The sequence below is a fragment of the Rhinoraja longicauda genome, chromosome 38 (genome assembly GCF_053455715.1).
Source record: "Rhinoraja longicauda isolate Sanriku21f chromosome 38, sRhiLon1.1, whole genome shotgun sequence".
Taxonomy (NCBI): Eukaryota; Metazoa; Chordata; class Chondrichthyes; order Rajiformes; family Arhynchobatidae; genus Rhinoraja; species Rhinoraja longicauda.
In genome coordinates, this window is record NC_135990.1 from 9,110,000 (window position 1) to 9,181,151 (window position 71,152).

Consider the following 71,152-nt stretch of genomic DNA (forward strand, 5'->3'; position numbering starts at 1 on the left):
CTATAACCAGAATCTCCCTGTGTTTTCTCTATTCCCAGTGTTACATCGGAGATATGTGTGCAGTAAGAAAAGGACCCCGGATTTGGAGGACCTGTAACTGCCAAAGTTCTAAATGCAATTACTTTCTCTTTAAATGTGTATAGAGATCGGACAAAATCATTTCTATTTTCATCGGCTAAATGAAGAAAGTTTAACGATCTGGTGGATATATTATAAATAAACAGAGTTGTCAACAGTCCTACTACAAAGAACCGTTCCTGTGTAACTTGCCCTGTTCTGTGTGTATATTCAAGTGTCCTTTGGAAAAATTCAACCTATTATTAAATATGCTATCCTATTTCTAAAGCATTCTGTCTGGAGTCTAGATTTCAATGTTTTGGTGCAAAACAAGGCAGTCTTCGTGCAATATTACAGGGTGTGGTGTTACTGATTTCAAAATAAAATTATCTTTTGTTCAAGTGTCAGAAATATATCTGCCATGCTTTTAAAACTTTATGCTTCACCACCCATTTGCACAGTGTGAGATTGGTTCAAAAATAAAAGGTTTGAAAGGCATGACAAACGCAATGACACAATGTGTTGGCCATCCTTAACTCACTTAATACATCGGCGAAACCAAACGCAGGCTCGGCGATCGTTTCGCTCAACACCTTCGCTCAGTCCGCCTTAACCAACCTGATCTCCCGGTGGCTGAGCACTTCAACTCCCCCTCCCATTCCCAGTCTGACCTTTCTGTCATGGGCCTCCCCCAATGCCATAGTGAGGCCCACCGGAAATTGGAGGAACAGCACCTCATATTTCGGTTGGGCAGCTTGCAGCCCAGCGGTATGGACATTGACTTCTCCAACTTTAGATAGTTCCTCTGTCCCTCTCTTCCCCTCCCCCTTCCCAGTTCTCCCACTGTCTTCCAGTCTCCACCTATATCCTTCCTTTGTCCCGCCCCCCTGACATCAGTCTGAAGAAGGGTCTCGACCCGAAACGTCACCCATTCCTTCTCTCCTGAGATGCTGCCTGACCCGCTGAGTTACTCCAGCATTTTGTGAATAAATACCTTCGATTTGTACCAGCATCTGCAGTTATTTTCTTATAATACAACACTGTGGCTTGTTCATTCACCTCAGAGTTCAGTCAATAGACAAACCTTGGTTTGAGTCAGGAGTTATGTTTAGGTCAGGCTGATAAGGAGGGCAGCTTTCCTCTACTATAAGCACAGATGGTAGGGCAATCCGGGTTTGATCCTGACTTCCAGTGATGTCTGAGTGGAGTTTGCATGTTTTCCCTGTGACTGCATGGGTTGTTTCCAGATACTCTGGTCACCTCCTACAAGATTTGTGGGATGGTAGTTTAGTTTAGTTTAGAGATACAGCGCGGAAACAGGCCCTTTCGGCCCACCGGGTCCGCGCCGACCAGCGATCCCCGCACACTAACACTATCCTACACCCACTAGGGACAATTCTTTCATTTACCAAGCCAAGATTAGGCTTGTATATACTGGAATTTAGAAGGATGAGAGAAGATCTTATCGAAACGTATAAGATTATTAAGAGGTTGGACACGTCAGAGGCAGGAAACATGTTCCCAATGTTGGGGGAGTCCAGAACCAGGGGCCACAGTTTAAGAATAAGGGGTAGGCCATTTAGAACTGAGATGAGGAAAAACTTTTTCAGTCAGAGAGTTGTAAATCTGTGGAATTCTCTGCCTCAGAAGGCATTGGAGGCCAATTCTCTGAATGCATTCAAGAGAGAGCTAGATAGAGCTCTTAAGGATAGCGGAGTCAGGGGGTATGGGGAGAAGGCAGGAACGGGGTACTGATTGAGAATGATCAGCCATGATCACATTGAATGGCGGTGCTGGCTTGAAGGGCCGAATGGCCTCCTCCTGCACCTATTGTCTATTGTCTATTAACCTACAAGCCTGTATGTCTTTGGAGTGTGGGAGGAAATCGAAGATCTCGGAGAAAACCCACGCAGGTCACGGGAAGAATGTACAAACTCCGTACAGACAGCACCCGTAGTCGGGATCGAACTCGGATCTCCGGCGCTGCATTCGCTGTAAGGTAGCAACTCTACCGCTGCTCCACCGTGCCGCACATTTAATTAATTGGATTAATTGGACGCTGTAAATGGCCCGTTGAGTAAGAGTGTGGACAAATGGTGTAAGAAAATAACTGCAGATGCTGGTACAAATCAAAGGTATTTATTCACAAAATGCTGGAGTAACTCAGCAGGTCAGGCAGCATCTCGGGAGGGAAGGAATGGGGGACGTTTCGGGTCGAGGCCCTTCTTCAGACTGATGGACAAATATGGACAAGAGTGTGGACAACTATATGGGGGGGGGGGGCGGAACTGATCTAAATATTCGGAGAGAATAAAACGGAATTAGTGTAAATGGGTAGGAACTGCAGATGCTGATTTACACCGAAGGTAGACACAAAAAGCATGAGTAACTCAGCGGGTCAGGCAACCTCTCTGGACAAAAGGAATAGGTGACGTTTTGGGTCGAGGCAGTTCTTCAGTCAGAGAGTCAGAGGAAAGGGAATCGAGAGATATAGATATAGACGTAAACAGAACAAATAAATGAAAGATACGCAAAAAGCAACGATAATCAAGGAAAGGGGGAGCCCACAATGGTCCATTGTTGGCTGTGGAGTAGGTGACAATGGGTTATACGGAGAATGAAACTCAACAGGACAACAGTGAAACTAGTACGATGACTAGGGTAGGGGTGGGACGGGGAGCGAGATAGGAATGCAAGCGTTACTTGAAGTTAGGGAGATCAATGTTCATACCGCTGGGCTGTAAGCTGCCCAAGCAAAATATGAGGTGCTGTTTCCTCCAATTTCCATTTGGCCTCACTCTGACAATGGAGGAAACCCAGGACAGAAGTGCTGGCGGAACTCAGCATTTCTGGAGAACATGGATACATGACATATTGGCATGTATTGCATATTGGCAGAACGCACCATGGGAACTACACTCGCCCCCCTGCAGGACCTATACATCAGGAGGTGTAGATCGAGATACATTAATGACTTAGACGAAGGGATTAAAAGTACCATTAGCAAATTTGCAGATGATACTAAGCTGGGGGGTAGTGTGAATTGTGAGGAAGATGCAATAAGGCTGCAGGGTGACTTGGACAGGTTGTGTGAGTGGGCGGATACATGGCAGATGCAGTTTAATGTAGATAAGTGTGAGGTTATTCACTTTGGAAGTAAGAATAGAAAGGCAGATTATTATCTGAATGGTGTCAAGTTAGGAGGAGGGGGAGTTCAACGAGATCTGGGTATCCTAGTGCATCAGTCAATGAAAGGAAGCATGCAGGTACAGCAGGCAGTGAAGAAAGCCAATGGAATGTTGGCCTTCATAACAAGAGGAGTTGAGTATAGGAGCAAAGAGGTCCTTCTACAGTTGTACCGGGCCCTGGTGAGACCGCACCTGGAGTACTGTGTGCAGTTTTGGTCTCCAAATTTGAGGAAGGATATTCTTGCTATGGAGGGCGTGCAGCGTAGGTTCACTAGGTTAATTCCCGGAATGGCGGGACTGTCGTATGTTGAAAGGCTGGAGCGATTGGGCTTGTATACACTGGAATTTAGAAGGATGAGGGGGGATCTTATTGAAACATATAAGATAATTAGGGGATTGGACGCATTAGAGGCAGGAAACATGTTCCCAATGTTGGGGGAGTCCAGAACAAGGGGCCACAGTTTAAGAATAAGGGGTAGGCTATTTAGAACGGAGATGAGGAAGAACTTTTTCAGTCAGAGAGTGGTGAAGGTGTGGAATTCTCTGCCTCAGAAGGCAGTGGAGGCCAGTTCGTTGGATGCTTTCAAGAGAGAGCTGGATAGAGCTCTTAAGGATAGCGGAGTGAAGGGGTATGGGGAGAAGACAGGAACGGGGTACTGATTGAGAATGATCAGCCATGATCGCATTGAATGGCGGTGCTGGCTCGAAGGGCTGAATGGCCTCCTCCTGCACCTATTGTCTATTGTCTATTGAGAGCAAGCAAGATCATGAAGGACCCCTGCCACCCCAGCAACGAACTGTTCCAGATGCTACGGTCGGGCAAACGCCTCCGCTGTCACACTGTGAAAACGGAGAGGATGAGACGGAGTTTCTTCCCACAGGCCATCAGGACTGTTAACTTTTATAACTCCAGGGACTAAATTTTGTCTTCTCTGTATTAACTTTAATTTATATGCTGTAACTGTAATTGGTTTTTTTTTTTGCACAATCCGCAGGCATTGCCACTTTCATTTCACTGCACATCGTGTATGTGTATGTGACAAATAAACTTGACTTGACTTGACTTGTAAACAAGCATCTGCAGTTCCTTGTTGCTACATTTTACTGCTCCGCTGTGAAATCTCCTCAAGGTATGCCTCTTTGAAGTTCTCCTCCCCAACCCGAAACGCCACCTATCCATGTTCAAGATGCTGCCTGACCCACTGAGTTACTCCGGCACTTTGTGTTTTGTTTTTTTTGTAAACCAACATCTGCAGTTCCTTATTTCACCTATATTTAGTTAGCGTCTGTGAGTGTTTAGAAAAGCGCTATATAAATGTAATGCATTATTATTATTATTATTATTATTATTGTCACGCGTACAGAGTTATAGTGAAAAGCTTTTTTTTGCGTGCTATCCAAACAGATCAGATATAATCAAACATAAATACAATCAAGTCAAACTCAAGTACAATGGTAGAGCAAAGGGATACAGAGAGCAGAATATAATTCTAAGCATTGTAGCTCATTACTTCCATGGACCAAGTTTAATCTCCACAATAAATCAGACAGTACCCTGGCTGACAGCTTCAGAAACCTGGTAATGGAGGGGAATGAGTTTAACAGCGGGGAAGAAGTTTAGATTTAGATTTAGAGATACAGCGCAGAAACAGGCCCTTCGGCCCACCGGGTCCGCGCCGCCCAGCGATCCCCGCACACCAACACTATCCTACACCCACTAGGGACAATTTTTACATTTGCCCAGCCAATTAACCTACAAACCTGTACGTCCTTGGAGTGTGGGAGGAAACCGAAGATCTCGGAGAAAACCCACGCAGGTCACGGGGAGAACGTACAAACACAAGTTCAAAGTTAGCCTTAATGTTCTCGTAATATCTACCCCTCAACCAGTGCCTAGGGCAGAACATGTGGCCATGATCAATTTGTTATTTGGGGGAGCTTAAACTGGTGGCAGTGCTTCTTACTTTACAACAGCGTCAGGAATTTCCTATTTTACCACTGGACTCCAAATGTGGTTGAAAGACGTGGTGAAATGTAGCAAAAGGTGTGGAACTTTACAATACGTTCCACCATTCTATGAGTCCCCAACACTGCTAAGAATCTGTTGAACAATCAGAGTTGACCCAGAGCTGGCGAAATAGGTCAGTCAATGGGTCAAAGATCATTCCTGCCCTCCAAGGAACAGACAGCGTGGATCAGGCAATCCAGGCTCCTGTTTAACACGTTTATTTTAGAGATACAACGTGGAAACAGACACGCTGGCCCGCCAAGTCCACGCCGACCATCGATCACCCGTGCGCACTAGTTCTACGTTATCACATTTTCGCATCCACTCCTTGCACATTTGCAGAGTCAAATAACCTACGATCCCACGCACGTCTTTGGGACGCGAGAGAAAAATGGAGCCCACGCGGTCAGAGGGAGAACGTGCAAACTCAACACCGACAGCACCCGTGGTCAGGGTCGATCCTGGGTCTCTGGGGCAGTGAGGCGGTGGCTCTACCAGCTGCTCCGCTCTGCCGCCAAACTTGCCGAACCTTTGCCTGATGAATGATCACAAAGATTTTACTGATGGATTACAAGGAACACACAAGTATTGTGAGATCAAGCCCTTCCTTATTGAGTCACTTCCTGGTTACAAGAGATTCCTTTCTTAAGAGGCTCTGCTGCAAAGCCTCAGCACCACCTTGCCCATTGGAGGATGAAGCTGGAATTTGATGACCATAAGCACAGTGCCTTCATTTTGCAAGCTCTCAACGCCCAAAGGCAGAAGAAAGAGTGCTGCGATGTTGTCATCAACGTGGGCTCCCATTCGTTTTCGGCCCACCAGAACATTCTCACCGCTGTCAGTCCCTACGTCAAGGACTTAATCTACAGCTGCAATATCCAGCCGTCAGATGAGTTGTCCGTCACCATTGACATTGACTACATGAGCCCGGTATCGGTGGAACAACTGCTGGAATATTTCTACACGGGCAAGATCATCATCGCGGACAAGAATGTGGAAGATCTGCTCAAGGGCGCCAAGTACTTCATGATAAAACGTCTCAAGTCCCATTGTGTGGAGTATTTGGAGGTTGTGCTCGACAAACAGAACTACATGTACACTCTCATGCTGGCCGAGACCTACGACTTACCTGATCTGGCAGCGACCGTGTACATCTACCTGAAAGAGCAATTCTTCGACTTGAGCGAGACGAAGGAATTTGTGGAGTGCCCGTGCCACATCTTGCTCAGGCTGGTCAAGGATGAGGACCTCCACACGGCCGACGAGGACCAGGTGCTGTCCACCATACTCAGGTGGACGAACCACGACTTAGAGCACAGGAGGGGGAATTTCCAGAAGCTGTTTTCTAACATCTACCTGAATGGCATCACTGACGAGCTGCTCGCAGAGGTCAGCAACGAAGAGCTGTTGGTCAAGAACTGCACCACCTGCATGTTGGCCATAGTGGACGTGCTCAGCCACCGCAAGCAGGAGCACATCAACAGCCTCTTACAGTACCAGAGAAAAGGCGCCCTGAAGGATGTTGTGCTCGTCCTGGGCGGACAAAGCAGTGATGGCAGCTTCCGCAATGCAATCTATGCCTATGTCATTGATGTGAACAAGTGGATCAAGGTTTGCCCCATGCCTTATCGAGCTGCTGCCTTGGGGTCAGTCTGTAACAGGAAATACCTGTACGTGACGGGAGGCACCAACGAGCAGAACGCCAGCCTGAAGTCGGCATGGAGGTACGACCTGGACAAAAGCACCTGGAGCAAGCTGCCAGACCTTCCACTCGGGCTGGTCTTCCACTCCATGATAGCGTGCAATGGGATAGTGTACACGGTCGGGGGGAGTGTGGCACCCAGGAAGTACATCTCCACCATTTACCGCTACGATGAGAAGAAGGAGAAGTGGACCACCGTCGGCAGGATGAGCGTCCCCATGGACTGCGCGGAGGTGGTGACTAAAGGGGACAGATACATCTACATCGCCACGGGCAGGTGCATGATCAACGATAGGATCACCAGGGTCGGCATCGTGGACTGTTTCGACACGATAACGGGCGAGGTGAAGCAGAGTTTGACTTTCCCCATAGAGTTCAAGCACAGGCCCGTGGTCGCCTTCCAAGGGGAGGCCACCCTGGCCGTGCAGACCCACAAGCACACCATCGAAGTGAACCTGCAGAAGTTCAAAGCCAACAAGGTGGCCAAGCGTATCCCCCTGCTCCCCAACGCCACCAAGCTGGAGGTGTGCAACGCCATGACCATGATCCGCGGCATGGTGTTCGTCTGTGGCGGCACCTCGGCCACGGAGGACGGCAACCTCAAGGAGTACGCCGTGAACAAGAGCGCCTTCCTGCTGGACACCAAGCTGGGAGTGTGGGACGAGGTGGCGAAGCCGTCGGAGGCGTTGGAAAGCTCCGCCTGCTGCAAGGCCAAGCTGCAGTGCAAGTTTATCCAAAAACCCGAAAAGCCCCTGTTCAAAACAAACTAGGACAGTCCAAAAAAAATTTTTTTTTAATTAAATAAATATAATATTCGAAATCAATATTTTCTCTCCTATCATAAAAATAAAAGTGTCTAAATCAAGCCTGTGGTTGGACAATGAATTCTATATAAGAACGCATGGTGTGAGGCGGTGGTGGGCCATTCAGCATCGCAAGCCTATTCTGGACAATGGACAATGGACAATGGACAATAGGTGCAGGAGTAGGCCATTCAGCCCTTCGAGCCAGCACCGCCATTCAATGCGATCATGGCTGATCACTCTCAATCAGTACCCCGTTCCTGCCTTCTCCCCATACCCCCTCACTCCGCTATCCTTAAGAGCTCTATCCAGCTCTCTCTTGAAAGCATCCAACGAACTGGCCTCCACTGCCTTCTGAGGCAGAGAATTCCACACCTTCACCACTCTCTGACTGAAAAAGTTCTTCCTCATCTCCGTTCTAAATGGCCTACCCCTTATTCTTAAACTGTAGCCCCTTGTTCTGGAGTCCCCCAACATTGGGAACATGTTTCCTGCCTCTAATGTGTCCAATCCCCTAATTATCTTATATGTTTCAATAAGATCCCCCCTCATCCTTCTAAATTCCAGTGTTTTCAAGCCCAATCGCTCCAGCCTTTCAACATACGACAGTCCCGCCATTCCGGGAATTAACCTAGTGAACCTACGCTGCACGCCCTCCATAGCAAGAATATCCTTCCTCAAATTTGGAGACCAAAACTGCACACAGTACTCCAGGTGCGGTCTCACCAGGGCCCGGTACAACTGTAGAAGGACCTCTTTGCTCCTATACTCAACTCCTCTTGTTATGAAGGCCAACATTCCATTGGCTTTCTTCACTGCCTGCTGTACCTGCATGCTTCCTTTCATTGACTGATGCACTAGGACACCCAGATCTCGTTGAACTCCCCCTCCTCCTAACTTGACACCATTCAGATAATAATCTGCCTTTCTATTCTTACTTCCAAAGTGAATAACCTCACACTTATCTACATTAAACTGCATCTGCCATGTATCCGCCCACTCACACAACCTGTCCAAGTCACCCTGCAGCCTTATTGCATCTTCCTCACAATTCACACTACCCCCCAGCTTAGTATCATCTGCAAATTTGCTAATGGTACTTTTAATCCCTTCGTCTAAGTCATTAATGTATTCTGCTATCAAGATCATGGCTACTCCTCTGCCTCGGTGTGTATTCCCAATATTCTATATAAGTGGGCAGTGGTAGAGTTGCTGCCTTCCAGCGCGTGCAGTGCCAGAGACCCGGGTTCGATCCCAACTACGGGTGCTGTACGTACGTACGATCTCCCCGTGACCTGCGTGGGTTTTCTCCGAGATCTTCGGTTTCCTCCCACACTCCAAAGACGTACAAGTTTGTAGGTTAATTGACTTAGTATAAGTGTAAATTGTCCCTAGTGTGGTGTTAATGTGTGGGAGATCGCTGGTCGATGGGCCGAAGGGCCGGTTTACGCGGTGTATCTCTAAACTAAACTAAACTGCTGTAATACATCTTTATTTCTATACAGAAATCCTCTTAACAATGAAGGCCAGCCTGTCATTTGCCCTGCTAATGGCTTGCTGCATCTGGATGCTAGCTTTGCAGGGATACTCACATCCCTGAATATCAACGATATTCCACTATATCAACAATATTCCAATGATATTTTCCAATATCGCAATGTCTAAGAAACATTCAGACAGGTACATTGATGGGACAGGTTTAGAGGGATACTAGACCAAGTGGACCCGTTGGGCCCAAACCTCTTCTGCATTGGTGCAGCACCCTCTCCTCCCCCCTTTCCCTCCCCCCTCCCCTTTCCCTCCCCCTACTCCATCCCCCTCAAACCCCCTTATCCTCCCCCCTTCCACCCCCTCCCTCCCTCCCCCTCCACCCCCTCCCTCCCCCTCCACCCCCTCCCTCCCCCTCCACCCCCTCCCTCTCCCCCTCCCTCCCTAGGAGATAGATTTAAACTTTAAAATGTGAATAACTTTAAAAATATAACACCGATTTCAGTGAAACCTCTTCCATTAGCACCAAAGGGAACGACGGTGAGTAAGGTGGGCCTAAAACTGTCGCGCTATCGTGTACCGTTTTGGCTGTAGTTCAGGAACAAACAAACGAGAGTTTTAGTGTATAGACGGGCCAAACGTAGGCAGGTGAGACTAGGGTAGATGGGACACGTTGGCCGGTGTGGGCAAGATGGGCTGAAAGGCCTGTTTCCATGCTGTAATACTCTATGACTATATGTCAGGAGCCACCTCACCTCCTCTGACCATTTCTTCCTCAGTCACTATACCATCTTGAAGCCCTTTACATCCTCTTCCATTTCTCACAACTCCACCTGGTTTTGTATCATGATCAAACTTGGAAATATGATATTTAGACCCGTTGGCTAAATCGCCGATTGTGAATAGCTGGGGCCCAAGGACTGAATCTGCTGCTACCCTTCTAGTCACAGACTGCCAACCTGAGAAAGACCCATTTATTCATAGAAACATAGAAACATAGAAAATAGGTGCAGGAGGAGGCCATTTGGCCCTTCGAGTCAGCACTGCCATTCATTGTGATCATGGCTGATCATCTACAATCAGTAACCTGTACCTGCCTTCTCCCCAAATCCCTTGATTCCACCAGCCCCCAGAGCTCTATCTAACTCTCTTTTAAATTCATCCAGTGAATTGGCTTCTACTGCCTTCTGTGGCAGAGAATTCCACAAATTCACAACTCTCTGGGTGAAAATGTTTTTTTTTCTCACTTCAGTTTTAAATGGCCTCCCCTTTATTCTTAGACTGTGTGGCCCCTGGTTCTGGATTAAAAAAACAGGAAAAACAGGAAAAACACGAAAAAATCCTACTCTTGTCTTTCTGTCTGTTTTCCAGATGCAAATCAGCACACAACCCTCAATCCCACTCCCTTTTCAATCTCCTGTGTTGGACTTCATCAAAAACTCGAAAATGTAAATATACTGCATCTACTGATTCCTCTTCTTCTGTGCCATTTGTCAGATCACCAAAGAACATGAAGTCCCCTCTACAAATCCATGCTGCCCACTCAAGCCTTTTATTATTTTTTACATGCATAACATCATTATGAATATCATTCTCTTTGAATCCCAATTATGTTTGTTATCTAATAAAGATCTTATAATTGCGCACACTTTAATACATTTTCACTTTATCTTACTTTATTTCACAGCTGTGTGGTGGCGATCAAGTGCAGGAATTGGACCAATTTACCTCTCATCTAGGGTTGCCAACTGTCCCGTATTAGCCGGGACATCCTGTATTTTGGGCTAAATTGGTTTGTCCCGTATGGGACCTCCCTTGTCCCGTATTAGGCCCGGGGGCGCGCTGTAGGCCCAGACACTGTAGGCCCGGCCGCTGTAGGCCCGGGGGCCGCTGTAGGCCCAGACACAGTAGGCCCAGATGCTGTAGGGCCCGGGGGCCGCTGTAGGCACGGACAGTGTAGGCTAACGGAGTGTGTTTGGAGAGCAGGGCCGAGTGTGTTCGCCTAACGGAGGTTGCGTAGCAACCTGCCTCCCAGCTCGGGCGGCCGCCATTGGTGGAGCGGAAGCACGTGGCCGCTGTCTGGGTGAGGTCAAGTGGGGCGCGGGCAGTGACGTCACCTATTGTCCCTTATTTGGGAATTAGAAAGTTGGCAACCCTACTCTCATCCAATACAGAGAAATTTACATTGAGTACAGGTCTTCCTTGGGTTACAAACAGCTGATTTATGTACAGTCCATACATTTGAGTGAGTGTTTGGGAGACCGGTGAAATGTATTTGCCAGCTTTTAAGGGGCTGCATGCTTCATCTGCCATGTGGGAATTCAGTTTGTGGTAATATTTCTGACTTACGAACCATTCGGGTTAGGAACAGTTCTCAGGAACGAAACCCAGTCATAACATGAGGAGTACCTGTGTCCATATCACAACATCTCACCTTTAAATCCTCTCCTTATCCTCAGCCTGTTACACCTTCACATCTTCCTTTGCCTCTCCACCCGACCTCCTGTTGTCCACATTCACTCGCCCATCATATCTGTAGGTAGCCTGCGTTTGGTCTTTGGTAACTACGTTCTAGAAACATAGAACAGCACAGCACAGAGATAGGCAATTTGGCTCACATGATGCAAAATTAAATGAATCTCCTCTGCCTATACGTGATCTACTACTCTATTTCCAGAGTACCCATCAGCAGGGAACATCTAAGCGAACCCTCCTATCATCATAGGAAGGGTCCCAACCCGAAACGTCACCTCTCCATGTTCTCCATAGATGCTGCCTGACCCGCTGAGTTACTCCAGCACTGTCCTTTTCTCTATCTAAAATGCCTTTTAAATGCCCACTACTGAATCTAAGGCTTTGATGGGATCAAACCATGCTCCCAAGACCACCCTTGGCAGCGTGTTCCAGGCAACCACCACCCACCCATAGTTTACCAAGCATGCTTCGAAGATGTAAAAAAAAAAAATGCATTTCAAGGCCCTGGTAAAATACCATCAATAAGGCCTCCATAAAGACCTCCAAACTTATTGAAAGGAGTAGCAATGTTTCCCAGGCCAACGTTCCCTATACTGAGGTCTAGTCTACAAGTAGTTGGCGGTGCTGGACAGGCCATTTTGTTAATATTCCCGATACTAGACTTCCAAAGTAAATACTCTGTTCTAAATTTATTGTGTGAAGAGATTAGTGGATAGGGACTAGATTCAAGAATGGATTCAGAGCTGCCTGAGGGACAGCGAAAAGCTTTTGTCAGTGTGTTATCCATAAGGTCATAAGTGACAGGATTAGGCCATTCGGCCCATCTACTCCGCCATTCAATCGTGGCTGATCTATCTCTCCCTCCTAACCCCATTCTCCTGCCTTCTCCCCATAACCCCTGACACCCGCACTAATCAAGAATCTATCTATCTCTGCCTTAAAAAGATCCATTGATGTGGCCTCCACAATCTTCTGCGGCAAGGAATTCCACAGATTCACCACCCTATGATGACATAAATTCTTCCTCGTCTACTTCCTGCTGGCTCGAAGGGCCGAATGGCCTACTCCTGCACGTTTCCTAAAGGAACGTCCTTTAATTCTGAGGCTGTGACCTCTGGTCCTAGATTCTCACACTAACGGAAACATCCTCTCCACATCCACTCTATCCAAGCCTTTCTCTATTCATTTATCCAGTCTAATGTAATCTTACTCTACAAGAGTACAATCAAGCGATACATAAATGCCATCGGTAGTGTAAAGAGAAAAATACCAGAGTTCAGAATATAGTGTCAGAGTTACAGAGAAAGAGCGCAAGGTCTGCAATGAGGTAGGTTGGAAGATCTGCACTACACTCTAGTTTACGATTTAGGTTTCTTATTGTTACATGTACCAAGGTACAGTAACGAGCTTTGTTTTGTATGCTATCCAAACAGATCAGATATACCGTACATAGATACAATCAGTTCAAACACACATTAGAGCAAAGGGAAAGATACAGAGTGTGGCACATCAGTTCCAGGGACAAGGTACAATGTTGTGAATGGGTTAGAGGTGAATGGAACAGTTTGATAACAGCTGTTCCTTAATCTGGTAATATGTGTTTATAAGCTTTTTATATCTTCTGCCCGAAGGGAGAGTGAGGATAGAATGATTGAGGAGAAAAAGATTATGTTGATTCTGTTGGCTGCTTTCCCAAGGAACATGTCACATTCCCACTGAATTCCTGAGAATCTGCTGCAAGGCCACACGTATTGGGAAGGTGCATTTAGGATGGTACCTTCAAGTCTAGGCATAAGGTGCGCACAAATACCCAAAGTTAGTATGTGTAAGAAAGAACTGCAGATGCTGGTTTAAACTGAAGATAGACACAAAAAGCTGGAGTTAATCAGCCGGACAGGCAGCATCTCGGGAGAAAAGGAATGGGTGACGTTTTTGGTGACTGTCTGAAGAAGGGTCTCGACCCGGAATTGAGGCAGTGCAGCGTAGGTTCATGAGATTGATCCCTGGGATGGCGGGACTGTCATATGAGGAAAGATTGAAAAGACTAGGCTTGTATTCACTGGAGTTTAGAAGGATGAGAGGAGATCTTTTAGAAACATATAAAATTATAAAAGGACTGGACAAGCTAGATGCAGGAATTTTTTTTCCAATGTTGGGCGAGTCCAGGACCAGGGCCCACAGTCTTAGAATAAAGGGGAGGCCATTTAAAACTGAGGTGAGAAGGAACTTTTTCACCCAGAGAGTTGTGAAATTTGTGGAATTCTCAGCCACAGAGGGCAGTGAAGGCCAAATCACTGGATGGATTTAAGAGAGTGTTAGAAAGAGTTCGAGGGGCTAGTGGAATCAAGGGATATGGGGAGAAGGCAGGCACGGGTTAATGAGTGGCAGTGCTGGCTCGAAGGGCCGAATGGCCTCCTCCTGCACCTATTTTCTATGTTTTTTATGAAATGTCATCCATTCCTTCTTTCCAGAGATGCTGTCTGTCCGGGTTACTCCAGCTTTTTATGTCTACCCAAAGTTACTGGCAGGAAGGAATATGGGTGATATCTTACAAAACTACCCACTCACCTGCTCTGGCCTTCACAGCCTGTGTCTGCAGATCCCCACATTGGTCTACTTCTCCATCTCAGAACTATACCTTTCATTCATTTGTTCTGTTATCTCTCTACATCATCGTCTATATCTCTCGTTTCCCTTTACCCTGACTCTCAGTCTGAAGAAGGGTCTCGACCCCAAACGACACCTATTCCGTGTTCTCCAAAGGTATTTATTTCACAAAATGCTGGAGTAACTCAGCAGGTCAGGCAGCATCTCAGGAGAGAAGGAATGGGTGACGTTTCAGGTCGAGACCCTTCTTCAGACTCAAGAAGGGTATTTTCTTACACCATGTTCTCCAAAGATGCTTGCTGCCTGACCCACTGAGTTACTCCAGCATTTTGCTGCCTGACCCACTGAGTTACTCCAGCATTTTGCTGCCTGACCCACTGAGTTACTCCAGCATTTTGCTGCCTGACCCACTGAGTTACTCCAGCATTTTGCTGCCTGACCCACTGAGTTACTCCAGCATTTTGCTGCCTGACCCACTGAGTTACTCCAGCATTTTGCTGCCTGACCCACTGAGTTACTCCAGCATTTTGCTGCCTGACCCACTGAGTTACTCCAGCATTTTGCTGCCTGACCCACTGAGTTACTCCAGCATTTTGCTGCCTGAACCACTGAGTTACTCCAGCATTTTGTGTGATCCAAGACATCCTTAACATCAAGTGACTGCCTACTGACCTCTGCCAATAGAAAAGATGGCCGCCGCCGTGGACGAGTGGATGGGGAAACTGCCAGCAACAAATATGGCGGCAGTTGCCAGGAGGCGACGATGGCCGCCGCCCTGGACGAGTGGATGGGGAAACTGCCAGCAACAAATATGGCGGCAGTTGCCAGGAGGCGACGATGGCCGCCGCCCTGGACGAATGGATGGGGAAACTGCCAGCAACAAATATGGCGGCAGTTGCCAGGAGTCGACGATGGCCGCCTCCCTGGACGAGTGGTGGGGAAACTGCCAGTAACAAATATGGCGATGGTTGCCAGGAGTCGACGATGGCCACGCCGCCATTTTGGACAACTTGGCGCCGGTCACAAACACGGCGGCCGCGGGGATGCTCGCTGCTGTTGTCGGGGCTGAACCGACCTTTTGGCGGCTTTGTGTAATTTTTGGGGGGTAGAGGATTGCGGCCACACCATGATCCACGAACTCCTGCTGGCTCTCAGCGGGTACCCGGGCAGCATCTTCTGCTGGAACAAGCGCAGCGGCCTGCAGGTGAGGGCGGGCCTGCCGGCGCCATGGCAACGGGATGGGGGTGGGGGGAGAGGGAGAGAGGAAAGGGGGTAAGGGGAGAGGGAAGGGGGCAAGGGTGAGAGGTGAGGGGAGAGGGAGGGGGCAAGGGTGAGAGGGGAAGGGGCAACAGAGAGGGAAGGGGGCAAGGGTGAGAGGTGAGGGGAGAGGGAGGGGGCAAGGGTGAGAGGGAAGGGGGCAAGGGTGAGAGGTGAGGGGAGAGGGAGGGGGCAAGGGTGAGAGGGAAGGGGGCAAGGGTGAGAGGTGAGGGGAGAGGGAGGGGGCAAGGGTGAGAGGGAAGGGGGCAAGGGAGAGAGGGAAGGGGGCAAGGGTGAGAGGTGAGGGGAGAGGGAGGGGGCAAGGGTGAGAGGGAAGGGGGTAAGGAGAGAGGGAAGGGGGCAAGGGTGAGAGGGAAGGGGGCAAGGGTGAGAGGGAAGGGGGCAAGGAGAGAGGGAAGGGGGCAAGGGTGAGAGGGAAGGGGGCAAGGAGAGAGGGAAGGTGGCAAGGAGAGAGGGAAGGGGTAAGGGGAGAGGGAAGGGGTAGGGAGAGAGGCAAGGAGAGAGAAGAGGGTAATGAGAGAGGGAAGGGGGTAAGGGGCAAGGGAGAGAGGGAAGGGGGCAAGGGAGAGAGGGAAGGGGCAAGGGAGCGAGGGAAGGGGCAAGGGAGCGAGGGAAGGGGCAAGGGAGCGAGGGAAGGGGCAAGGGAGCGAGGGAAGGGGCAGGGAGAGAGAAGGGGCAGGGAGAGAGAAGGGGCAGGGAGAGAGATGGGGCAGGGAGAGAGAAGGGGCAGGGAGAGAGAAGAGGGTAAGAGAGCGCGATGGGGCAAGGAGAGAGGGAAGGGGGTAAGGGGAGAGGGAGGGGGCAAGGGTGAGAGGGAAGGGGGCAAGGGAGAGAGGGAAAGGGGTAAGGAGAGAGGGGAAGGGGCAAGGGAGGGAGAAGGGGAGGGGGGGCAAGAGAGAGGGAAAGGTTGGGAGCAAGAGAGAGGGAAGGGAAGTGGGCAAGGGAGAGGGATGGGCTTGTTGGTTTGATGGACGAAATTGAACCGTTCATATGTTATATACTTATTAGCTCAAAGTTTCAGGTGATTTCGAGATGATCCAAAGCTGTTAGAGCTGAACAAACCTAAAATGTGTATTATTGTCTTGAACAAGTCAATTATTTCAGTAATCTCTCTAAATAAAATATTTGTCACTGGAGGCACCGAGCAAATGCAAAATTCAAAACACAATCTCTGGAGGAACTCAACGGGTTGGGCAACGTTTGTGGAGAGAAGTGGACAGACAGATAATGTTTCTGGTCAGGACCCTTTTTCAGACAAAGTGCTCTATCAGCTATGTACTATGTCCCAAATTAACAGTTATCTGTTTGTATCTAGGTATCTCAGGATCTGCCTTTCCTTCATCCAAGTGAGACCAGTGTCTTAAATCGATTGTGCAAGTTAGGCACTGACTACATACGCTTCACAGAGTTTGTTGAGCAGTATACCGGCCATGTTCAGCAGGTGGGTTCGATGGCCACTGAGCAATGATGAAGTTTTCCATACAATTCTTTCTATCATTTATTTGAAAATATTCCCACTAACTAATAGACTTATACAAGTGCATGGAATCTTCAGCCAAGAAAAGGACCATTTGGCCCAAACAGTTTATGTTGTTAATACTGCAACTGAGTTTCTCGCTCCCATGTTATCCTTCGTTGTAGACTGTGTAATAATGTCTTTCCCTGAGAGCAAGAACTGCACAATCTATATACTAAAACTCTTGTTTGTTTGTTTGTTCCTGAACTACAGCCAAAACGGTACACGATAGCGCGACAATTTTAGGCCCACCTTACTCAGTATCGTCCCTTTGGTGCTAATGGAAGAAGTTTCATTGAAATCGGTGTTATAGTTTTAAAGTTATTCACAATTTAATGTTTAAATCTATCTTCTCGGGGAGGAGGGGGGGTTGAGGGGGATGGAGTGGGGGAGGGAGGAAGGGAGGGAGGGAGGAAGAGGGGAGGGGGGAATGCAGGAGAGGTTTGGGCCCAACGGGTCCACTTGGTCTAGCCCCATTAAATTTCCACCATGCCTTGTTTTGGTGCAATCTCAATATAATTTCCTGACTTGTGTGTTCAGCACCTGTATGCAACTCTGGCTGCCCATTTGCCTGTTTAACAATTTTCCTATTTTTCATACAATACGACAATATATCTTTATTGTCATTGTACAGGGATACAACGAGATTGGGAATGCGCCTCCCATACGATGAAATAATTTAATTAGCTAGTCAGTATTAATTTAAACAACCCAATGAAACAAATTGTAACAGTTTTAAAACAGAATAAAGTGCAAGTAGATCTGTGCCGGATCACTGTGCCATGTGACCATCCGGCTCAGCAGGACCGGTTCATAGCAGCTATGGCCCTGGGGATGAAGCTGTTCCTGAGTCTGGAGGTGCGGGCGTAGAAGGCCTTGTATCGTCTGCCCGATGGAAGGGGTTCGAACAGACCGTTGCAGGGGTGTGAAGAGTCTTTGTGGATGCTGGTGGCTTTTCTGAGGCATCGTGTGTTGTAGATGCCCTCCAAGGCTGGTAGCTGTGTTCCGATGGTCCTCTGAGCTCTATGGACCACCCGCTGAAGAGCTTTCCTCTCTGCCTCATGGCTCTCCCTTTCATTTGATTCTCCTACAGCTAGAATGTTGTACAGCTGAATGTTACAATGTTCCCTTCAAAATGCCATTTTACATGACAGGAACATTTTTGTTTTGGAATCCTGAGTAGAGTGGAACAAGACTGTCACCATTTGCAATATGCTAGGAAGTTTCGGGGTATAATTAGGCCATTTGCACAACCAGCCGACAATGCCCACCATAGCAGCAATAGTTCTATTCATAGCCATCGTCCAGAATTGCTGTTATCTTTTTTCATTCATCCGTCCTTTCTTGGATTGGCTTGTCATGGTGAGTCTTGTGTTGCAGGAGTACAGCCCTTCCCCACAGGGCCAGGCTGGGCTTCACGGAATCTACCTTCGTGCCTTTTGTACCGGACTAGACTCGCTGCTGCAGCCGTACAGGCAGGCACTGCTTGACTTGGAACAGGAGGTAATTGTCTTCACCTTGACCGTAATGTTGCAGAAAAATGAACCAAAAGCAGCCACAATGTTGAAGATCCTTTAATACAGCTCAAAAAGGAGGGGGGGGGGGGGGTCTTCTGGTATCTTGGCCAACATACCTCCCTCCATCCACATAATTGCACTCCTCATGAATGACATTACATGAAATACTTTTAGATGTAGAAATAAATGAGGAAGATAGACAAAGAGCAGCCAGTTTATTATGAAGATAGCCACAAAATGCCGGAGTAACTCAGCGGGACAGGCAGCATCTCTGGAGAGAAGGAATGGGTGACGTTTAGGGTTGGCCAGTTTATTTTACCAGTGTAGCTTATAGCCAGTTAATTGCTTTTTGCAGTCAGCTTATTCTGCAGAAAGACAGTGAGATAAATGACCAGATTTTCTGTCGCAGTGATATTGTATTGAGGGGTCAAATTATTCAAATGCCTGTATTTTTCTAATGAAGCAATGTGCATTTCTGGCATCAACAAGATAATATGTTACCTCTATGTTTACTTCCAGTTCTTGGCAGACCCGCACCTCTCTGTGTCTCATGTCAACTACTCCTTGGATCAAGTAAGCACATGTTACAGTACATTGAAGCTGTTCCAGATTCATTAGGCGATGGGATGAGGGCCAGCCTGTGAAGAGTGGCCTTCGTTTTTGCTGAACCATTGCTGGGGTTCATTGTTGGAAGTAAATAGTCAATATAAAGCATGTAGTCAGAAGAGATTCAGGTGCAGCATCAACGGGTAGGACTTGGAACAGGAGTGTGCCATTCAGACCCTTGAATCTGTGCAAGGATCAACACAAAATGCTGGAGTAACTCGGCGGTCAGGCAGCATCTCGGGAGAGCAGGAATGGGTGACGTTTCGTGTCGAGACCCTTCTTCAGACCGATGTCAAGGGAGGGGGCAAGACTCGCCCGCCCCCCCCCCCCCTCCCCTGACATCAGTCTGAAGAAGTATAAGAAAATAACTGCAGATGCTGGTACAAATCGACGGTATTTATTCACAAAATGCTGGAGTAACTCAGCGGGTCAGGCAGCATCTCAGGAGAGAAGGAATGGGTGACGTTTCGGGTCGAGACCCTTCTTCAGAGTCTGAAGAAGGGTCTCGACCCGAAATGTCAACCTTCCTTCTCTCCCGAGTTGCTGCCTGACCCGCTGAGTTACTCCAGCATATTGTGATACCTTCGATTTGTACCAGCATCTACAGTTATTTTCCTACACAAGGATCAACAAAGTTATACTCTTAAATTACCATGGAAAAGCATGCATTCATTGTAATTTTCATCACGCTGACAGAATAAGTTATCACATTTCCTTCATTTTTAGTTATTCCTATTCCTATTTCTTAGAATGCTGTACATGTGTAGATTATTTTATAGTTTAGTTTAGAGATACAGCGCGTAAACAGGCCCTTCGGCCCACCGAGTCCGCACCGACCAGCGATCCCCGCACATTAACACCATCCTACGCACACCAAGGACAATTTACATTTATACCAAAGCCAATTAACCTACAAACCTGTACATCTTTGGGGTGTGGGAGCAAACCGAAGATCGCGGAAAGAACCCACGCAGGGAGAACGTACAGACTCCGTACAGACAGCACCCGTAGTCAGGATCGAACTGGGATCTCTGGCACTGTAAGGCAGCAACTCTACCAGTGTGCTCTTTCATGGGCAATTTTGAATTGTAAACATATTCCAAGTGAGTCTGAGTTGAGACTATCTGTCCCATTGCTGCCATGCTACTTGCACATGACGGAGGTGTTCTTAACCCCACTGTTCTGAGTTGACCTGCTGAGCCAAGATATTTTGACATAATGTGTAGGAAAGAACTGCTGATGCTGGTTTAAATCAAAGGTAGACACAAAAAGCTGGAGTAACTCAGCGGGACAGGCAGCATCTCTGGAGAGAAGGAATGGGTGGCGTTTTGGGTCAAGACCCTTCTTCAGATATAGTACTGGCTGGCAGTCAGCTTGAGTATAATATTAACCTGAGCTGACCCAAATATGTAGGAAAAAAACTGCAGATGTTGGTCTAAATCGAAGGCACAGAATGCTGGAGTAACTCAGCGGGTCAAGCAGCATCTCTGGAGAGACGGAATGGGTGACGTTTCGGATCTGAAGAAGGGTCTCGACCCGAAACATCACCCATTCCTTCAGAGATGCTGCTTGACCCGCTGAGTTACTCCAGCATATTGTGATACCTTCGATTTGTACCAGCATCTACAGTTATTTTCCTACACAAGGATCAACAAAGTTATACTCTTAAATTACCATGGAAAAGCATGCATTCATTGTAATTTTCATCACGCTGACAGAATAAGTTATCACATTTCCTTCATTTTTAGTTATTCCTATTCCTATTTCTTAGAATGCTGTACATGTGTAGATTATTTTATAGTTTAGTTTAGAGATACAGCGCGTAAACAGGCCCTTCGGCCCACCGAGTCCGCACCGACCAGCGATCCCCGCACATTAACACCATCCTACGCACACCAAGGACAATTTACATTTATACCAAAGCCAATTAACCTACAAACCTGTACATCTTTGGGGTGTGGGAGCAAACCGAAGATCGCGGAAAGAACCCACGCAGGGAGAACGTACAGACTCCGTACAGACAGCACCCGTAGTCAGGATCGAACTGGGATCTCTGGCACTGTAAGGCAGCAACTCTACCAGTGTGCTCTTTCATGGGCAATTTTGAATTGTAAACATATTCCAAGTGAGTCTGAGTTGAGACTATCTGTCCCATTGCTGCCATGCTACTTGCACATGACGGAGGTGTTCTTAACCCCACTGTTCTGAGTTGACCTGCTGAGCCAAGATATTTTGACATAATGTGTAGGAAAGAACTGCTGATGCTGGTTTAAATCAAAGGTAGACACAAAAAGCTGGAGTAACTCAGCGGGACAGGCAGCATCTCTGGAGAGAAGGAATGGGTGGCGTTTTGGGTCAAGACCCTTCTTCAGATATAGTACTGGCTGGCAGTCAGCTTGAGTATAATATTAACCTGAGCTGACCCAAATATGTAGGAAAAAAACTGCAGATGTTGGTCTAAATCGAAGGCACAGAATGCTGGAGTAACTCAGCGGGTCAAGCAGCATCTCTGGAGAGACGGAATGGGTGACGTTTCGGATCTGAAGAAGGGTCTCGACCCGAAACATCACCCATTCCTTCAGAGATGTTGCTTGACCCGCTGAGTTACTCCAGCATTTTGTGTCTACCTGACCCGAATATGACTAGTCCCAGCCCAAAGACTTTTTTTCCCCCCAGAATTACTACAAGCATCACTTTCTTCTAGTGGGGGAAATCCTAATGAATGTGGAAGTAGTTTTGAGATGCATTAGCAAAAAAGACTTGCTAGGCTGAATTAACAATGTCGTATTTTTTAAACTATTGATCCCCATCCAATGCCTGAATATATAACACAATATATAAACCTGACCCAACCTGAACCTAATGGTCCTTTTGGGCTCAGGCTAACCTCTGGTGCATGAAGGTCTTACCTTCATGTTTACTCTTTCGTTGACTACTTTTTTTTCTCAGTTTCAGCTGCTGTTCCCATCTGTTATGGTGGTGGTTGAACAGATCAAGTCTCAAAAGGTAGGTTTTGGTTCGCTAATGTTGCTGACTGCCTAACTTTATATTGTGGTATTTGTTACCTGGGATCCAAGCGCCTTTTCAACTTCAAGTTGAATTTATTGGTGACTGCCTGATGTTAATGTTCACTGCAAGTGAAAGCACAGTCTCCAGGGCTAGCTGATCAAATCCTATTAAGATCTAAAGGATTTCTTAAAGGTAAACCTGTAGCACTCTTGCCCCAAAATAAATCATTTTAATTTCTCTACTATCCCCTTCAGGATATTTCAAAATGCATTACAGTCGATTAAATACCTTTTGAAGTACGGTCACTGTATGATAAAGGAAGTGGGCCACAAAGCAGATGTTTAGCCTAGTATTCTGAAATTCAGTTTAAATCCCACAAAGGCAGCAGGTGAATTTAAATTGAAGCAGTTAAAAAGTAATTAAAAAAAAATGTGATTCTTGTAATGATAATCTGTTGTTGCGAAATCCCAACTCACCCCCTTTAGAGAAGGAACAAAGCCAAGGAAATGATTTAACACAACACTCAGTTCAATGTCAATAGTCAATAGTCAATTTATTTGTCACATACACATAAATGTGCAGTGAAATGAAAAATTACCCGCAGTTCAACGATAAGACCAATAAGAATAATCAATAAAAATGCAATAACACATACAATCGTAAACCAACAACAAACAAAAGAAACATCCATCACAGTGAGTCTCCTCCAGTCACCTCCTCACTGTGATGGAAGGCCAGAATGTATTTTCTCTTCCCTGTCGTCTTCTCCCGCGGTCAGGCTGCCAATTAGGAATGGACAGGTTGAGTCAGCCAGACTCATGTCATACGAAGGAATATACAGATGCTCCTTGACTTAAGATGGGGTTACGTTCCGATAAACTCATCGTAAATCGAAAATATCATAAGTTGAAAATGCATTTAATACACCTAACCCACCCAACATCATAGCCACCTAACCTACCCAACATCATGGCCTAGCCTAGCCTACCCAACATCATGACCTAGCCTAGCCTACCTAACATCATAGCCACCTAACCTACCCAACATCATGGCCTAGCCTAGCCTACCCAACATCATAGCCACCTAACCTACCCGACATCATAGCCACCTAACCAACCCAACATCATGGCCTAGCCTAGCCTACCCAACATCACAGCCACCTAACCTACCCAACATCATAGCCACCTAACCTACCCAACATCATGGCCACCTAACCTACCCAACATCATAGCCACCTAACCAACCCAACATCATGGCCTAGCCTAGCCTACCCAACATCACAGCCACCTAACCTACCCAACATCCTAGCCACCTAACCTACCCAACATCATGGCCTAGCCTAGCCTACCCAACATTATAGCCTAGCCTACCCAACATCATAGCCACCTAACCTACCCAACATCATAGCCACCTAACCTACCCAACATCACAGCCACCTAACCTACCCAACATCATAGCCTAGCCTAGCCTAACTTAAACATGCTCAGAACACTTACATTAGCCTACAGTTGGGCAAAATCATCTAACACAAAGCCTATTGTATAATAAATTGTTGAATATCTCATGTAATTTATTGAATACAATACTGTACTGAAAGTGAAAAGCAGAATGTTTACATGCGTGATGGCGTGGCTGACTGGGAGCTGCGGCTCGCAGCCGTTGCCCGGCATCACGAGAGAGCATCGTGCCACGTATCGTTAGCCTGTGAAAAGATCAACATTCAAAACTCAAAGCGCGGTTTCTGCTAAATGTGAATCGCTTATGCACCATCGTAAAGTCGAAGAATCGTACGTCGAGGAGCATCTGTATACAACATTTTGTGCACACCAACAATCGCAAACAACACCATGTTAGAGGCCAACAAATCTATTTTAGGGATCAATTTTAGGGACAAAGTCCCTCCCCTGACATCAGTCTGAAGAAGGGTCTCGACCCAAAACGTCACCCATTCCTTCTCTCCAAAGATGCTGCCTGACCCACTGAGTTACTCCAGCATTTTGTGTCTACCTTCTATATGTACCTGGTTGTCTGGATCACCTGAGGAAGGAGCTGGTGGTAGCAGTACCACCATTTGCTGGTGGTAGCAGTATCGTGGCAGTTCTGGTTTTATCTCCATTCAGTCATTCAAACGAAACACTAATGCACGATATAGAGGGCTCCATCCAGAATTATTTTTTTTCATAAGATCATTAGTGATAGGAGTAGAATTAGGCCATTCGGTCCATCAAGTCTACTCTCCCATTCAATCATGACTGATCTGTCTCTCCCTCCTAACCCCTTTCTCCTGCCTTCTCCCCATAACCTCGGACACCCGTACTAATGAAGAATTAAGTTTAATTCTATCTCTGCCTTAAAAATATCCACTGACTGGCAATGAATTCCACAGATTCACCACCCTCTGACTAAAGAAATTCCCCCTCATCTCCTTCCTAAAAGAACATCCTTTAATTCTGAGGCTGTGACCTCTGGTCCTAGACTTCCCCCACTAGTGGAAACGTCCTCTCCACATCCACTTAATCCGAGCCACCTATTCCTCCCTATGCCTATGCCTCGCTGGGCCGTGCATGGGTGTGGATGTTGAATGATGTGTAATGCATTCAATATCACGCTGCTGCTCGGCATCCGTGCCTTTGCAAAATAGAAAGAGATGAAACGACTGGAACCGTACAGCGGCAATTTTCAAGAAGGGGATTAAAATGAAGCCTCTTAAAATGACAAAGAATAGTTTGATTGTAGCATTGAATTTTCAGCAACAACTTGTCAGTAAAATTGGGTCTCACTTTGATTTTTTCTTTTTGTTGCCCCGTTAGATTCATGGTTGTCAACTCCTGGAGACTGTTCACAAACACAGCTGTGGGGGACTTCCGCCAGTCCGCAGTGCATTGGAGAAGTAAGGGAGCAGGCGATTTATAGAACCACAGTATTCCTGTCATTTGTCTGCAATTGTTGGGTCTAAATGTAGCGTGTTAATATTGAGAAAGCAGCACAGGTGACCCCCATGTTTTGAGTTTTGTAAATTCACAGAATTCCTTACAGAATTCACAGATCTCGACCCCAAAATTTGACATACGGAATAAAATTTGCTTTCACTCAAGTTACGTGAGGAAAATAATCAAACGGGGAGGGGAGAAATAGGTGCACGTCCAGGTGGGACAAAAGATTTTCTTCACCTGCATCAACTTATTACCTGCCAGGCTTTGTCACAGCCAGTTTTCTTTTCCTGCCCCCCTACAATGAGTCTGAAGAAGGGCTGTCGTCGTGGCTATCCCTTGAGGTCGAGGATGATGGTCTACGCTCCAATGTCAGAACGAAGACGCCTGTGCGTGTGCTTGTGTTGCACTCCAAGAAGCACACGGTCCTTCACAAATCAATCAACTCATTCCAATGGCAAGGGAACCAAGACGATTAGAGCTGATAGATCTGTTGCAGCCTTCATCCGCCTTCACAGCCGTTGAGTTCAAGATAACCTTGTCCGCCTGGTCCGCCGTTGAGGTCTTGTACTTTGGATCGTTCTTAGTCTGGACCCTCATCCTCGACCTTACCGCCATGGGTGGCCCTACCAGAGGCTAGTGCTTCCGACGGCATCACTCTCGGAATCATGGGGGCACGCAAGCCTCTTCACCACAACAAGGTGAACGATCCGAAGAGGGAAGAAGTGTACCAACCCAAAAAATCACGGAATAGAGTCGTACAGTCTGGAAACAGGCTCTTCGGCCCAACTTGTTCATGCCAATCAACATGTCCCATCTGCACGAGTCCCAACTGCCTGTGTTAGGCCCATTGTCCTCCAATCCCATCCATCTACCAGTCCAAATGTTTTTTTAACTTTGTGATAGTAACTGCCTCAACTACCTCCTATGGCAGCTTCATTGGACTTGTAGTGACTGTTGGCAGCGCATGTATGTAGATAGGGCCTGTATAAATTGTGCTGTCCATAAAATCGCCAGACAAATTGACCGGAAAAATTCTGTCACCTACGTTTCTGGAAGAGCAACGATTTAGTATTGATATTGGTTTTTCATTGTCATGTGTGCCGAGATACAGTTGTTTGCATGATATCTAGTAAAATTAAATCATACTATACACGCGTACAATCAAACCATTGCGTGCGATGAGAAAAATACTAGAGTGTAGAATCTAATGTCAGAGTTAATGTGCTGCTATTTGTTCTCAATGTAATGAAAGGTCCAGAAGACAATCTCTTCATCCGTCATCCACTGCCTTGGGCATTTCTGTAACTTCATTCTCTCTGAGCCTGAGTGGTAAATAAAATGCTACAGCAGAGATTGCAGGATGGCCTGAATGTTCAAAACATAGAAGGGAAGAAAAGTAGTAATTAAGCAAAGTTGAGCTTAGACTTAAAAAGTGTGATTTAAAAAGGGGACTAGTGCAATTTGGATTATAGTTTAGTTTATCAATACAGCACGGAAACAGGCCCTTCAGCCATCGGGTCTGCGCCGACCGGTAATCCCCGCACACTAACACTATCCTACACACACTAGGGACAATTTACAATCGCAGGTACTCCTCAGCTTCCGGTGGGGTTCCGTTCCGAGAAACCTATTGGAAACCAAAAGTATTGTAAGTTGAAATGCATTGACAACGCGCGATCACGTGGCCGGAAGCGAGCGGCGGCTCGCTACGTATCCTTGCCGTTTGCACCATCGCAAAGTCGAACTATCGCAAGTCGAAACATCATAAGCTGAGGGGTACCTGTATACCAAGCCAAAATAGCCTGCAAACCTATACGTCTTTGGAGTGTGGGAGGTTCCTGGAGAAAACCCATGCAGTTTACGGGGAGAACGTACAAACACCATACAGACATGCACCCATAGTCAGGATTAAACTCAGGTCTTTGGGGCTTTAAGGCAGCAACTCTACCGCTGCGCCACCATGCTGGATATTGCACCATCGATGTTAAAGTAAATGAAAAAAACGATGTAAATGTGCAGGATCATACCGACACAAAAAACCTGTTTGGCCAATGACATCCCATTGATGTGCAGCCACTGTTGCAATGCAGGTATATGTTGCAAGTAAGGTGGGTCCTGGTTAACAATAGACAATAGGTGCAGGAGGAGGCTATTTGGCCCTTCGAGCCAGCACCACCATTCAATGTGATCATGGCTGATCACTCTCAATCAGTACCCCGTTCCTGCCTTCTCCCCATACCCCCTGACTCCGCTATCCTTAAGAGCTCTATCTAGCTCTCTCTTGTATGCATTCAGAGAATTGGCCTCCACTGCCTTCTGAGACAGAATTCCACAGATTTACAACTCTCAGTGCCAATTACACCAGTGCCAATAAAGGCAGATGGAAGACCACACAGAGCTTCATGGATTTGTACGCTAATTTATAAAGTGAAAGGTAAAAACACGATAATAATAAAATAATTCTGATATATAAGAAGTCTAAAGAAGGGTCCTGACCCGAAACGTCACCTATCCATTTTTGCAGGGATGCTGCCTGACTCACTGAGTTACTCCAGCTTTTTAAGTCAAGTCAATTTTATTTGTATAGCACATTTAAAAACAACCCACGTTGACCAAAGTGCTGTACATCTGATTAGGTTCCAATAGAAAAAAATTTAGACAATAGACAATGGACAATAGGTGCAGGATAGGCCATTCAGCCCCTCGAGCCAGCACCGCCATTCAATGTGATCATGGCTGATCATCCACAATCAGTAGCCTGTTCCTACCCTCTCCCCATATCCCCTGACTCCGCTATCATTGAGAGCTCTATCTAACTCTCTCTTGATCTGTCTTTCCTTGGTAAACCAGCATCCACAGTTTGTTGTTTTTACGTAATAATAAAATGTTTATTGTAACAAATGTGTTGGTAAGCATACTCTGATACATGCTGTCTGAATTTCAGGATCCTGGCAGTGTGTCACGGAGTGATGTACAAACAGCTGTCTGCCTGGATGCTGCACGGACTCTTATTAGACATGTACGAGGAGTTCTTTATCAAGCAGGGGCCTTCCTCTGGGAATGTTGGCACCCAGCCTGAGGAGGAAGAGGAGGAGGATCTGAGAATCCGAGGCTTGACTGGAAAGCAGCTCAAGGAACTCCAGGACCTGGTGAGAGCCATCAGAAGAAGAGAGAAATCCATTAGTCGGGTCAAACTAGAACTGCTTGTAACAGTAATGTGATTTGTCTTTATAGTGTAAGAAAATAACTGCAGATGCTGGTACAAATCGAAGGTATTTATTCACAAAATGCTGGAGTAACTCAGCAGGTCAGGCAGCATCTCAGGAGAGAAGGAATGGGTGATGTTTCGGGTCTGAAGAAGGGTCTCGACCCGAAACGTCACCCATTCGTTCTCTCCTGAGATGCTGCCTGACCCGCTGAGTTACTCCAGCATTTTGTGAATAAATACATTTTGATTTATCTTTATGGTGGACTAGATCTGAAAATGTTGGTGTAACGACACAGAAGCACAGAGCTGCTGCCTTGGAGCACCAGAGAACCGGGGTCGATCCTGATTAAGGGTGCTGTCTGTGTAGGGTTTGGACGTTCTCCCTGTGGTCGCCTGTACTTCCTCCGGGTGCTCCGGTTTCCTTCCACATCCCAAAGACGTGTAGGTTTGTAGGTTAATTGGCCTCTGTAAATTGCCCTTGATGTGTCGGATGCAAAACTGGGAGAACATCGAACGGGTGATCATAGGCAGTGTGGTCTCTCAGTGGACTGAAGGACCTGTTTCCAAGCTGTATCTCTAAACTAAACTAAGGTATTTATTTCACAAAATGCTGGAGTAACTCAGCAGGTCAGGCAGCATCTCAGGAGAGAAGGAATGGGTGACGTTTCGGCTCGAGACCCTTCTTCAGTCTGAAGAAGGGTCTCGACCCGAAATGTCACCCATTCCTTCTCTCCTGAGATGCTGCCTGACCTGCTGAATTACTCCAGCATTTTGTGAAATAAATACCTTCCATTTGTACCAGCATCTGCAGTTATTTTCTTACTCTAAACTAAACTAAATATGAGGTAATTATGCATGGCTTCTCTGTGGATTGTCACCTTGTCGTGGTGGAGAAGCTTGTGTGGTCCTGAGATCCTGAGAGCGATGCCGTCTGGAGCCACGCTCCTGGTAGGGTCACCCATGCCGGTAAGGTCGAGGGGGAGGTCCCTGACAAAGAGCAATCCAACCAAGTCCTCAACGGTGGAACAGGCGGAGGATGACGGCTGACTTAAGTGTAGCGTCACAGCGGCTGGGAAGGCGGATGGATGAAGGCTGTAGTGGGCAGGTGCTACAGACGGGAAGGTAGACGTTCCCACCCCCACGAGTCTCGGGCAGATGAGGCTCGTCAAGCCTGGGAAGGCAGTCCATCCAGGAGAAGGAAAACTCTGATCTAAAACCTCCACTGCCTTGAAGCCATATCCAGTCATGGAAAAGGCTCCAGGAGTAAACCTCAAGAAAAATCCGGAGTCGGAGTCCCTAAGGCAGCTCGTCGTTGTCCACAACCTGGTTCTGGCAGCTCCTGCGATGGCGCTGGTGCCAAACTGTAACGGCTCTGCTGTTCCTTTGGATCGATCAGCCACGTGGAGAGGGGGGGGACGTGCTGCATGGGCAACAGCCTGTCCTTCATCTGACATCGCCCAGGCTTGCATCCGACCGCACATCCACACTGCTCTAGCCGAGGTTTGGAGAAAGCAGCCAACACCCAGGATGCATCACCCATGGTCAGCCATGACCGAGGGGAGCCTTAACTATGCATGGAAGAAATATTTCATTATCAGCTGCAAGGACCCCACTTTCACTCCAGGGTCTTGCAAACCATGGAAACAACACAATAACGCTAATATCCATTATCTTTGTTAGCTTTAATTACAGTTCTTCCTGTGTAAAGGATTATATCTGTATGTGATTTTGAACAATATGGTTGAATTTGCAAGAACTACTTTCACAATCAACCTACTTTTAAAATATTCACTCCACGCACAATGGTTCATTTCATCAACTTTTTTCCATCATTCTGCCTCCCTGCTGTGTCTGATTTTTAAACAGAGTTTGTCAGGGACATCGGCTTGACAGAGTTATTCGACCTGACGGCGTGGAAGAACTGAATTAATTGACTCGGATGAATTGCCCTGGGTTAATGGCTGTACCTCAGTTGATGTTCAGTCAGCTGCCTTTCGTTAGCTGGACTTCTCCCTTGAGCCAGTTGCCCTTTCATGAGTGTCCTCACAGTTCCGGGGGCTATGGGAGAGCTTGGTTATGAAAAGGTTCCATAATTGGCACGGCCTGAGGTGATGTACATTCTGCGCAGCCAACCTACTGCTCCTTCCACCACCGCCAGCATCCTCACCAACCCCTCCCAGTGCTGATGGAAGAAACATTGGTCTTTAGAATGGAATCTATCTACTAAAACCCTCGTTTGTTTGTTCCTGAACTACAGCCAAAACTTTACACGATAGCGCAACAATTTTAGGCCCACCTTATTCACATTATGGTGCTAATGGAAGATGTTTCATTGAAATTGTTGTTATATTTTTTAAGTTATTCACATTTTAAAGTTTAAATCAACTCCTAGGGAGGGAGGGAGTGGGGAGAAGGGAGGATAAGGGGGATTGAGGGGAATGGAGTGTGGAGGGGGATGGAGTGTGGAGGGGGATGAGGGAGGGGGATGAGGGAGGGGGATGAGGGAGGGGGATGAGGGAGGGGGATGAGGGAGGGGGATGAGGGAGGGGGATGAGGGAGGGGGATGAGGGAGGGGGATGAGGGAGGGGGATGAGGGAGGGGGATGAGGGAGGGGGATGAGGGAGGGGGATGAGGGAGGGGGATGAGGGAGGGGGATGAGGGAGGGGGATGAGGGAGGGGGATGAGGGAGGGGGATGAGGGAGGGGGATGAGGGAGGGGGATGAGGGAGGGGGATGAGGGAGGGGGATGAGGGAGGGGGATGAGGGAGGGGGATGAGGGAGGGGGATGAGGGAGGGGGATGAGGGAGGGGGATGAGGGAGGGGGATGAGGGAGGGGGATGAGGGAGGGGGATGAGGGAGGGGGATGAGGGAGGGGGATGAGGGAGGGGGATGAGGGAGGGGGATGAGGGAGGGGGATGAGGGAGGGGGATGAGGGAGGGGGATGAGGGAGGGGGATGAGGGAGGGGGATGAGGGAGGGGGATGAGGGAGGGGGATGAGGGAGGGGGATGAGGGAGGGGGATGAGGGAGGGGGATGAGGGAGGGGGATGAGGGAGGGGGATGAGGGAGGGGGATGAGGGAGGGGGATGAGGGAGGGGGATGAGGGAGGGGGATGAGGGAGGGGGATGAGGGAGGGGGATGAGGGAGGGGGATGAGGGAGGGGGATGAGGGAGGGGGATGAGGGAGGGGGATGAGGGAGGGGGATGAGGGAGGGGGATGAGGGAGGGGGATGAGGGAGGGGGATGAGGGAGGGGGATGAGGGAGGGGGATGAGGGAGGGGGATGAGGGAGGGGGATGAGGGAGGGGGATGAGGGAGGGGGATGAGGGAGGGGGATGAGGGAGGGGGATGGAGTGTGGAGGGGGATGAGGGAGGGGGATGAGGGAGGGGGGTGAGGGAGGGGGGTGAGGGAGGGGGGTGAGGGAGGGGGGTGAGGGAGGGGGGTGAGGGAGGGGGGTGAGGGAGGGGGGTGAGGGAGGGGGGTGAGGGAGGGGGGTGAGGGAGGGGGATGAGGGAGGGGGATGGGGGAGAGGGGAGTGGTTGGGGGAGGGGGGGGAAGAGAGGGTGCTGCACCAATGCAGGAGAGGTTTGGGCCCAACGGGTCCACTTGGCCTAGCAGCTCTTAAAATGTGAAGAAAAGTTTGCATTTCTACAGAGCTTCTCGTGACTTCACAAATAGATAGGGTAGTCTAGAAGTCCTCTGGTATATTGGGCTTCATCAGTTAGGGTATTGAGTATAGAAGTTGGGACGCGATGTTACAGTTGTACAAGGCGTTGGTGAGGCCACATTTGGGGTACTGTGTTCCGTTTTGGTCACCCTGGAATAGGAAGGATGCCAATAAGCTGGAACGTGTGCAGAGCAGAGTTAGAAAGATGTTGCCAGCACGTGAGGGGCTGAGCTATAGGGAGAGGTCGGACAGGCTTGGCATTATTCTTTGGAGCTCAGGAGGCTGAGGGGTGATCTTATAAAGGTGTATAAAATCATGAGGAGAATAGATAGGGTCAATGCACGGTCTTTTATCCAGGGTAGGCGATTCAAAACTAAGAGGACATATGTTTAAGGCGAGATTTAATAGGAACCTGAGGGGCAACCTGTCCCCTCAGAGGGTGGTGGATCTATGGAGTGAGCTGCCAGAGGAGATGGTTGAGGCAGGTACCAGAACAACACTTAAAAGACATTTGGAGACACACATGGATAGGAAAGGTTTAGAGGGGTATGGGCCAAATACGGACGGAACGAGCTTAGATGGGGCGTTTTGGTCGGTATGGGCGATTTGGGCTGAAGGACCTGTTTCAGTGCTGTAGGACTCTGTGACTTCAAGTCATCACAAGGTAATTCACACCCAATGAAGAACTATTGAAGTTACTGAAATGAAGTTACTGGCAATGAAATGAAAAGAAATGAAGTTACTGGAAACAATGATTGCTCAGAAATGAGGTGATCTGTTTCTCAGTGTGTTGCTTTACTTTGCACAAGAAAGTTGATGTATTGGAATGCAGTGCATTTTGTCAGCACAGAAACAAATAAATAGTTGTTCTCGTCTTCAAGTTCTCTTTTTGATAGGGTTATTTGCGATAAATCTTTAAAAACCCATTTGCTAAAGATGCCATAGCAATATTGTATGAACTGCAACAGTGTTGGTGGGGTGTTGATTTGCTCAAAACCTCTGTGTTTACTTTGCTTAACAACAGTTCACAATTACTAAAGTCTTATACATTTGAGGTCAACCTGTCCATACATTATATTGATTAAGGCCCACATAATCCGGAGGTGCAGAAAGATCCTTATAGACTTTAGACTTTAAAGATACAGCGTGGAAACAGGCCCTTTGGCCTACTAGGTCCGCACCCACCAGCGATCACCCCGTACACTAAGCTACACAGACGAGGGACAATTTTACATCTTACCGAAGCCAATTGACCTACGTAGTCAGGATCGAACCTGATATCTCTGGCGCTGTGAGGCAGCAACTCTACCGCTGTGCGGGACTGTCATATGTTGAAAGACTGGAGCGACTAGGCTTGTATACACTGGAAGGATGAAAGGGGATCTTATCGAAACGTATAAGATTATTAAGGGGTTGGTCATGTTAGAGGCAGGAAACATGTTCCCAATGTTGGGGGAGTCCAGAACAAGGGGCCACAGTTTAAGAATAATGGGTAGGCCATTTAGAACGGAGACGAGAAAAAACCTTTTCAGTCAGAGAGTTGTAAATCTGGAATTCTCTGCCTCAGAAGGCAGTGGAGGCCAATTCTCTGAATGCATTCAAGAGAGAGCTAGATAGAGCTCTTAAGGATAGCGGAGTCATGGGGTATGGGGAGAAGGCAGGAACGGGGTACTGATTGAGAATGATCAGCCATGATCACATTGAATGGCGGTGCTGGCTCGAAGGGCCGAATGGCCTACTCCTGCACCTATTGTCTTTTGTGCCACCCTAAATGCAAAAAGTAGTGGTAATATTTGGGAACGATATCGATGCCCCTGTTCTCAATATTACTGTATATTTCCCACAGCGGTTAATTGAAGAGGAGAACATGTTGGCCACCTCTCTGAAGCAGTTTTCACTGAGAGCTGAGATGCTGCCCTCCTACATCCCGGTGAGGGTGGCAGAGAAGATCCTGTTTGTGGGGGAGTCCGTGCAGATGTTTGAGAATCAGAACGTGAATCACACTCGTGCAGGTAGGGCTCGGCGTTGGACGCTTGTCTGATCCCTCCATGGCTTGCCTCGATGCTCCTGGTGTGGCCGAACTACATCAGGCCTGCCTTAGAAGTCATTGGTTTGATCCTGATGTCCATCTGGGCATTCGGTCCCCAGCTGAGTGGTCTGTGTTCGTCCTCTCTGCTACCGGACTGATGGATATTGGGGAGGGGAGAGAGAAACAAACAATAAAAGCAGAGATGATAGGCACAAAATGCTGGAGTAACTCAGCGGGTCAGGGAGCATCTCAGGAGAGAAGGACTGGGTGACGTTTCGGGTCAAGACCCTTCTTCAGACTGTAAGAAAATAACTGCAGATGCTGGTACAAATTCGAAGGTATTTATTTCACAAAATGCTGGAGTAACTCAGCAGGTCAGGCAGCATCTCAGGAGAGAAGGAATGGGTGACGTTTCGGGTCAAGACCCTTCTTCAGACTGTATGAAAATAACTGCAGATGCTGGTACAAATCGAAGGTATTTATTTCACAAAATGCTGGAGTAACTCAGCAGGTCAGGCAGCATCTCAGGAGAGAAGGAATGGGTGACATTTCGGGTCGAGACCCTTCTTCAGACTGATCAGTCTGACCCGAAACGTCGCCCATTCCTTCTCTCCAGAGATGTTGCCTGACCCGCTGAGTTACTCCAGCATTTTGTGAAATAAATACCTTTGATTTAAACCAGCATCTGCAGTTTTCTTCTCTACACAATAAAAGCAGAGAGATGTATTCATATTGTCTTGGACAATATAAGCCTTCTTAGAAGGCAGTGGAGGCCAATTCTCTGAATGCATTCAAGAGAGAGCTAGATAGAACTCTTAACGATAGCGGAGTCAGGGGGTATGGGGAGAAGGCAGGAACGTGGTACTGATTGAGAATGATCTGCCATGATCACATTGAATGGCGGTGCTGGCTCGAAGGGCTGAATGGCCTCCTCCTGCACCTATTGTCTATTGTCAATGTTCTGGCTAAGCTGCTGTCAGGACCACTGTGGGTGTCTGTCGCTGCACACCAAGCATCTCAACGCTCTGCTTTCTGTGTGTTCTGCAGGGTCCATTTTGAAGAACCAGGAAGATATTTTTGCGGCAGAACTTCATACGCTCAAACAGCAGCCTCTTTTCAATCTCGTGGATTTTGAAAATCTAATTGATAGGATCAGAAGTACGGTGGCTGAGGTAAGAGAGAGTTTAATCGACGAGGTATATGGAAATAGTTTAACTGTGACTGACATTACAATTTTGTTCTCCATAGCATTTACCAGCGTGCATTGTGTCTGCTGACCTGAACATGCTCTGATCGTTTGTCGGAAAATAACTGCAGAAGTCGGTTCAAATTGAAGGTGGACACAAAATGCTGGAGAAACTCAGCGGGTCAGGCAGCATCTCTGGGGAGAAGGAATGGGTGACGTTTCGGGTCGAGACCCTTCTTCAGAACATGTAGTGTTAGAACTTCTTCAAAGTGGCTGAGCACTTCAACTCCCCCTCCCATTCCCAGTCTGACCTTTCTGTCATGGGCCTCCTCCAGTGCCATAGTGAGGCCCACCGGAAATTGGAGGAACAGCACCTCATATTTTGCCTGGGCAGCTTGCAGCCCAGTGGTATGAACATTGACTTCTCCAACTTTAGGTAGTTCCTCTGTCCCTCTCTTCCTCTCCCCATTCCCAGATCTCCCACTGTCTTCCTGTCTCCACCTATATCCTTCCTTTGTCCCGCCCCCCCTGACATCAGTCTGAAGAAGGGGTTCGACCCGAAACATCACCCATTCCTTCTCTCCTGAGATGCTGCCTGACCTGCTGAGTTACTCCAGCATTTTGTGAATAAATACCTTCTTCAGAACATGCTCTGATGGTTTAATGAACGAAGCACAATGTGCATCTAATGTCAAAAATCAAAACTCAGGGAACGTTCAGCTGACCAGGCAAAGATTTAGCCCGACCCTCTGGATCGTTTTATCGTAAACTCTTGGGAAGGAATATGGAGGGAGGGAAGAAAAATAGTATTTGAAGTTTAAAATATCTTGTTGAAGTTTAGTTTAGCTTAGAGAGACGGCACGGAAACAGGCCCTTTGGCCCACCGAGTCCGCACCGACCAGCGATCCCTGCACATTAACACTACTGTACACACACACACTAGGAACAATTTTACGTGGACACCAATGGCTGTGATTGTGTGTGAAATTGTTTATTTTTATTATAGACAATAGACAATAGGTGCAGGAGTAGGCCATTCAGCCCTTCGAGCCAGCACCGCCAATCAATGCGATCATGGCTGATCACTCTCAATCAGTACCCCGTTCCTGCCTTCTCCCCATACCCCCTCACTCCGCTATCCTTAAGAGCTCTATCCAGCTCTCTCTTGAAAGCATCCAACGAACTGGCCTCCACTGCCTTCTGAGGCAGAGAATTCCACACCTTCACCACTCTCTGACTGAAAAAGTTCTTCCTCATCTCCGTTCTAAATGGCCTACCCCTTATTCTTAAACTGTGGCCCCTTGTTCTGGACTCCCCCAAAATTGGGAACATGTTTCCTGCCTCTAATGTGTCCAATCCCCTAATTATCTTATGTTTCAATAAGATCCCCCCTCATCCTTCTAAATTCCAGTGTATACAAGCCCAATCGCTCCAGCCTTTATTGCTCTATTGCTGGACTGTGGGTGACCTTTCATTTCACTGCACATCTTGTATGTGTATGTGACAAATAAACTTGACTTGACTTGAAACCTGCACGTCTTCGGAGTGTGAGAGGAAACCAAAGATCTCGGAGAAAACCCACGCAGGTCAGGGGGAGAACGTACAAACTCCATACAGATAACACCCGTAGTCAGGATGGAACCTGGGTCTGACGCTGTAAGGCAGTAGCTCTACCGCTGCGCCACAGTGCCTAGACTCAAGGGCCAAATGATCTACTCCCAGTATTCCTCATGCTCTTAGGTTTTATGTAAATTATTGAAAATGTCATGAGAACAAATTAATTGCACAGAGAAGAAAAGCAGCATTTTTCTTTTGTTATTTAAAATATTCAGAGTGATGTTTTAGCTCAGGATTATGACAAAATAATATTTGATCTTTGAGAATGGGCAGGATACAATTGCACCACTCCAATCTCTCAAACCTGCTTTTTCTTTGTACCTGCAGCTTACTGAGGTCAGTTGCTGAGGGTTTAACATTTTTCTGTTGTTATTTTGTTGAGCAGTTTGGTCAAGTTGTCTCCCAGTCCTGCTGGGTTGCATTGTCACAGCAGTGCAATGAATAGTCTGAAGAAGGACCTCGACCCGAAACGCCACCCATTCCGTCTCTCCAGAGATGCTGCCTGTCCCACTGAGTTACTCCAGCTTTTTGTGTCTATCTTCGGTTTAAACCAGCATCTGCAGTTCCCACACAGTGCAATGAATTGGCCCAGGTTGATTGGGTGAACGCATTGTAATACGAGACAAGTGTTCATTCCAATCGGAAGATCTATTTATAATTTTATAAAATTATAAAAGGACTGGACAAGCTAGATGCAGGGAAAATGTTCCCAATTTTGGGGTAGTCCAGAACCAGGGGCCACAGTCTAAGAATAAAGGGGAGGCCATTTAAAACTGAGGTGAGAATAAACATTTTCACCCAGAGAGTTGTGAATTTGTGGAATTCTCTGCCACAGAAGGCAATGGAGGCCAATTCACTGGATAAATTTAAAAGACAGAGCTCTAGGGGCTAGTGGAATCAAGGGATATGGGGAGAAGGCAGGCACGGGTTACTGATTGTGGATGATCAGCCGTGATCACAATGAATGGCGGTGCTGGCTCGAAGGGCCAAATGGCCTCCTCCTGCACCTATTTTCTATATTTCCATATGGACAGCAAAGTCTTCTTTCCACACAGTCTGGATGGGTGTAGAAATACTGTAGGCTGGACTACAATCAGCTTTGAAGAGTCGTTGCATATGGATGATGGAAGATTGTCTACTAATGCTTGTGTTTGCTGGTACTCAAGGACTAAGAGCTCTTGGAATATAATGATAGGAAAATTTAAGCAGGTAATTCAGGTTCTTGGAGACAGTCTGTGTTGCTGTGACACTTTTGTTGAGATGCTACTGCATTCCCACGGTCCATTTTTTATCAGGTCTTCGGTTAACTGTTTTTCTTTGTTTTTCACCAGCATCTGTGGAAATTGGTGGTGGAAGAGGCAGGACTGCTGGGACAACTTAAGGTGAGACGGAACAGTGGTCAGAAATTGGTCAGTCTGATGAAGGGTCCCGACCTAAAACCACTTTGTCCACAAATGCTACCTGACCCGTTGGGTTGATTGATGAATTGATTGAAAGACACAGCCACTGAGTCCATGCCAACCATCGATCACCCATTCACACGAGTTCAATGTTATCTCACTTTCACGTCCACTCCCTGCACACTAGCAGCAATTTACGGACGCCAATTAACCTACAAACCCGCACGTCTTTGGAATGTGGGAGGAAACAATGGAGGCTAATTCTCAGAAGACAGTGGAGGTCAAGTCTCTGAATGCATTCAAGAGAGAGCTAGATAGAGCTCTTAAGGATAGCGGAGTCAGGGGGTATGGGGAGAAGGCAGGAACGGGGTACTGATTGAGAATGATCAGCCATGATCACATTGAATGGCGGTGCTGGCTCGAAGGGCCGAATGGCCTACTCCTGCACCTATTGTCTATTGAAACCGGAGAACCTGGAGAAAACCCACGCGGTCACAGGGACAACGTGCAAACTCCACACAGGCAGCACCCAAAGTCAGGATCAAGCCCAGATCTCTGGCGCTGTGAGGCAGTAGCTGTGCCACTGTGCCATATTTTTATGTTTTGCTCAAGATTCCATCATCTGCAGCTTTTTGGGTCAGAAATTGGGTTTTAGTGAGTATTTTAACTTTGAACCTTTGGCACAGAAGACGTGCTGGTACATTTTCACGTTGGCAAGATACGTGGTCAAGAGAGGGGCTTGGAGGCAGTGGCATTCCCCTTTGCCCTCCAAGGTCAAATGTTCGGCTCTTTCTTCAGTGAGTATTGAATTGGCAACACTGACAAAAGGCTTGGTTTAGTTTACTTAATTGTCACGTGTACCGAGGTACAGTGAAAAGCTTTTGTTGTAAGCTAATAAGCCAGCAGAAAGACCAGACATGATTACAATCGAGCCATTCGCAGGGCACAGCTACATGATAAGGGAATAACGTTTGGTATATCAAAAGCTGGTGGATGGAGGAATGGAAAAATAACATAGTTGCAGTAAGGCATAATCAACACCAAAATACGCATCTTTAACTCAAATGTGAAGCAGGTAATGCTGTATGGATCAAAGACATGGAAAACAACAACACACACAACAAACAGGCTGCAAACATTCATTAACACCTGCCTCAGGAGAATACTAAACATCTGGAGGAGAGACAAAGTAAGCAATGTGGACCTGTGGAAACCGTTGACTTACAAATTCAAAGGAGAAAATGGAGTTGGATTGGACACACCCTCAGAAAACCTGCCACAAACATCACCCGGCAAAGCCCTGAAATGGAACCCCCAAGGAAAAAGGAAAAGAGGTTGTCCCAGGAACAGCTGGAGAAGAGGTGTCCAGGCAAAAATGTCTGGGAGTGGGCTCAACTGGGGAGATCTTGAAAGAACCGAGTGAGGTGGAGGACATTTGTCAATGGCCTATGCCCCCTAGAGGAGCAAAGGGCTTAAGAAGAAGAAGAAGTAAGACATGTTAACGGTGCTTTATTCTGCTTTAATAATGCATTATAATTTTTCTGGGAGTTCCACAGACTTCAGTTCCAGCACGAAGCTCCATCACCAGACGTACCAAATATAAAGAAGCAAGTCTTTAAATATGGAAGAATAGCCGATTCCATTAATTGAGCCGAGATTTGCAGAGTAAGATACAGGTGGAATAAGAGCTGCTGCATGCAGTAACGAGCAGCCTGTGGTTATTAATATCTCAAGGCAACCAAAAGCTTCCAATGTATTTACACTGAACGCAATGTTTATTTCGAGGCTTTCATGTTGCTAAACCTTTACGGTTATATAAATGTGACTCAATGTTGATTCCTGGGTATGTACAGCTAATTTCCAAATAGATCTTGCACTCTGAGTGCACGCCTACAGTGAAACCTTTTATTATTTGATTTTTAAAAAAAATCAAATACTTTTTATATTTGATCTAATGTGTGTGGGAGTCAATGATTCAACCTAATGTCAGTATGGTTAACATTCATTAATTTTCTTTTTATCCACAATGTTCATAAACATTAGAATTAAAGTGACAGACACAGCATCGCACAGCACAAAAACAGGCTCTTCGGCCCAAATCTGCCCATACCGACCAAGATGCTGATCCAAGCTAAGCCCATTTGCCTGCAGTTTTCTTTTCCATGTACCCATCCAAATGTCTTTTTAAAAATGTTAATTGTACATGCCTCAACTACTTCCTCTGGCAGCTCGTTCAATCTACCCAATAGTCAATAGTCAATTTTATTTGTCACATACGCATAAATGTGCAGTGAAATGAAAGATTACCCACAGTCCAACAATAAGAGCAATAAAAATAAGCAATAACACACACAATCATAAACCAACACCAAACAAAAAGAAACATCCATCACAGTGAGTCTCCTCCAGTCACCTCCTCGCTGTGTTGGAAGGCCAGAATGTATTTTCTCTTCCCCTGCCGTCTTCTCCCGTGGAGTTGTCACGTTCCAGGCCGCTCCGGATGGTGAAAGGTCCGCAGCGGGCCGACCCAAGCCCCGCGATCCGGGGCGGGTGAAGACGCCGCCGCTGCACGTCGGGGCGGTCGGGGCTCCCGACATTGAAGGCCCCGCCGGGCGGAGAAAATCCCGCGGCCTATTTCAGGCTGCGACGGACGATGAAAGGTCCGCGGCGGGCCGACCCAAGCCCCGCGATTCGGGGCGAGCAAAGACACTACCCCCTGTTTGAAAGAGTTGCCCCTCAGGTTATCCTTGATTCCCATACCCTGGGCAAAAAGTGCATTCACTCCAGCTATTCCCCTCTTGATTTTATTCACCTCTATAAGATCATCCCTCAGCCTCCTGCACTCCAAGGAATAAAATCCTAGCCTACCCAACCCCTTCGTATAGTTCAGGTCCTCGAAACCTGGCCACATCCTTGTAAATCTTCTCTGCACTCTTTCTAACCTAATGGGCTCTTTCTTATAACACAATGACTAAACCGAACACAATGATGCTAGTGCATTGTTGAAGCAGTTACCAGGCCATACTGCTGCTTCCAGTTTTTGTGGATCGGAGCTGAAACTCTTTGGTGCTGCATCAAAGTGGAGGGTTCTGGCCAAGCTTGGCCATGATACCACCAGATACCTACGTCTAAACCTGGCCAAGCCTTGTGAGAACACTCCACTTTGTTGCAGCACCAATGGAAGTTTAAACTCCAGTCCACATCTGTCTAGCTGGGTGAGGTCACGAGGGGCGCGGGGCGGTGACATCACCCTTTGTCCCTTATTTGGGAGTGAGGAAGTTGGCAACTGTATCCAGAACATCCATTACATCCATTAATTCCAGCCCACTCTTTCAAAACTGGGATGCAGATTAATAAGTCATGACATTTTTTAGTTTTCAAGCCCATTAATATCTCTAGTAGTTATTCTTACTATACGTTTCGTTATTTGCACAAACCCCTTGGTTCTTTTGTATTTCTGAGGGTTTATTCTGTTTTCCATGAAGACTGACACAAAGGATGCGTTTAATTCTGGTTCATTTCCCATTTTAGGTTCCCCTCTTTATAAGAGACTAGACCAAGTGGACCCGTTGGGCCCAAACCTCTCCTGCATTGGTGCAGCACCCTCTCCTCCCTCCTCCCCCTTTTGGGCAGGGCTTAAAATCAAAATAGAGCATTTCTTTTTCCATGCCTTGATAGACAATAGGTGCAGGAGGAGGCCATTCGGCAGTACCCCGTTCCTGCCTTCTCCCCATACCCCCTGACTCCGCTATCCTTAAGAGCTCTATCTAGCTCTCTCTTGAATGCATTCAGAGAATTGGCCTCCACTGCCTTCTGGGGCAGAGAATTCCACAGATTCACAACTCTCTGACTGAAAAAGTTTTTCCTCATCTCAGTTCTAAATGGCCTACCCCTTATTCTTAAACTTGTTCTGGACTCCCCCAACATTGGGAACATATTTCCTGCCTCTAACGTGTCCAACCCCTTAATAATCTTATACGTTTCGATAAGATCTCCTCTCATCCTTCTAAATTCCAGTGTATACAAGCCTAGTCGCTCCAGTCTTTCAACATATGACAGTCCCGCCATTCCGGGAATTAACCTAGTAAACCTACGCTGCACGCCCTCAATAGCAAGAATATCCTTCCTCAAATTTGGAGACCAAAACTGCACACAGTACTCCAGGTGCGGTCTCACTGGAGCCCTATACAACTGCAGAAGGACCTCTTTGCTCCTATACTCAACTCCTCTTGTTATGAAGGCCAACATTCCATTGGCTTTCTTCACTGCCTGCTGTTTTCTTCACTGCCTGCTGTTTTCTTCACTGCCTGCTGTATCCCTTGATGGTAAAAACCATTGACAAAGACTATGGAGCACCAAGTGCTGTTACATTTACCCTCTGCTCTTTTCCAGATAATCAAAGATTTCTACCTGCTGGGTCGAGGTGAACTATTTCAGGCTTTCATCGACAGTGCACAGCATTTATTAAAGACTCCACCAACAGCAGTCACTGAACACGGTAAATAAGGCGAATAATCGGAGGGAATGGCTCCAATTAGGCGTAGAGGATGAGAGGGGATCTTATAGAGACGTATAAAATTATGAAGGGACTGGACAAACTAGATGCAGGAAAATGTTTCCCAATGTTGGGGGAGCCCAGAACCAGGAATTCTCTGCCACAGAGGGTAGTGGAGGCCAATTCACTGGATGGATTTAAAAGAGAGTTAGATAGAGCTCTAGAGGCTAGTGGAATCAAGGGATATGGGGAGAAGGCAGGCACGGGTTACTGATTGTGGATGGTCACAATGAATAGCGGTGCTGGCTCGAAGGGCCAAATGGCCTCCTCCTGCACCTATTTTCTATGTTTCTAGAGTAGAGGAAGTCGGAGTTTAAAACAATTCTTGAGAGATGGGGATGATTTGGGAAAGGTGCTTAAACTACCGGAGCAGAGGTGGAACGACCAAGGTGTCTGGTTCTCATGTTCTTATGCTGTTACATTATTAAAATATGTAATCTAAATCCATTTTAAATAACTGCAGCAAAAGAAGAGTTTAAAGAAAAACGTGTCTGTTGCTTAATCCTCTCTGGCCTCTCTAACTCTCTCATCTATGACGACATTACAGATGTTAATGTAGCCTTCCAGAAATCAGCCCACCGAGTCTTGTTGGACGACGACAATCTTCTCCCGCTCCTGCACCTCACCATTGACTACCACGGGAAAGACCCAAAAGGTAGATGGTTCAGACCTCTCTTTTGTTCTGTCTCTGTAAATGTTGCATAATGGATAGTACTTAGAAGACGGGCGGCACGGTGGCGCAACAGTAGAGCTACTGCCTCATAGCGCCAGAGACCCGGGTTCGATCCTGACTACGGGTGCTGCCTGTACGGAGTTTGTACGTTCTCCCCGTGACCTGCGTGGGTTTTCTCCGAGATCTTCGGTTTCCTCCCACACTCCAAAGACGTGCAGGTTTGTAGAGTTAATTGGCTTGGTATAAAGGTAAATTGCCCGTAGTGTGTGTAGGATAGTGTTAGTGTGCTGGTTGGTGCAGACTCGGTGGGCACAAGGGCCTCTTTCTGCGCTGTATCTCTAAACTAAACAGTACAGCAAAGGAACAGGCCCTTCAGCCCACAATGTTTCTGCCGAACATGGTGCCAAGTTGAACTGATCTCATCTGCTTGTACACGATCCATATCTCTTTAATAGACAATAGGTGCAGGAGGAGGCCATTCTGCCCCTCGAGCCAGCACCACCATTCAGTGTGATCATGGCTGATCATTCTCAATCAGTACCCCGTTCCTGCCTTCTCCCCATACCCCCTGACTCCGCTATCCTTAAGAGCTCTATCTAGCTCTCTCTTGAATGGCCTCCACTGCCTTCTGAGGCATAGAATTCCACAGATTTACAACTGAAAAAGTTTTTCTTCATCTCCGTTCTAAATGTCCTGCCCCTTATTCTTAAACTGTGGCCCCTGGTTCTGGACTCCCCCAACATTGGGAACATGTTTCCTGCCTCTAACGTGTCCAACCCCTTAATAATCTTATACGTTTCGATAGATCCCCTCTCATCCTTCTAAATTCCAGTGTATACAAGCCTAGTCGCTCCAGTCTTTCAACATACGACAGTCCCGCCATTCCAGGAATTAACCTGGTAAACCTACGCTACATGCCCTCAATAGCAAGAATTGCTATTTATTCCCTGCCTTGTGCCTAAATAAAAGTCTCTTAAATGCCACTATCCTATCATATCTGCCTCCTCCACCATCCTGCTAATGCGTTCCAGACCCCACTACTCTGTGTAAAAAAAAACACCCCCCGCATCTCCATTTCAATAGTCAATAGTCGTTTATTTGTCACATACACATAAATGTGTAGGGAAATGAAACATTACCCGCAGTTGAAACACTAAGACCAATAACAATAATCAATAAAAATGCAATAACACATACAATCATACACTAACACCAAACAAAAAGAAACATCCATCACAGTGAGTCTCCTCCAGTCACTTCTCACTGTGATGGAAGGCCAAAATGTATTTTCTCTTCCCTGCCGTCTTCTCCCGAGGTCAGGCTGTTGAACTTGCCACGTCGGGGCGGTCGGGGCTCCCGACATTGGAGCACCGCGCCGGACGGTGAAAGGTCCACGGCCTATTCCAGGCCGCGCCGGACGGTGAAAGGTCCGCGGCGGGCCGACCCAAACCCCGAGATTCGGGGCGGGCGAACACGCTGCCGCTGCCGGAGCTTTCCCCCTCTCACCTTATTGCTATTCCCTATTTGTTGGGCATTTCCTCCCTGTGAAGAAGGTTGTGACTGTCTACCCTATCTATGCCTCTCGTAATTTCATATTGTGGTGGCTCCCAAAGGTCAGGCTACTGATCGAACCGCTCGGGACTGTGATGGACCGGTCCCGGGACTGCCCAGGCTACGGGGTTTCCTACAGGGGTTTTTGGCTGCGGGGTTTACTTCAGGGTTTGGCATCAGTCTTCAGTCTCCCACTGGTGGTGACGGTAGTGGTTTTGAGTCTATTAAACAACCCTTGCGGAAGTCACCTGGCTCCTCGCCTTATTCCGGGTTCGTACACTCACCCACTACACTGGTGACCCCGACGTCACTACAATATACTTCTATAAAGTCTTACATTTCTTACATTACTCTATAAAGTCTCCCCTCAACCTCCAGTGTTCCACGTTTATCCGACCTCTTCTTGTAGCTGAAACGCTCTAATTCAGTCAGCATTCTTGCAAACCTCCTTTCCACCCTCTTCTAAACTTCCGTATCTTTCCTGTAATGGGCTGACCGGAACTGCACTCAAATGCGGCCTTCAGAGCTGCATCATTACTTCCAGACTCTTACATTCAATGCCCCTAGCGATGAAGGCAAGTATATCGTACGTCTTCCTTACCACTACTTGTAGAGAACACGGGAACAGTGTTGCTGGTGGTGATTCACGGTTCTTGCCCAATCCCATTCCTTCCCTAAACAGGCTTGCCCTCCCCCCCCCCCCATATCAAAAATCTTCTAACCCACCACTCTATCTCCAGGTCCCTCAGGTCGGCTGACTTGGGGCTACTCACTATCCCGCGGTCTAGGCTTAAGCTCAGGGGTGACCGCGCTTTTGCGGTTGCAGCTCCTAGACTGTGGAACAGCATCCCTCTCCCCATCAGAACTGCCCCCTCCATCGACTCCTTTAAGTCCAGGCTCAAAACCTATTTCTACCCCATAGTATTTGAGGCCCTCTGAGGGGGCGCTGTGAACTGTTTATGTATGTGCTGTTATGTTTGTGTGCCATTATATGTTCGTTCTTAGTACCTGAACTGATGTACAGCACTTTGGTCAACGTGGGTTCTTTTTAAATGTGCTATACAAATAAAATTGACCTCTCCAGAGATGCTTCCTGTCCCGCTGAGTTACTCCTGCATTTTGCGTCTATCTTCGATTTTAAAGCAGCATCTGCACATTTTGTCCACTGTGTGTACTGAACGCATCCCTGAGTTTCAGCGTGTGCTGTTTGAGTGGCACAAATTGCCTACCTGCCCCAGCAAAAAGTTAAGCAAGCTGCAAGGAAGGTAGAACTATCCCTTGCATCCTTGTCTTCAAGGCATCTCCTTAATGCTGTTGGTGTGTACTCCACACTGTGCCTGTTCTGGTGGTGCTCTCACCTTTTGTGTATATTTCTACAAGTGTCAATAATAAATCATCCTGTAACCTTGACCTTGAATATCAGTGCAATATTCTTTTACATTTGTTGTGCGTTGACTGAACCGAGAAACAATTTCCAACCAAATTTACTGAGTACTGTCGTGATATTATGCAAGAGGTTTGGTTGTTAATTTTTTTAACATTCTCTCGTTGAACACGGATGTGTTGTAAGCCATGATAGACGCAAAATGCTGGAGTAACTCAGCGGGTCAGGCAGCATCTCTGGATAATAGGAATAAGTGTTGTGCTTTCATTCCACATGCTTAGTTTTGGTTGTCATTCTAGATTTTGCCTTTTGTTTTTGCATATTCCTGCCAACCCCATTCACATGTAGATTCAACACAGAGTCGCGATGCATCATCTTCCCCTCGTGAAGCTCCCACGTCTGGCTGGTCAGCTCTGGGACTCTCGTACAAAGTGCAGTGGCCTTTGCACATCCTGTTCACCCCCGCTGTGCTGGAAAAGTAAGTTTACTCGTACGATTTGCTGCTATTTATTTACCCCCTTGCTGTTCCTCCTCCTGCACAGCCGTAAAGTTGGTCACAATCCTCACGATTGGCAACTGTCCAGTACTCGGCCAAACTGGGACACCCGCATGTGTTCCTGTCCAAGCTGATCGAGGTTGGCAAGCATGTTGTGTGGTTGAGTGCCTGGTCGATACTCTGCTCCCAGCTTCTTCCAGCATTGATTCATGTGCCTTCCACCATGACTTCCTTCTCCTTCCAAACGTGGCCAGCGTTATAGTTTCTCCCGTGCTCTCGTTGAGAGGAGCCACTCTCAGTACGGGCAGTGAATCAGACACAACAGACAATAGACAATAGGTGCAGGAGTAGGCCATTCGGCCCTTCGAGCCATCACCGCCATTCGATGTGATCATGGCTGATCATTCTCAGTCAGTACCCCGTTCCTGCCTTCTCCCCATACCCTCTGACTCTGCTATCCTTAAGAGCTCTATCTAGCTCTCTCTTGAATTGGCCTCCACTGCCTTCTGAGGCAGAGAATTCCACAGATTCACAACTCTCTGACTGAAAAAGTATTTCCTCATCTCAGTTCTAAATGGCCTACCCCTTATTCTTAAACTGTGGCCCCTTGTTCTGGACTCCCCCAACATTGGGAACATGTTTCCTGCCTCTAACGTGTCCAACCCCTTAATAATCTTGTACGTTTCGATAAGATCCCCTCTCATCCTTCTAAATTCCAGTGTATACAAGCCTATTCGCTCCAGTCTTTCAACATATGACTGTCCCGCCATTCCGGGAATTAACCTAGTAAACCTACGCTGCACGACACAGTGCAATAGCTGGAAGACTCGGCAGGTTAGCCTGCATCTGTGGAGAGGCAAAGAAGAGTCCATGCAGCTTTACATCGTTCAGGTTGGAACCTGTTACTCTTGAGACTTTGGAGATACTTCATGGAAACAGGCCCATTCAGCCCACCGAGTCCACGCCAACCAGCGATCACCCCGTACACTAAAACCCCTGTCCCACTCAGGCGATTTTGTAGGCGACACAGGCGACACAGTTGCCGGGGTGTCGCCTGTGCGGTCGTGAGTCGTCTCCAAACAGTCGTAGCGTTTTTCTGGTCGCCGCTGGATTTTGAAATGTTTAAAAGTTTTCGGCGACTGTTGGTTTGACACCAATGGTCGTAGCTTGACATCTCCTGGCGTGGGCGCTGTCGTGGGTTGTCGCCAGGTGACGTAGGTCGTCGCCGGTGCTGACTTTGGTGAATTCCATTGGCGACTACCCACGTCAACCGGCGACAGGTACCGGCGTCAAAACCGGAGGCCAAAATGACGTGAATTGTCTTCAGTTGTCGCCGACACGGTTGTAGCTTGTCGTAGCTTGTCGCGGGTAGATGTAGGTTGACTTCGGTTGTCGTAGGTTGCCACCTGTGTTGTCGTAGGTGCGGTCGTAGGTGGACGTCCTAAGTCGCGACGATTGGGTCGCCGGTTGTCGGTAGCTTGCCCTAGCTTGACGTCGACTAGGTGGTAGGTTGTTGTAGCTTGTCATAGACATTGTCGTAGGTGGGGTCCAGTTGCCGGTTTTTCGGCGACCTGCTGCGACTATGACAGTCGCCTAAAACAAACGCCTTAGTGGGTCAGGCCCCAAACACTGTCCAACACACCAGGGACAATTTACAATTTTACCAAAGCCAATTAACCTACAAACCTGTGCGTCTTTGGAGTGTGGGAGGAACCCGGAGAAAACCCACGCAGTCACAGGGAGAACGTACAAACTCTGTACAGACAGCACCCATGGTCGGGATCGAACCTGGATTTCTGGTGCTGTGATGCAGCTGCACTACCACTGTGTAGGAAAAAAAACTGCTGATGCTGGTTAAAATCGAAGGCAGACACACAATGCTGGAGTAACTCAGCGGGTCAGGCAGCATCTCGGGAGAGAAGGTATGGCATTCTTTCCCCTCCCGAGATGCTGCATGACCCGCTGAGTTACTCCAGCATTGTGCGTCTACCTGCACTCCCTTATGGATGGGAGAGACTGGTAGGTCAGGTGAGGCTCCTGTTTCCGACGTGCTTCTCACCCCACTCTCTCCCTCAGGTACAACATTGTGTTCAAGTACCTGCTGAGCGTGCGGAGGGTGCAGGCGGAGCTGCAGCACTGCTGGGCCGTGCAGATGCAGCGCAAGCACCTCGCGTCCAACGAGACCGACGTGGTCAGGTGGAGAGTGAGGAACCACATGGTTTTCCTTGTGGACAATCTGCAGTACTACCTACAGGTAACCTTGAATAAACGGTCACAATGGGCAACCTGGCCTCGGGGACGAGATTATCAGAAGCAAGGTACTTGCAGAGTTTCTTCCCCTCGGATGCTGATGGCTGCCTTGTGCCATTCCAGGTGGATGTCCTCGAGTCTCAGTTTTCTCAGCTCCTCCAGCGGATAAACTCCATCCGAGACTTTGAAAGCATACGACTGGCTCACGATCACTTCCTGAGTAACCTGCTGGCTCAGTCGTTTATCCTGCTCAAACCGGTGAGTACACCTCCCTCTAATGGCACGGGAATCTTGGGGCGGCACATCTGGCACAGCTGGCACAGCTGCTGCCTCTCAGCGACAGAGACACGGGTTCAATCCTGACCTGGGGCGCTGTCTGTGTGGAGTTTGCACGTTCTCCCCATGACCTGCGCGCGTTTCCTCCGGGTGCTCCGGTTTCCGAAGACGTGCAGGTTTGTAGGTTAATTGGCTTCTCTAAATTGCCCCTAATGTGTAAGATGGAACCGGTGTTTGGAGGATTGCTGGTTAGCACAGACTCGGTGGGCTAAAGGGCCCGTTTCCACACTATATCTCCAAACTGGACTTAACTAAGATAAAAGTTGGGATCTGGATGATGCAGATTTATGGGAAAGAACCTGAAGCACAGGGAAGAACGATTTCTGGATTGTTTCGTCTAGAGATACAGCGTGGAAACAGGCCCTTCGGCCCACCAGGTCCGCACCGACCACGATCCCCGCACATTAACACTATTCTACACACATTAGGGACAGTTTACACTTACACCAAGCCAATTAACCTACAAACCTGTACTTTGGAGGCAACCGAAGATCTTGGAGAATACGCACGCAGTCACGGGGAGAACGTATAAACTCCGTACAGACATCACCCGTAGTCGGGATGGTACCCGGGTCTCCGGCGCTGTAAGGCAGCAACTCTACCGCTGCGCCACTGTGCCACCCTGTGTTGTGACACTGGGATTTGTGGGCAAGCAGGGGGGGTGGAATTGGATCATTGGAGATCTATATTCAGGAGATGGCACAGGCAGAACAGACTGCATCGAAACCTGTGGAGGCTGGGATTCTGTAGTGCAGAGTAGAGGAATCTGTCGGTTGGTTAGGCATGGACTGACGTGAGGAACAGATTCAACATTTCAGCTCAGTTGCCTTTCACCGAGGAGTTAGATATAAGATTTTTTATGGGTAAAGACTGGGGAAAAGATGCATTGAGGAGGAAGGAACGGAAAGGCAAAGACCTTATGTGATGGAAGGCAGGGATGATTACACGCCATGCTGGGTTAATATTTCATAGTAGAGTGTGCTGAATTGTGTGTGATATGTGTGTATCTCCCCCTCTCCCTCTCTCCCTCTCTCCCCCTCTCTCTCTATATACACACACACACCCACACACACGCAAATATAATATACACACAAACATACTTGACCTGCTGAGTTACTCCAGCGTTTTGTGTCTATGTTCAGTGTAAACCAGCATCTGCAGTTCACACAGAGACACGCGCACGGTGTGCACTGAATTGTACATATATATATGCCTGTGTGTGTACACACACACACACACCAGTTAATAATGCGTCTGAAGAAGGGTCTCGACCCGAAACGTCACCCATTCCTTCTCTCCCGAGATGCTGCCCGACCTGCTGAGTTACTCCAGCACTTTGTGACTAAATACTTAGCCGTCGTAGTTTTTCAATGAAACAACAATGTCTGATCAGGTTTGCTTCCTTTCTCTGCAGGTGTTCCATTGTCTGAACGAGATCCTGGATTTATGCCACAACTTCTGCTCCCTGGTTACCCAGAATCCTGGTCCCACGGATGACCGAGGAGCTCCACAACTGGACCTCCTTGTGACAGTAAGTAGTGACCAACCTGCACTCCCTGTCAACGGGGACAAAATTGTTTCTTTGCCCTACCTGTTGTACGTGTACATATCATATCATATCATATCATATCATATATATACAGCCAGAAACAGGCCTTTTCGGCCCTCCAAGTCCGTGCCGCCCAGCGATCCCCGCACATTAACACTATCCTACACCCACTAGGGACAATTTTTACATTTACCCAGCCAATTAACCTACATACCTGTACGTCTTTGGAGTGTGGGAGGAAACCGAAGATCTCGGAGAAAACCCACGCAGGTCACGGGGAGAACGTGCAAACTCCTTACAGTGCAGCACCCGTAGTCAGGATCGAACCTGAGTCTCCGGCACTGCATTCGCTGTAAAGCAGCAACTCTACCGCTGCGCCACCGTACATGATTTGATTGTACATCGTACATGTACATATTTGACTGGATGACACGCAAATAAAGCTCTCACTGTTTCTCTGTTCATGAGTCAATAATGGACCCAGCACCAATATGATAATGCTGTATTTTAACCTGCCCTCTTATTCTCATCCATCCCCTTCTGTGGCTCATCTCCACACGAGCGGCGATATGCAGCAGCCCATTAACGTATCAGTCCACACAACCCTAGTAAGTGGGAGGAAACCAGAGCACTCGGGAGAAACACATGCACTCACAGGGAGAAGGTGCAAACTCCGCACAGACAGCCCCCAAAGTCAGGATCTCGGCCCTAGTTAGCTGCATGACCTTGGGGTTTATGCGGCTGAATGTTTTCACTGTTTTAGAAAATCGGAGTGGAGACTGGTCCTTCAGCCCACCAGGTCGGCATCGACCAACGGTCATATCATATATATACAGCGCGGAAACAGGCCTTTTCGGCCCACCAAGTCCGCGCCGCCCAGCGATCCCACTATCCTACACCCACTAGGGACAATTTTTACATTTACCCAGCCAATTAACCTACATACCTGTACGTCTTTGGAGTGTGGGAGGAAACCGAAGATCTCGGAGAAAACCCACGCAGGTCACGGGGAGAACGTACAAACTCCTTACAGTGCAGCACCCGTAGTCAGGATCGAACCTGAGTCTCCGGCGCTGCATTCGCTGTAAAGCAGCAACTCTACTGCTGCGCTACCGTGCCACCCCCTGTCACCTGTACACTAGTTCCAGTCTACACACTGGGGACAATTTACAGGGCCAATTAACCTAAGGGTCTTTGGAGTGTGGGAGGAAACCGGAGCACCCGGAGAAAACCCACGCAGTCACAGGGGGAAGGTACAAACTCTGTACAGACAGCACCCGAGGTCAGGATCGAATGCGGGTCTCTGGCGCTGTAAAGGCAGCAACTCCACCGCTGCGCTACCTACCGAGCCGCCCTGTGACTTGTGCAGGTGAGCGCCTACATCTTCCATGTACAGGCAGGGCTGATCCTTGTGCTGCCCGAGGCTGATGTGCTTGTTGTTTTGGACGGTTCGCAGGGTTTCAGCCGCCAGTCTTCCCTCCTCTTCAAGATCCTGTCCAGTGTTCGCAACCACCAGATTAACTCCGACCTGGCCCAGCTGCTGCTGAGATTGGACTACAACAAGTACTACACACAGTCGGGAGGCACCCTCGGCAGGTAAGGTGGCCAGTGGGCTCCGTACCACCCGCGTCAATGTAACTCGCTGGTTAACCATGCAGTTTCTGCCTCCAAAACACACAATGCTGGAAGAATCCGGCAGCATGAGTGGGGAGGAACTGCAAGTGCCGGTTTAAACTGAAGATAGACGCAAAATGCTGGAGTAACTCAGCGGGGCGGGCAGCATCTCTGGAGAGAAGGAATGGGTGACGTTTCGGGTCGAGATCTGAACAAACGTCACCCATTCCTTCTCTCCAGAGATGCTGTCTGTCCCGCTGAGTTACTCCAGCATTTGTGTCTTATCTTCGGTTTAAACCAGCATCTGCACTTCCTTCCTACACATCTGTAAATGCCAAATGTATTGAACAAGTACAGATTGGGCGGTGTCTAGACTCAGGCAGCATCCGTGCAGAGAGAAATGGTCGATGTTTCGGGTCAGTTTTTCTCTCCATGGATGCTGGCTGCCTGATCTTCTAACAGCATTTCTCTGATCTACTTTTGGTCTTTCGACATCTGCGCTTTTTGTAGTTGGCTGAATGAAAGATTTGTTTCTCTACCGTACAAGCCCATGGGCTGTTAGATAACTGGGATTAACTGCAGTCTGCTAGAGTCCTGCACTGCAGTTGTACAGAACAGTAAACCCTCATTATAAACACATCCATTTGTAATGGATTTCGATTATAATGGACTGACCAACTGACTGCAGGTTTGTAGGTTAATTGGCTTGTTAAAATTGTAAAATGTTACTAAGTGTCAAAATGATCAAAATCCCTAGTGTGTGTAGGGGTTACTGATTGAGAATGATCTGCAATGATCACATTGAATGGCGGTGCTGGCTCGAAGGGTCGAATGGCCTCCTCCCGCACCTATAGTCTATTATCTATTGTGCATTGATAGTTTTGGTGTGCGAGGTGTGTAGGAAAATAACTGCAGATGCTGGTACAAATCGAAGGTATCACAAAATGCTGGAGTCACTCAGCAGGTCAGGCAGCAAAATGCTGGAGTAACTCAGTGGGTCAGGAAGCATCTTTGGAGAACATGGTGTAAGAATATAACTGCAGATGCTGGTACAAATCGAAGGTATCACAAAATCCTAGAGTCACTCAGCAGGTCAGGCAGCGTCTAGGAGAGAGGGAATGGGTGACGTTTCGGGTCGAGAAGAAGGGTCTCGTCCCGAAACGTCACCCATTCCCTTTCTCCTAGATGCTGCCTGACCCGCTGAGTTACTCCAGCATTGTGTGATACGAGGTGATCGCTGCTCGGCATTAACTCGAAGCCGAAGGGCCTGTTTCCGCGCTGTATCTCAAAACTAAACGAAAGTTAGGTTTACCACTGCAAACTTTGTCTCTGACCACGTCTTTCATTCTTTTTCAGTTTCGGCATCTGACCTGAGCCTCTGGAGGTGTCGGCTCCTCGCCTTCCCCGACAGGTCCGCAGTGCAGCTGACGGGTGTGAGTTTGTGTGTACGCAACCGTGCGGGCCACACCTGGGCCACCTGCGTGTATGTCTGGGGAAGCCGCTGCTCCCAGCTTCAACGGAGGGCACGGCTTCACATCGCAGTCTCTGCTCCTCCCGACAAACGGCCGGGACTGAGTCTCCTGACAGGATGCCACTGCCGATGAATGCAGGCCTGGAGTGGGCGCAGATGCCGGTTTACACCGATGATAGACACACAAAGCTGGAGTAGCTCAGCGGGACGGGCAGCATCTCTGGAGAGAAGGAATGGGTGACGTTTCGGGTCGAGACCCGAAGGGGCTCGACCCGAAACGTCGCCCATTCCTGAAGAGAGGGCCTGACCCGAAATGTCACCCATTCCTGTCTATCTTTGGTATAAGCCAGCATCTGCAGTTCCTTGGAGAGAATGAATGGGTGACGTTTCTGTCTATCTTTGGTATAAGCCAGCATCTGCAGTTCCTTGGAGAGAAGTAATGGGTGACGTTTCTGTCTATCTTTGGTATAAGCCAGCATCTGCAGTTCCTTGGAGAGAAGTAATGGGTGACGTTTCTGTCTATCTTTGGTATAAGCCAGCATCTGCAGTTCCTTGGAGAGAAGGAACGGGTGACATTTCGGGTCGAGACCCTCAGTCTGAAGAAGGGTCTTGTCCCGAAACGTCACCCACTCCTTCTCTCCAGAGATGCTGCCCGTCCCGCCGAGCTACTCCAGCTTTTTGTGCCCATCTGGAGTTTGTGTTCTCTGCCATTTCGCAAGCTCTGTGCCTGTGTGACTGCAGTTGCTCAGTCTGAACAATCTCTGTTCCCGCTCCTCTTGGGCTGCTGTCATCTCAAGCCTAAAGGACGACCATTGCCAGGTGAGGTGGGAGTGGACTGGGATGACGAGAACAAATAGATTGACTCTTCCCGTAGTTTCAGCCTCCTTTAACAATAGTGATTAGTCTGTCAAAGACCCTCAGTAAAATCCTCCTTGTGAAATCCCCATGCACCTTCCCCAAGCTTGGTTTGATGAATTGGGAATGCCTCCCCCCTTGTCCCTGTCCTAGGTGTGTGGGATTTGGAAAGGGCATGGTCTTAAATTAGACAATAGACAATAGGTGCAGGAGGAGGCCATTCGGCCCTTCCAGCCAGCACCGCCATTCAATGTGATCATGGCTGATCATTCTCAATCAGTACCCCGTTCCTGCCTTCTCCCCGTACCCCCTGACTCCGCTATCCTTGAGAGCTCTATCTAGCTCTCTCTTGAATACATTCAGAGAATTGGCCTCCACTGCCAAATTGAACCCATTGATGTCAGGGCTTTGTGCTGCTTCATAATGCGATCTGTCCCCAGTTTTCAAGGTGTCCTGTCACCCGCCCTGGGTGTTCAATGGAGTCTCCTCTATCCAGCTAACCTCCCCACTGCAATGAATTGTCCATCAAACGATGTTATCCTGACTTGGGAATCACATGCAACAGTTGAAGAGGGAAATGGGTGGAGTATCTCAATGCTCCTGGGTCCTAAGCCATAGGGCTTTGGGTCCAAACCAGAGAGTGGAGGGAGTGTTCCTTTCATTGGCACCGCTGTAAATGGCCGAGTGTGCGAGGTGTGAGAAAGTGATTTCGTGCCAGACCTCTCTGCACCCGAGTTCGCACGCTGTGGCATCCACTGGTTTGTCATGGTGGAGCAGCAGTAGAGTTGTTTCCTTGCAGCTCCAGACACCCGAGATCGATCCTGACTGCAGGGGCTGTCTGTGCAGTGTTTGTACGTTCTCCCCGTGACCCGCGTGGGTTTTCTCCGTGCGCTCCGGTTTCCTCCCACACTTCAAAGACGTGCAGGTCGGTAGGTGAATTGGCTTCGGTTAAAATTGAAAAGTTTCCCTAGTGTGTAAGGATAGTGTTAGTGTACGGGGTGATCTGGGCTGAAGGGCCCGTTTCCGCGCTGTATCTCTAAAGTCTAAAGTTCAGAGAAGCCCCTGACTTGGTGAGATTCCAGAGCTCACACACAGCCAACAGTCATTATTCCATTGTGTCAGAAGGAACTGCAGGTGCTGGTTTACACCGAAGATGGACACAAAATGCTGCAGAAACTCAGCAGGGCAGACAACATCGCTGGAGAGAAGGAATGGGTGACATTTTGGGTCAAGACCCTTCTTCATAGTCACCCATTCCTTCTCTCCAGAGATGCTGCCTGTCCTGCTGAGTTGGTGTCTTATCTTCACCATTATTCCATTTGCTGGTTCCTCTTATAATCCAATCCAGTGTTAAATCCATTGTTCCTACAGATGAAAGTGAAGCTATTGTATTTCTGTGTATGCCCATCCCATTTTGTAAGTACAGCTAAATAAAATGAAACTCGTGCTGCTATGAGAACCTTGTGTTAAACCAGCTAGTACACAGAAAAAGAGTCAATGTCCTTTTTTATGACTGGTACAGTCTACTAGCTCTTGCTAGTTCATAAATTCTAGGAGCAGAAGGCCATTCGGCCCATCAAAGTCTACTCCACCATTCAATCATGACTGATCTATCTTTTCCTCTCAACCCCATTCTCCTGCCTTCTCCCTATAACCCCTGACACCTGTACTAATCAAGAATCGGTCAATCTCTGCCGTAAAAATATCCATTGACTTGTCGTCTGTGGCAATGAATTCCCCACATTCACCACCCTCTGACCAAAGACGTTCCTTCTCATCCCCTTTCCAAAGGTACATCCTTTTATCCCGAGGATAAGGCGTCTGGTTCTAGCCTCTCCCACTAGCGGAAACAAGATTTCAAGATCAATTTATTGTCACGTGTACCAATTAAGGTACAGTGAAACTTGAGTTACCATACAGCCATACTAAGTAAAAAGCAACAAGACACACAGCCACATAAAATAAAATTTAACATAAACATCCTCCACAGCGGATTCCGCATTCCTCACTGTGAAGGGAGGTATTAAAAGATATTATAAGAAAATAACTGCAGATGCTGGTACAAATCGAAGGTATTTATTCACAAAATGTTGGAGTAACTCAGCAGGTCAGGCAGCATCTCAGGAGAGAAGGAATGGGCGACGTTTCGGGTCGAGACCCTTCTTCAGTCTGATGTCGGGGGGGGGCGGGACAAAGGAAGGATATAGGTGGAGACAGGAAGACAGTGGGAGATCTGGGAAGGAGGAGGGGAAGAGAGGGACAGAGGAACTATCTAAAGTTGGAGAAGTCAATGTTCATACCGCTGGGCTGCAAGCTGCCCAAGCGAAATATGAGGTGCTGTTCCTCCAATTTCCGGTGGGCCTCACTATGGCACTGGAGGAGGTAATAAAGTTCAATCAGCTTCCTCTTTGTGTTCGCCCGCGGTCGGGGCTGTTGAACATCCTCTCCACATCCACTCTATCCAGGCCACGCAGTAATAGTTCTGTGGGGCCTTTACCGTCTGCCTGCCTCTTGGTTATTGTCCCACATCCTAGGACAAGTCTTCCAGTGTTGTTCGCCCTCTGGTGTGATTCCTGTGTTCAGGTTCCTGGTGTGGGATTCTAAATCTCCACGACAGTTGCATTTCTGAAGACCCCAGAAGGCATGCAATGCTGAAATAAACTGCACTGTTGTTTGAGCTCAGGACTCACTGCAACCCTTAAACCAGCTGGAAGAAAGACACAAGATACTGCAGTAACTCAGCGGGACAGGCAGCATCTCTGGAGAGAAGGAATGGGTGACGTTTCGGGTCGAGATTGTGGAATACTCTGCCGCAGAAGGCAATGGAGGGCAATTCACTGGATGAATTTTAAAAAGAGTTAGATAAAGCTCTAGGGGCTAGCGGAATCAAGGGATACGGGGAGTAGGCAGGCATGGGTTACTGATTGTGGGTGATCAGCCATTAGCACAATGAATGGCGGTGCTGGCTCGAAGGGCCAAATGGTCTCCTGCACCTATTTTCTATGTCTTCAGACTGGTTAGGGATGAGGGAAACGAGAGATATAGACGATGATGTGGAGAGATAAAGAACAATGAATAAATGATATGCGCAAAAGTAACGACGATAAAGGAAACAGGCCATTGTTCGGTGTTTGTTGGGTGAAAACGAGAAGCTGGTGCGACTTGGGTTGGGGAGGGATGGAGAGAGAGGGAATGCCGGGGCTACCTGAAGTGAGAAATCTAATTCATACCACTGGGCTGCAAGCTGCCCAAGCGAAATATGAGGTGCTGTTCCTCCAATTTGCGTTTAGCCTCACTCTGACAATGGAGGAGACCTAGAACTGGCTCTGTGTGTGTGTGTGTGTAGGAAGGAACTGCAGATGCTGATTTAAACCGAAGAGAGACAAAAAAAGCTGGAGTAGCACAGCGGGACAGGCAGCATGTCCAACTTACTGAGTTCCTCCAGCTTTTTGTGTCTAAGTTTTGACTGGTTATTTGCCATCACATGTTCCAATCCTGTTGGAGTTACTGGTTAATAATGGATCTTCATTACATTTCAAAGCAACAGGCATAAATATAAAGGCTTAGAAATTTGACTTTTTTTCTTCTTCAGGTCTTTAGCTTTGACTTTCAATCTGATGGTACTGATGATGATGGGTCTGAAGAAGGGTCTCGACCCGAAACGTCACCCATTCCTTCTCTCCAGAGATGCTGCCTGACCCGCTGAGTTACTCCAGCATCATGTGTCTTTAAACCAGCATCTGCAGTTCCTTCATACGCTCCACATTGGTCTTGGTCTGTTGAGGGGATCTTATGGAGACATATAAAATTATAAAAGGACTGGACAAGCTAGATGCAGGAAAAATGTTCCCAATGTTGGGGGAAGTCCAGAACCAGGGGCCACACAGTCTTAGAATAAAGGGGAGGCCATTTAAAACTGAGGTGAGAAGGAACTTTTTCACCCAGAGAGTTGTGAATTTGTGGAATTCTCTGCCACAGAGGGCAGTGGAGGCCAAATCACTGGATGAATTTAAGAGAGAGTTAGATAGAGCTCTGGGGGCTAGTGAAATCAAGGGATATGAGGAGAAGTTGGGCACAGGTTACTGATTGTGGATGATCAGCCATGATCACAATGAATGGCGGTGCGTACAGGCTCGAATGGCCTCCTCCTGCACCTATTTTTTATGTACGATGCGTGGCACCAGGGATCGCTGTGAGACTGGCTACTGCTGCAGGAAGCTGTGGACCCGTGAATGACAACGTGCGAGAGAGGTTGTGGGCACAAGGAACTGCAGAGGAGTAACTCAGCGGGGTCGGACAACATGTGTGGAGAGAAGGACTGGGTCTCTGCTCTGGGGTTGGCGTGGGTTTTCACTGTCAAACGACGCCAGAGGTTTGGTTGTGCCATTGGCACCCTCACGCCCAGGTCCAATGTGCTCTGTGGGCGAGCTGTCCCAGGGTATATAAGGAGCGGCAGAGACAATAGACAATAGGTGCAGGAGGAGGCCATTCGGCCCTTCGAGCCAGCACCGCCATTCAATGTGATCATGGCTGATCATTCTCAATCAGTACCCCGTTCCTGCCTTCTCCCCATACCCCCTGACTCCGCTATCCTTAAGAGCTCTATCTAGCTCTCTCTTGAATCCCCTCTCATCCTTCTAAACTCCAGTGAATAGGACTTCACCCAGTCACATCAAGCAGCAGTTCTATGTTATCCCACTTTCTCCCTACACAATAAAGGCAATTTTCAGACGCCAATTAATGCCTAGAAACCCGTACGTAGGGGGAATCCGGAGCGCCCGGGGAAATCCCACAATGATAGGGATATTGCCAGGAATCGATATTGCAGGACCGGTTCATAGCAGCTATGGCCCTGGGGATGAAGCTGTTCCTGAGTCTGGAGGTGCGGGCGTAGAAGGCCTTGTATCGTCTGCCCGATGGTAGAAGTTCGAACAGACTGTTGCAGGGGTGTGAAGAGTCTTTGTGGATGCTGGTGGCTTTTCTGAGGCATCGTGTGTTGTAGATGCCCTCCAAGGCTGGTAGCTGTGTTCCGATGGTCCTCTGAGCTCTATGGACTACCCGCTGAAGAGCTTTACGACTTAATGCCATCTTTCCTATTGCAGGAACGTCGAAGCAGTGTTGGGTTGAACATGTTCTGGTGAATGTTTGGAATTCATTGTCACAGACGATGTCAAGGCCAAGTCATTGGGTATTTTTAAAGCAGAGATTGATAGATTGTTAATCAGTGCGGGTGTCAGGGAATATGGGGAGAAGGCAGGAGAATGGGGTTGAGAGGGAGAGATAGTTCAGCCATGATTGAATGGCGGAGTAGACTGGATGGGCCGAATGGCCTAATTCTGCTCATGTGAGAGACACAAAGTGCTGGAGGGACTCGGCGGGTCAGGCAGCAGCTCTGGAGAAAAGGAATAGGTGTCGGAGTCCCTCCTCCGACTTTGTATGTCTTTTAGTGTAGGAAAATAACTGCAGATGTTGGTACAAATCGAGACTCAGGTTCGATCCTGACTACGGGCGCCGTCTGTACGGAGTTTGTACGTTCTCCCCGTGACCTGCGTGGGTTTTCTCCGAGATCTTCGGTTTCCTCCCACACTCCAAAGACGTACAGGTTTGTAGGTTAATTGGCTGGGCAAATGTTTTTAAAAAATTGTCCCTAGTGCGTGTAGGATAGTGTTAATGTGCGGGGATCGCTGGGCGGCGCGGACCCGGTGGGCCGAAGGGCCTGTTTCCGCGCTGTATCTCTAAATCTAAAATCTAAGACTTCTCTATTAAATTGTCCCTTCAGTCTTTCCACCGCAGTCCCTGCTTCTGACACTTGATGGCAGCAACGCTACAACACAGCCTCTCTGACAACTACCTGACCTGGGTTCTTGTCCATAGATTGGCCATGGGTTCTTAGTGCCTTAGATTGAAGGTGAAACACAGTGTAGATACAGTAACCGAAGGTATCACAAAATGCTGGAGTAACTCAGCAGGTCAGGCAGCATCTCAGGAGAGAAGGAATGGGCGACGTTTCGGGTAGAGACCCTTCTTCAGACTGATGTCAGGGGGGCGGGACAAAGATGGGATGTATTTGGAGACAGGGAGAACTGGGAAGGGGGAGGGGAAGAGAGGGACAGAGGAACTATCTAAAGTTGGAGAAGTCGATGTTCATACCGCTGGGCTGCAAGCTGCCCAAGTGAAATATGAGGTGCTGTTCCTCCAATTTCCGGTGGGCCTCACTATGGCACTGGAGGAGGCCCATGACAGAAAGGTTAGACTGGGAGTGGGAGGGGGAGTTGAAGTGCTCAGCCACCGGGAGATCAGGTTGGTTAAGGCGGACTGAGCGAAGGTGTTGAGCGAAACGATCGCCGAGCCTGCGTTTGGTCTCGGCGATGTAGAGAAGTTGACATCCGGAACAGATGCTGCCTGACCCGCTGAGATACTCCAGCTGTTTGGAATAAGTGGCCTTCACAGCCTTCTGTGGCAAAGAATTCCACAGATTCACCACCCTCTGACTAAAGAAGTTCCTCCTCGTCTCCTTCTAAAGGAAGATGAGAGGGGATCTTATCGAAACGTATAAGATTATTAAGGGGTTGGACACGTTAGAGGCAGGAAACATGTTCCCAATGTTGGGGGAGTCCAGAACAAGGGGCCACAGTTTAAGAATAAGGGGTAGGCCATTTAGAACGGAGATGAGGAAAAACTTTTTCAGTCAGAGAGTTTTGAATCTGTGGAATTCTCTGCCTCAGAAGGCAGTGGAGGCCAATTCTCTGAATGTATTCAAGAGAGAGCTGGATAGAGCTCTTAAGGATAGCAGAGTCAGTGGGTATGGGGAGAAGGCAGGAATGGGGTACTGATTGAGAATGATCAGCCATGATCACATTGAATGGTGGTGCTGGCTCGAAGGGCTGAATGGCCTCCTCCTGCACCTATTGTCTATAAGAACATCCTTTATTTCTAATGGGAGATCAATAGCCTGGACTCTGTGGGCTGAAGGGCCTGCTTCCATGCTTAATCTCTAAACTAAAAAAATATATAATTTATTTTGACCTTGGGGAGAGCAATTGCCTCAGGAAGCTATGATTAGTCCATAGGATTCCTCTCCGGTGCATCTGTAGAAATTGCGGAGAGTTATTGGGCAATGTGTCACATTTCCTTAGTTTACTGAGGAAGGAGAGGTGTTTATTGGGCGCCACGGTGGCGCAGCGGTAGAGTTGCTGCCTTACAGCGAATGCAGCGCCGGAGACTCAGGTTCCATCCCGACTACGGGCGCCGTCTGTACGGAGTTTGTACGTTCTCCCCGTGACCTGCGTGGGTTTTCTCCGAGATCTTCGGTTTCCTCCCACACTCCAAAGACGTGCAGGTGTGTAGGTTAATTGACTGGGTAAATGTAAAGATTGTCCCTAGTGGGTGTAGGATAGTGTTAGTGTGCGGGGATCGCTGGGCGGCGCGGACCCGGTGGGCCGAAGGGCCTGTTTCTGCGCTGTATCTCTAAAATCTAAAAAAATCTAGAATCAGGAACGTAGGGTTGAGGTGAGAGGGGAGAGATTTAATAGGAAACTGAGAGGCAACTTGTCCACTGAGCTTATCCAACGAGCCGCACAGCCTTTAATCAGGGTCCCGACCTGAAAGGACACCTATCCATGTTCTCCAGAGATGCTGCCTGACCCGCTGAGTTACTCCGGCACTCTGTGAAACGTCACCTATCCATGTTCTCCAGAGATGCTGCCTGACCCGCTGAGTTACTCCAGCACTCTGTGAAACGTCACCTATCCATGTTCTCCACAGATGCTGCCTGACCCGCTGAGTTACTCCAGCACTCTGTGAAACGCCACCTATCCATATTCTCCACAGATGCTGCCTGACCCGCTGAGTTACACCAGCACTTGGTGTCATTTTTTGGAGGAAATAGTTGCGGCCGGTACTATACTATAACGGCATTTAAAATAGATTTGGGCAGGTTCGTGTGTAGGAAAGAACTGCAGATGCTGGTTTAAATTGAAGATAGACACAAAATGCTGGAGTAACTCAGCGGGTCAGGCAGCATCTCTGGAGAGAAGGGATGGGTGACGTTTTGGGTCGAGACCCTTCTTCACGGTCAGGAAGGGTTTACAAGTTCACAATTTTTAGGAGTAGAATTAGGCCATTCGGCCCATCGAGTTTACTGCGCCATTCAATCATGTTTTGGAGGGATACGGGCCAAGCAAGGACAAATGGGACTAGCTTGGATGAGGCAACTTGGCCGGCATGAATGAGTCAGGCTGAAGGGCCTATTTCTGTAGGAAGGAACTGCATGTGCCGGTTTAAACCAAAGATAGACACAAAATGCTGGAGTAACTCAGCAGGTCAGGCAGCATCTCTGGAGAGAAGGAATGGGTGATGTTTCGGGTCGAGCCCCGAAGGGGCTCGACCCGAAACGTCACCCATTCCTGAAGAGAGGGCCTGACCCGAAATGTCACCCTCGTTCATTATGTAATGTTTCTGTTCTGCATCACTCCAACTCTATGCATTTTATCACTGGTTAGGGCCAGAATGGACGTGATGGGCCAAAGAGTCTGTTTCTATGCTGCATGACTCGATAGAAGAGCCAGCATTTGCACGATTATCTTGTGAAGTAAGGCTGCAAGTGGCAATGGAGGTACAGCCTCTGTCTCACACCGCCAGAGACCCGGGTTCCATCCTGAACTCGGGTGCTGTCTATGTGGAGTTTGCACGTTCTCCCCGTGACCTGCGTGGGTTTTCTCCGGGCGCTCCGGTTTCCTCCCACGTCCCCAAGACGTACAGGGTTTGTAGGTTAAGTGGGTCTCGACCCGAAACGTCGCCCATTCCTTCTCTCCTTTCAAGGATGCATTCAAGAGAGAGCTGGATAGAGCTCTTAAGGATAGCGGAGTGAGGGGGTACGGGGAGAAGGCAGGAACGGGGTACTGATTGAGAATGATCAGCCATGATCGCATTGAATGGCGGTGCTGGCTCGAAGGGCTGAATGGCCTACTCCTGCACCTATTGTCTATTGTCCTGAGATGCTGCCTGACCCGCTGAGTTACTCCAGCATTTTGTGAATAAATACCAGGGTTAGTAGGTTAATTGGCCCTCTGTAAAATTGCTCTGTGTGTGTGTGTGTGTGTGTAGGGAGTGGATGAGCAAGTGGGATAACATAGAACGAGTGTGATCGCTGGTCAGCTTGTACTCGCTGGAATTTAGAAGATTGAGGGGGGATCTTATAGAAACTTACAAAATTCTTAAGGGGTTGGACAGGCTAGATGCAGGAAGATTGTTCCCGATGTTGGGGAAGTCCAGAACCAGGGGTCACAGTTTAAGGATAAGGGGGAAGTCTTTTAGGACCGAGATGAGAAAGTTTTTTTTCACACAGAGTGGTGAATCTGTGGAATTCTCTGCCACAGAAGGTAGTTGAGGCCAGTTCATTGGCTATATTTAAGAGGGAGTTAGATGTGGCCCTTGTGGCTAAAGGGATCAGGGGGTATGGAGAGAAGGGAGGTACGGGATACTGAGTTGGATGATCAGCCATGATTGTATTGAATGGCGGTGCGTACAGGGTCGAAGGGCCGAATGGCCTACTCCTGCACCTATTTTCTATGTTTCTATGTAAAATTGAAGAGGCAAATGAGATGGGTGGGCAGGGACAAGGCCAGGGACATGGCCAAGGGGCAAGGCCAGGGACAAGGGGCAAGGCCAGGGACATGGCCAAGGCCAGGGACATGGTCAGGGACAAGGCCAAGGGGCAAGGCCAAGGGACAAGGCCAAGGGGCAAGGCCAAGGGGCAAGGCCAGGGACAAGGCCAAGGGACAAGGCCAAGGGACAAGGCCAAGGGGCAAGGCCAGGGACAAGGCCAAGGACAAGGGGCAAGGCCAGGGACAAGTCCAAGGGGCAAGGCCAGGGGGCAAGGCCAAGGGGCAAGGCCAGGGACAAGGCCAAGGGGCAAGGCCAGGGACAAGGCCAAGGGGCAAGGCCAAGGGGCAAGGCCAGGGACAAGGCCAAGGGGCAAGGCCAAGGGGCAAGGCCAAGGACAAGGGGCATGGCCAGGGACAAGGCCAAGGGGCATGGCCAAGGGGCAAGGCCAAGGGGCATGGCCAGGGACAAGGCCAAGGACAAGGGGCATGGCCAGGGACAAGGCCAGGCAGTGAGTGGGTGGCACAGGGCTGTGGAAACACTGAAGATGGGACAGCTGGAACCTATAAAACGCAGGCAGTTTATATAAAAAATTAAATAAAAGACTTAAAACCGACAAAAAGGGGCTGCAAACCCAGTTTATTGTTATTTTTTAATAAAAATGAAACCGATAAAACTATGTACATTTTTCATACATGCAGTTACAAACACGCACAGTTAAAAGCTTCTAAAATGTAAAACGACAGTACAGAGAAAGGGAAACGAAGGGGGGGTGAGGAGAGGGGATGGGGAGGGGGGTGAGGAAGGGGGGGAGGAGAGGGGATGGGGGTGAGGAGGGGAGGGGGAGATGGGGTGAGGAGAGGGGATGGGGGTGAGGAAGGGAGGGGGTGAGGAGGGGAGGGAGGAGATGGGATATCGAGGAAGGGGAGCTGGGGGGGATAGGGGGTGAGGAGGAGAGGGAGGGAGGAGATGGGATGGGGAGAGGAGGTGAGGAGGGGAGGGGGTGAGGAGGGGGAGGGAGGAGGGAGGAGATGGGGTGGGGAGAGGGGGTGAGGAAGGCAGGGGGTGAGGAAGGCAGGGGGAGAGGGAGAGGGAGGGAGGAGATGGGATGGGGAGAGGGGGTGAGGAGGGGAGGGGGAGGGAGGAGATGGGATGGGGAGAGGGGGTGAGGAAGGCAGGGGGAGAGGGAGAGGGAGGGAGGAGATGGGATGGGGAGTGGGGGTGAGGAAGGGAGGGGGAGAGGGAGGGAGGAGATGGGATGGGGAGAGGGAGAGGGAGAGGGAGGGAGGAGAGGGGGGTGAGGGAGGGGGGTGAGGAAGGGGGGGAGAGGGAGGGAGGAGATGGGATGGGGAATCGAGGAAGGGGAGCTGGAGGAGGAGGTGGGGGGGGGGGGGAGGGGGGGTTTCCTTTTAGCTGGGCTTGTAGGTGTGTTTGTAGGTGGGGTGGCTGTGCTGAGTGACTCTCTGTCCGGTCACCAGGCTCTGGATGATCCACTCCTGCGAGACCACGGGCACCGACAGGGCCTCCGCGCACTTCAGCAGCGAGGGCGGGCACGAGGGGTCAGTCACCATCACGTCAAAGATTCCCATCGGCACATCTGTGCGCAGAGAGAGAGAGGAAGGTGCCATCAGTAACGCCAGGTGCCCAGTCTCTGCACCCCCCCGCCGCACAGTGTCCCTCCGGCTCAGGACGTCCCAAGATGGGATATCACCCACCCAGCCACACGTGCCAAACCCCAACCCCCTCTGCTGCAAGGAAGGGTCGAGGCTGGGTACAAGACAAGGTAGAGGGAGCGTCACTCTCTGTCAAAGATCAGAAGTGATCGGAAGGCAAAACAAGACCAGTCCTCTTTGCTTCTCTCCATCTCTAAATCCTTTCCGCAGTTACATCCAGCAGCCTCTACGACCACATTTTCAACACAGACTCTCTTGGGCAGCTTGCAGTGCAAGAAAATAAATAAATAAATAAATAAATGGGAGCTCGTCCATATTTGTAAGCTATTAATAATGGTGGGGTTCTTGGTGATTTTTGTAATCTCTTGTAAACCAATGTAAGGCAGGTACCTCAACTCATCTGGGAGAATGTCATGGGACTCCACACTTAATAAGATGGAGAACCATTCTTAACCATTTTTAAGAAAGATGGGAGAGAGAAAACGGGAAATTATAGACCAGTTAGTCTGACATCAGTGGTGGGGAAGATGCTGGAGTCAATTATAAAAGACGAAATTGCGGAGCATTTGGATCGCAGTAACAGGATCGTTCCAAGTCAGCATGGATTTACGAAGGGAAAATCATGCTTGACTAATCTTCTGGAATTCTTCGAGGATGTAACTAGGAAAATTGACGGGGGAGAGCCGGTGGATGTGGTGTACCTTGACTTTCAGAAAGCCTTTGACAAGGTTCCACATAGGAGATTAGTGGGTAAAATTAAGGCACATAGGTTACTGACATGGATAGAAAATTGGTTGACAGAAAGAAAGCAAAGAGTGGGGATAAATGGGTCCCTTTCAGAATGGCAGGCAGTAACTAGTGGGGTACCGCAAGGCTCGGTGCTGGGACCGCAGCTATTTACAATATGCATTAATGACTTGGATGAAGGGATTAAAAGTACCATTAGCAAATTTGCCGATGATACAAAGCTGGGTGGCAGTGTGAACTGTGAGGAAGATGCTATGAGGTTGCAGGGTGACTTGGACAGGTTGTGTGAGTGGGCGGATGCATGGCAGATGCAGTTTAATGTGGATAAGTGTGAGGTTATCCACTTTGGTGGTAAGAATAGGAAGGCAGAGCATTATCTGAATGGTGTCAAGTTAGTGATCTGGGTGTCCTAGTGCATCAGTCACTGAAAGGAAGCATGCAGGTACAGCAGGCAGTGAAGAAAGCCAATGAAATGTTGGCCTTCATAACAAGAGGAGTTGAGTATAGGAGCAAAGAGGTCCTTCTGCACTTGTACAGGGCCCTAGTGAGACCTCACCTGGAGTACTGTGTGCAGTTTTGGTCTCCAAATTTGAGGAAGGATATTCTTGCTATTGAGGGTGTGCAGCGTAGGTTTACTAGGTTAATTCCCGGAATGGCGGGACTGTCATATGTTGAAAGACTGGAGCGACTAGGCTTGTATACACTGGAATTTAGAAGGATGAGAGGAGATCTTATCGAAACGTATAAGATTATTAAGGGGTTGGACACGTTAGAGGCAGGAAACATGTTCCCAATGTTGGGGGAGTCCAGAACAAGGGGCCACAGTTTAAGAATAAGGGGTAGGCCATTTAGAACTGAGATGAGGAAAAACTTTTTCAGTCAGAGAGTTGTAAATCTGTGGAATTCTCTGCCTCAGAAGTCAGTGGAGGCCAATTCTCTGAATGCATTCAAGAGAGAGCTAGATAGAGCTCTTAAGGATAGCGGAGTCAGGGGAGAAGGCAGGAACGGGTTTCTGATTGAGAGTGATCAGCCATGATCACATTGAATGGTGGTGCTGGCTCGAAGGGCCGAATGGCCTCCTCCTGCACCTATTGTCTATTGCTTGATCTGGGTAAGTTGAGCTGAGAGGAAATAGAGTTTAAGGTTAAGCACCACTCGGTTACAGGTGCCAAACCTCAACCCCTTCAGTTACAAGGACAGGTAGACAAGCACAGGTTAGAGGCAGCTTCACTCTCTGTCAAAGGTCAGAAGTGACAGGAATAGAATTAGGCCATTCGGCCCATCATGTCTACTCCGCCATTCAATCATGGCTGATCTATCTCTCCCTCTTAACCCCATTCCCCAATTCTGAAGAAGGGTCTCGACCCGAAACGTCATCCATTCCTTCTCTCCTGAGATGCTGCCTGACCTACTGAGTTACTCCAGCATCTTGTGAAATAAATACCATTCTCCTGCCTTCTCCCCATAACCTGTGACTAACCCGTACTAATCAAGAATCTCGGCCTTAAAAATATCCACTGACTTGGCCTCCACAGAAGTGGCAAAGAATTCCACAGGTTCACCACCCTTTGACTAAAGAAATTTCTCCTCATCTCCTTCCTAAAAGAACGTCCTTTAATTCTAAGGCATCCTAGGATTCGAATCCTAGACTCTCCCACTAGTGGAAACACCCTCTCCACATTTAAGGTACCCATTAAGGTACAGTGAAATCTGAGTTAATTGGTGCACATGTTACAAGAAAACTGACCCTGAAACCTTGAACTTTGGGCCCCATTTCTGAGGAAGGATGTGCTGGCTCTGGAGAGGGTCCAGAGGAGGTTTACGCGAACGATCCCAGGAATGAGTGGGTTAACGTACGATGAGCGTTTGTCAGCACTGGGCCTGTACTCGCTGGAGTTTAGAAGAATGCTCACAATGAGAATCTATGCGATTAGCTGATATAGTTCATTAGAGATATTGATATTTTGTTGTAGATAGTTGAGATGGTTTCTTTTGTTGTTGCCTTAGCTAATATAAAATGGATGCTTATTGTCAGTAGAAAGCAGTAAGATGGATGCTTGTGGCAGAAATGTTATCCTTGGGAATGGAACGTGTTTGTCCCTCTAGGAGTGATAGGGAGTAGACAGAGGAGTACAGGGGTCTTGTTCTTAAATTACTCCCCTACTCCCTTCTCTGACTGTGTGAGCCATGTGTATTAAAACAGTAGAGCAAGCTCGTGCAGCTGCGAGATTGCTCGTATACAAGAGATAAAGAAAGTTTCTTTCTTAATAACAACTCCTTACATGGGTGCGTGTGAAAGTAGGAAAAGTTTTGAATCCACTCGAGGTAAATTGATGCGTTTCCCCGAAAGCAAGTGACTTATATTAATGGTTTCACAAAATGCTGGACTAACTCAGCAGGTCAGGCAGCATCTCAGGAGAAGGAATGGGTGACGTTTCGGGTCGAGACCCTTCTTCAGTCTGAGAGTTGTGAATTTGTGGAATTCTCTGCCACAGAGGGCAGTGGAGGCCAATTCACTGGATGAATTTAAAAGAGAGAGTTGGATAGAGCTCGAGGGGCTAGTGGAATCAAGGGATATGGGGAGAAGGCAGGCACGGGGTACTGATTGTGGATGGTCAGCCATGATCACAATGAATGGCGGTGCTGGCTCGAAGGGCCAAATGGCCTCCTCCTGCACCTATTTTCTGTTTCTAGAGGAAGTCGGAGATTAAAACATTTTGTGGGAGATGGGGATGATTTGGGAAAGGTGCTTAAACTACCAGAGCAGAGGTGGAACGACCAAGGTGTCTGGTTCTCGTGTTCTTATGTTTCTATGTCTTGTTATTTTGTGTTTGCACAGTTATCTTTGATAGATTTGTGTGATTCAGGTACAGTTTGGGTTTACGCATTTGCCCGAGTGCCTGCTGTAGAAGAGAGATTTTCAACGAGCGTTTCCCCCACCCCAGGGTCTCTCCCCCACCCCCCCCCCCCCCAACCCCAGGGTCCCCCCTCTCTCACCCTTGTTGTGCGTGCCGGGGTTGTGCTGCCTCACCGACGTCGCCCCGCCCATCATGAGAATCTCGGGCCACAGGCTGAGGAAGGTCTCTTGTTTGTCGGACACCAGCAGCAGCTTCATGTTCTTGAACGGGCTCGTCCGCGGGTGCCTGGGGGAAGAGGGGGGGGGGAGAGACACAGGGGGAGAGAGAGACACAGGGGGAGAGAGAGAGAGAGGGGGGGGAGAGAGAGACACAGGGTGAGAGAGAGACACAGGGGGAGAGAGAGGGAGAGGGGGGGGAGAGAGAGACACAGGGGGAGAGAGAGACACAGGGGGAGAGAGAGGGAGAGAGAGAGAGAGAGAGAGAGAGAGAATGGGGGGGAGAGAGAGAGAGAGAGAGAGAGAGAGGGGGAGAGAGAGAGAGAGAGGGGGAGAGAGAGAGAGAGGGAGAGAGAAAGAGGGAGAGAGACAGGGGAGAGAGACACAGGGGAGAGAGACACAGGGGAGAGAGACACAGGGGAGAGAGACACAGGGGAGAGAGACACAGGGGAGAGAGACACAGGGGAGAGAGACACAGGGGAGAGAGAAAGAGAGTCAGGGGGAGAGAGAAAGCGAGAGAGAGAGAGAGAGAGAGATAAAAGGAGGGAGAGAGAGAGACGGGGAGAGTCACAGGGGCGAGAGACAGACACAGGGGGAGAGGGACACGGGGGAGAGAGACACGGGGGGAGGGAGAGAGAGAGAGAGAGAGAGAGAGAGGGAGACACAGGGGGGGAGAGAGAGACACGGGGGGAGAGAGACACACACACACAGGGGGAGAGAGAGACAGGGACAGAGAGAGAGAGACGGGGAGAGAGGGCGAATAGGAGAGGGGAGTAGGTGGGAGGGAGAGAGAGGGGAGAGGAAGGGAGGGAGGGGAGAGGGAGAGAGGGAAAAGTCAATTTGGGGGGAGAGTGGGTGCATGAGGAAGCAGGGGGGGGAATCAGTAGCAGAGATCGACAGGTTCAGTGTAATTGAGGTTCTGATCCAGGTTTGTGGTCAGGCGGGGAGGGGGGAAGAGCGAAGGGGTGTGAGGGACAGTGTGAGGGGGGGGGGGGGTGGGCAGTGTGAGGGGGGGGCAGGGTCGGGTGGGGC

General features: G+C 48.4%; 4 protein-coding genes across 4 annotated transcripts in view; 3 read left to right on the top strand and 1 right to left on the bottom strand.

Moving 5' to 3' along the window:
• Positions 1-459, top strand: part of cart3 (cocaine- and amphetamine-regulated transcript 3) — a 16,139-nt gene extending 15,680 nt beyond the window's left edge. Inside the window, exon 3 of the mRNA XM_078429745.1 lies at positions 39-459. Coding sequence (XP_078285871.1) covers positions 39-143 — 105 coding nt within the window. The 3' untranslated portion in view covers positions 144-459. The remainder of the gene's footprint in view (positions 1-38) is intronic.
• Positions 460-5,946: 5,487 nt separating this feature from the next.
• LOC144610801 (calicin-like) lies at positions 5,947-7,725 on the top strand. The gene has a single exon (XM_078429707.1). The coding sequence runs from the start codon at positions 5,947-5,949 to the stop codon at positions 7,723-7,725; it is 1,779 nt and encodes a 592-aa protein (XP_078285833.1).
• A 7,568-nt stretch (positions 7,726-15,293) lies between these two features.
• Positions 15,294-54,343, top strand: tubgcp4 (tubulin gamma complex component 4). The gene is made up of 18 exons (XM_078429705.1): positions 15,294-15,532; positions 16,922-17,047; positions 18,503-18,625; positions 19,159-19,212; positions 22,195-22,251; positions 25,065-25,144; positions 28,132-28,336; positions 33,905-34,070; positions 35,135-35,259; positions 38,222-38,272; positions 42,683-42,788; positions 43,393-43,500; positions 46,802-46,931; positions 49,026-49,203; positions 49,323-49,457; positions 50,950-51,066; positions 52,541-52,680; positions 54,055-54,343. Exons 1-18 carry the CDS (start codon positions 15,455-15,457, stop codon positions 54,065-54,067), a joined length of 1,992 nt encoding a protein of 663 aa, XP_078285831.1. The 5' UTR covers positions 15,294-15,454; the 3' UTR covers positions 54,068-54,343.
• Positions 54,344-65,267: 10,924 nt separating this feature from the next.
• The window catches only part of tp53bp1 (tumor protein p53 binding protein, 1), a 99,627-nt gene continuing 93,742 nt past the window's right edge, over positions 65,268-71,152 (bottom strand). Inside the window, 2 exon segments of the mRNA XM_078429838.1 lie at positions 65,268-66,224; positions 70,045-70,190. Of these exon segments, the coding sequence (XP_078285964.1) occupies positions 66,037-66,224; positions 70,045-70,190 (334 nt within the window). The 3' untranslated portion in view covers positions 65,268-66,036.

What these genes read in the sequence shown, in the direction of transcription:
- LOC144610801 (XM_078429707.1), top strand. Translation starts at nt 5,947, where the DNA reads ATGAAGCTGGAATTTGATGACCATAAGCACAGTGCCTTCATTTTGCAA.
- tubgcp4 (XM_078429705.1), top strand. Translation starts at nt 15,455, where the DNA reads ATGATCCACGAACTCCTGCTGGCTCTCAGCGGGTACCCGGGCAGCATC. An exon ending in CGTGAATCACACTCGTGCAG is followed by an intron (nt 34,071 to 35,134) that starts GTAGGGCTCGGC and finishes TGTGTTCTGCAG; the next exon opens with GGTCCATTTTGAAGAACCAG. An exon ending in CCACGGGAAAGACCCAAAAG is followed by an intron (nt 43,501 to 46,801) that starts GTAGATGGTTCA and finishes ATTCACATGTAG; the next exon opens with ATTCAACACAGAGTCGCGAT.